Source organism: Oncorhynchus kisutch, linkage group LG2 (assembly GCF_002021735.2).
Source record: "Oncorhynchus kisutch isolate 150728-3 linkage group LG2, Okis_V2, whole genome shotgun sequence".
Lineage (NCBI taxonomy): Eukaryota > Metazoa > Chordata > Actinopteri > Salmoniformes > Salmonidae > Oncorhynchus > Oncorhynchus kisutch.
In genome coordinates, this window is record NC_034175.2 from 50,125,198 (window position 1) to 50,197,286 (window position 72,089).

General features: G+C 40.9%; 5 protein-coding genes and 1 long non-coding RNA gene across 8 annotated transcripts; 4 read left to right on the forward strand and 2 right to left on the reverse strand.

Moving 5' to 3' along the window:
- The first annotated feature begins 6,370 nt into the window (after nucleotides 1-6,370).
- On the forward strand, nucleotides 6,371-8,429 carry LOC116354833 (uncharacterized). Of its 3 annotated transcripts, none has more exons than XR_004204066.1 (4): nucleotides 6,371-6,438; nucleotides 6,613-6,744; nucleotides 6,840-7,075; nucleotides 7,208-8,429. It is a non-coding gene; the product is annotated as an uncharacterized LOC116354833 (long non-coding RNA). The 3 variants fall into 3 exon arrangements; XR_004204068.1 differs by having other exon boundaries at nucleotides 6,382-6,438; nucleotides 6,610-6,744; XR_004204069.1 differs by having other exon boundaries at nucleotides 6,383-6,493.
- A 6,349-nt stretch (nucleotides 8,430-14,778) lies between these two features.
- Nucleotides 14,779-15,746, reverse strand: LOC109904421 (gamma-crystallin M3-like). Its single transcript, XM_020501665.2, has 3 exons — nucleotides 15,631-15,746; nucleotides 15,257-15,499; nucleotides 14,779-15,133 (listed from the first exon to the last, which is right to left on the reverse strand). Exons 1-3 carry the CDS (start codon nucleotides 15,640-15,642, stop codon nucleotides 14,834-14,836), a joined length of 555 nt encoding a protein of 184 aa, XP_020357254.1. The 5' UTR covers nucleotides 15,643-15,746; the 3' UTR covers nucleotides 14,779-14,833.
- A 5,778-nt stretch (nucleotides 15,747-21,524) lies between these two features.
- On the reverse strand, nucleotides 21,525-22,878 carry LOC109902783 (gamma-crystallin M3-like). The gene is made up of 3 exons (XM_020499424.2): nucleotides 22,750-22,878; nucleotides 22,050-22,292; nucleotides 21,525-21,919 (listed from the first exon to the last, which is right to left on the reverse strand). Exons 1-3 carry the CDS (start codon nucleotides 22,759-22,761, stop codon nucleotides 21,617-21,619), a joined length of 558 nt encoding a protein of 185 aa, XP_020355013.1. The 5' UTR covers nucleotides 22,762-22,878; the 3' UTR covers nucleotides 21,525-21,616.
- A 23,306-nt stretch (nucleotides 22,879-46,184) lies between these two features.
- LOC109902790 (gamma-crystallin M2-like) lies at nucleotides 46,185-47,845 on the forward strand. Its single transcript, XM_020499435.2, has 3 exons — nucleotides 46,185-46,257; nucleotides 46,548-46,790; nucleotides 47,434-47,845. The coding sequence occupies exons 1-3, from the start codon at nucleotides 46,249-46,251 to the stop codon at nucleotides 47,707-47,709; spliced, it is 528 nt and encodes a 175-aa protein (XP_020355024.1). The 5' UTR covers nucleotides 46,185-46,248; the 3' UTR covers nucleotides 47,710-47,845.
- Nucleotides 47,846-52,109: 4,264 nt separating this feature from the next.
- Nucleotides 52,110-53,091, forward strand: LOC109904433 (gamma-crystallin S-1-like). Its single transcript, XM_020501675.2, has 3 exons — nucleotides 52,110-52,238; nucleotides 52,366-52,608; nucleotides 52,760-53,091. The coding sequence occupies exons 1-3, from the start codon at nucleotides 52,230-52,232 to the stop codon at nucleotides 53,039-53,041; spliced, it is 534 nt and encodes a 177-aa protein (XP_020357264.1). The 5' UTR covers nucleotides 52,110-52,229; the 3' UTR covers nucleotides 53,042-53,091.
- A 2,514-nt stretch (nucleotides 53,092-55,605) lies between these two features.
- On the forward strand, nucleotides 55,606-57,563 carry LOC109902797 (gamma-crystallin M2-like). The gene is made up of 3 exons (XM_020499447.2): nucleotides 55,606-55,751; nucleotides 56,146-56,388; nucleotides 57,217-57,563. The coding sequence occupies exons 1-3, from the start codon at nucleotides 55,734-55,736 to the stop codon at nucleotides 57,478-57,480; spliced, it is 525 nt and encodes a 174-aa protein (XP_020355036.1). The 5' UTR covers nucleotides 55,606-55,733; the 3' UTR covers nucleotides 57,481-57,563.
- Nucleotides 57,564-72,089: the final 14,526 nt, after the last annotated feature.

The following is a 72,089-nucleotide window of genomic DNA, read 5'->3' on the forward strand; positions in this document are numbered from 1 at the left end:
AGGCTACTGAGTTTACGTCCACATTTTCAGGGACTGGATCCCTCAGTCTTTAGAAAGGCTATTTCTAAATCGACTGTTTCTCAAACAAAAGTAACAAAACCATTTGAGAGTTTACAACAGTTAGTAACAGCCTTGAAATGGAAGGTTCTCCATACATTGTGCAATACTTTTTTGAAAAGGTTTGAAAGATGTATTTTTTAAATGCTGGTATAATGACTCAATGTTATAGTAGAGGAAATCACACATATGGATTAAAGAGTGAAAATCTTTTAGGTTAAACTATGTATTATTACTCATCTTTTGTTCAGAGTGCTGACTTAACATAGACAGACATTCCTAACCAGTGAATACATAATCAATTGTGAGTAGTTACTTAACTAACCTTTTGTGGTTCATAACCATGATACTAGAGAAATGGTTACAAAACTTTAAATAGCATTGTGTATTTTAAAAAATATACTTCAAATAAATAAATCATCTTTACATTTTTTAATTCCACTTTTAAGGAGATTGAATGGGTTCTTAAGCACTTACAAATTTGTAACATATTTTACAATTTTGTAATTGTTAACATATACATATTGCATCACCCAAAAATTCAAGTAATGGATGATGATGTTCCCTATTTTGAGGGATACATTTTGACCCGTGTGTGCTACTGGCTGAAATTATACCATACCTTTCTGGCATCACTTTAAGTAACACCAAAAAATAACAAGTAATTTAGGTAACACTTAGGTAAGGGTCTGTAAAGGGTTTACACCCCCTAATGTCGAAATCTAATTACCACAATAAAGAAATCCCAATACAAGCCTGTCAGTTTAAGCTACAGATATCTGTTTTTTTGCATTGGATGTGTCTGAAATAACCACATCCCCTACGTATGTCACTCTTCCGCATCTGTAGTGAAAGGTGACAGAGCTCGAGTGGTGTTTGTCAGACCATGAGACATTCCGAAAATCAGTCTTCTCACAAAATTGTCTGTAGCGTCCGAACGGTTTGGCCTAAAAACTATTATGACCCCTCTATGGAAAGATGAGACTATGACCCCCACAGACCTCACAAGACTCGTCTGAAGGTCCCCAGGTACCAGTTGAAAAAATGAATGGAAGTGTATATGGAGTCTGTTTAGTGCCAAAAATATGGTGTTAAATAAGGTTTCCTTATCTTTCTTATATCTCTCAGATATAGGACAGAGACTTCAGAACAAACTTCCTTTAGATTTTTTGGGGGGACTATCTGTTGTTCCATGTAGTGAATCTGTTATTCAATGAGTTTGTATGGGCTAATAGCAGTAAGGCCACATGTTTGCTTTCATCAAATATTTTTTACATATTTTTGTTGATACTTAAAGGGGTCTTAAAATTCCAAATCAAAAAGCTAAATTATCCTTGGTATGACAATCTTTAAAGAAATCCATATAACTCAGTAGAACCCCCCCCCCAAACACAAATATTTTAGTTCATATTAATCAATCTGAACACACACACACAGACATGATTTAGCTCACCATTTTGTTCTTCGATTCAAATACAGTTTGATTTGTCACATTCTCCAAATACAATAGGTATAGACTTTACCTTGAAATGCTTACTTGCGAGCCCTTTCCCTACAATGCAATGTTTAAGATGAGGGAGGACAATATATTTTTTTCATGAGCATGGCCTTATTTCTATTACAGCATACTGGATGACTGTCATTCATTCCATTCCCCAGCTCAATGTGACATCGATAGGTTAAGGCTACTACACGATACTCTGATTTTCCCTATACACAGCATAAGGTTACTACAACCTAGCCTATGAATTAAAGTTTACAACGTAGGTGCACACAGGTCATGAGTAATCAAGGTGACAGACCGTGACAGATTCAATACTGCCTTGCACACTCTTGCCTACAGTACATCTAGCTGATCTAGGGTGTAATCATTTGTCCAACAGTTGCAAACAAGAGTTTCTATTGGACAAATTCAGGTATGTTTATCCCCGTTTAAGAAACGTTTTTCAACAGAATTGGCGGAATGAATACACCCCTAATCACACGCAAACACAGCCCACTTTCATAGTAGCCACATACAAACAGCACATGATCTTTGCATGACATATTCCTTCTCGCATCTATGCGCTCTCCTCCTCTCACCTTTTCCTTACGCTTGTGGACTTCAGTGCACAACACATCAGCTGTCTGTTACCAGGCGAAAAAACCTTTCCAAGCCAAACCTTCATATCATAACCGCTAACCGCTACACACAGCCTACATTGTCACTGTATTAGCTAACGTTGGTCAACATAGCTAATAGAACTAACGCGTTAGTAAACTCGCTACAATCCTGTAGTACAGTGTACAGTCAGCCAGCAAGCAGTTTAGCAGTTACAATGTGAAGTCAATGTACCCAGAGGAGGACAGGAACTAGCTGGTGCTATCATGGTGTTACCCTACAGAGTGCTGTTGAGGCTACTGTAGACAGTGTGTTTTAATCAATACTTTTTTATTTTAATGTTTCACTGTTTGTTTTTTTCTGAAATTCACTGAGGAGGATGGTCCTCCCCTTCCTCCCCCGAGGAGCTTCCACTGATGTACAAGTAGGTAGGGGTACAAGTGACTAGGCAATCAGGATCAATACTGTGCCTTCAGAAAGCTTTCATTCCCGTTGACTGTTACAGCCTGAATTCTAAATGGATTGAATATACTTTTTCTCTCACTCATCTGCACACAATACCCCATAAATGACAAAGTGAAAACATGTTTTTAGAAATGTCTCATTTACATAACTATTCACACCCTGAGTCAATACTCTATAGAATCGCGGCGATTACAGCTGTGAGTACTTCTGGGAACTGTAAGTCTCTAAGAGCTTTTCACACCTGGATTGTACAATATTTGCCTATTATCTTTTTTAAATTCTTCAAGCTCTGTGAAGTTGATTGTTGATCAATGATAGACAGACATTTTCAAGTCTTGCCATAGCGTTTCAAGCCGATTTAACTCAAAACTGTAACTCGAACACTCAGGAACATTCAATGTTGTCTTGGTAAGCAACTCCAGTGTAGATTTGTCCTGGTGCCTTAGGTTATTGTCCTGCTGAAAGGTGAATTTGTCTCCCAGTGTCAGATGGAAGACAGATTGAACCATGTTTTCCTCTAAGATTTTGCCTGTGCTTACAGCTGTATTTAATTTATTTTTAACCCAGAAAACTTCTTAATCCTTGCCAATGACAAGTACACCCATAACATTATGCAGCCACCACCACGCTTGAAAATGGTGGTGATCAGTGATGTGTTGTATTTGCCCCAAAATTAATTATTTGTATTCAGGACAAAAAATGTAATTCCTTTTCCATATATTTTTTATTCTGTACAGGCTTTCTTCTTTTCACTCTGTCATTGGGTTAGTATTGTGGAGTAACTGCAATGTTGTTTAACCATCCTCAGTTCTCATACAACAACGAATTAAATACTGTATGTAACGGCAGATTTCCTCCTCTTCGTCTGAAGAGGAGTAAGGATCGGACCAAGATGCGGCGTGGTAAGTGTTCATGACAATTTTAATAACAAAAGCACTGAACACTATGAAATACAAAAACAATAAACGAATACGTGAAATAACAAAACCGAAACAGTACCGTGTGGTGAAAAACACAGACACGGAAACAAACACCCACAAACCAACAGTGAAACCCAAACTACCTAAGTATGATTCTCAATCAGAGACAACGAACGACACCTGCCTCTGATTGAGAACCATACTAGGCCGAACACAGAAATAGAAAAACATAGAAACACAAAACATAGACTGCCCACACCAACTCACGCCCTAACCATACTAAATAAAGACAAAACAAAGGAAAATAAAGGTCAGAACGTGACACTGTAATCCCTGAGCAGTTTCCTTCCTCTCCGGCAACTGAGTTAGGAAGAACGGCTGTATCTTTGTAGTGACTGGGTGTATTGATACACCACCAGATAACTTCACCATGCTCATAGGGATATTCAGGGTCTGCTTTTTTATTTTTACACATCTACCCATCGGTGTCCTTCTTTGGGAAGCATTGAAAATGTTAATGTGTTTGTGGTTGAAAATGTGCTTGAAATTCACTATTACAATGTGGGACCTTACAGATAATTGTACATGTGGGGTACATAAATGGGGTAGTTATTCCAAAATCATTTTAACCACTATTATTGAACACGGAATGAGTCCATCCAACTTATTATGCGATTTGTTAAGCACATTTATACTCCTTATTTAGGCTTGCCATAACAAAGGGGTTGAATACTTATTGACTGAAGATATTTCAGCTTTACATTTTTTATTTAACAATTTTTCTACAAACAAAATTCCACTTTGCCATTATGGGGTATTGTGTGTAGATCAGTGACACAAAATCTCAATTTATTCCATTCAAAATTCAGGCTGTAATACAACAAAATAAGGAAAAAGGGAAGGCACTGTAATAAATAGTGTCAGCAGCGTATGTGGACAGTGTGAAATGGTGTGTGTGTGGCATGAATATGCATCTGTGTGTGTGTGCTTTGTATGTATGTGTGTGTGTGTGTGTGTGTGTGTGTGTGTGTGTGTGTGTGTGTGTGTGTGTGTATGTGTGTGTGTGTATATGTGTGTGTGTGTGTGTGTGTAAGTGGGTGAGTGTGTAAGAGTGTGTTTGAGTGTGAGGGGAATATATCTGAGTGTGTGTTTGTATAGTCCTGTGAGTTTACATAGTCAGTGTAAGAGAATCATTGCAAAAGGGGTCAATGCAATAGTCCGGGTAGCCATTTGATTAACTGTTCAGGAGTCTTATGGCTTTGGGGTAGAAGCTGTTCAGGTGGCTTATGGTCCCAGACTTGGTGCTTCAGTAATGCTTGCCGTGCGGTAGCACCTTGAACAGTCTATGGCTTGGATGGCTGGGGTGTTTGACAATTTTCCAGGCCTTCCTCTGACACCGCCTGGTATAGAGGTCCTGGACGACAAGGGGGATCGGCCCCATCTGCACCACCCTCTGTAGCACCTTGCGATCGATGGCGGTGCAGTTCTGATAATTGGATTTGTATGTTCATATGAAAGATTAGAATATTCTACCATGAAACCATATGATTGTATGAAATTGATTAGAATCATGAGATAATTCTAATGATGTGTGTGGTTTTAGTCAGTAGAATTATATATCTGTGTGTGTAGTTTATGTCTATTATAGTATCTTAAAAACAGACTGTCTGAGCAAGATTCAGTGCCGACCTTGGCTGGGGCCACTGAGTGCTTCCCAGGGTCTCCCTATCTTGAGGAAGGATGGGGAGAAAGTCTCACGGATTCCCCTAATCTTTGTCGGCTGGGTAGCAGGACATTGTGTGCTAATGTTTGTGTGAATGTGTGTGCGTATGTTTGTGTGAATGTGTGTGCGTATGTTTGTGTGAATATGTGCATAAGTGGGCATAAGAAGCCAGTATAAAATGAATGGTTTTGAACAACAGACCAGCGCTCTCGTGAATAAATCCTATTGACTATTTTAGCTGGGCCTCCGCCTGTTTCATTTCAATCAGTGTCTTTCAAATCCTGATTAGCAGACTGAGTAGTTTAATTGAGTTGGTTTATGAACATTGAGAACATAATTCTCATATCAAGTATATCATGTTGAAAATGTCAGTGAAGACACTTGCCAGCTGGTCTGCACATGATCACACAGTCGTCCGGGACAGCAGGGGTCTCATGCCTTGTTCAGTGTTTGCCTCGATGTGAGCATAGAAGGGGTTCAGCTCATCTGGGAGTTTTGTGTCACTGGGTTTCCTTTTGCAATAATATTTTAAGATAATACACAGTGCAGAGGACTAACGGTCAAGAGGGAATTAACAATCAATGAAAATAGTGTTTTTTCATTGATAATAATAATTAATATTAATTATTAATAATAAATAATAATTAATACTTAATGATCAATGGTTCAGAGACGTGGGAGGAATTTGTCTAGGCATTGAGCCTGAAACAGGATACTTGTTATTTGGCCATTGGCCCAGTTTTATTGCAAGGAATTATAATTGGTCAAACACAGGCTAGGGTTGGGTTGTAAAACTACATCCTGTCTCTTTGAGTGAACACCTCTCAGGTGTGAGTACCTCTCAGCATAACATCCATGATTTGTCCTCTTTGAATAAACCTATTTTTCTCCCCTTGATCTGCTCTGGGGTCTGTGTTATTGAAGAGTAACATCAACTGCTAACACCTTTGTAATCCGTAATAGTTTGCAAACTCTGTGACATCCGATGAGCGTTGGAGCCCATTCAGTAGTGATTTGTTTTGGTAATCAGTGGCTGTGTTGGAGGGGGAGTGGTTTCACCTCTTTTCTGAGTATATAACCTGCTTCCCAGGCTCCATGTAGCCTACTTGATGTGTGAACTGCTGACTGCTCATAACTTGCAGATGATTGTTGACGCATCAACCAGGATTAAGGTGAAGGGCAACTTGGGACTGTTGTTGATTTCATAATCAGTGGCTGTATTGGAGAGTGAGTGTTTTTTCCTCTCATAGGCAATCAGCAATTAGTACAGGGAGGTGTGCACTTTACCTCTGCTAGGCAATTAACAATTAGTGTTAGTAATTCAGTCTCACCTGGTTCCTCAGCAGCCGCTGTAAGTGGTGGTCATGCCAGTAGCAGTCTTGTCTGTGACACTATGACCGTCGCTGAAACAAAGACTGCTCTCCTAAGTTGTTCTGCAGAGTTAATCGAGAAAGGCTCCACACCACTCACTCACTTGAGTATCTACTTATTTTCTGATTATCTAATTTTGCTCTTTTGTAGCTTTGGCAACTACGAGTGTGTTTTCTATACTTGTTTGCTCCTCTCCCTGTAGGCATTACAGACAGTCCCCACCCCTTGGCTGCAACCCTTCTAATTTTGTGTACTCTGTGCGCCAAACCATGTGGAAATCCGGGTCTCTGGAAGTGTTTGGAACTGCCGATCTGCGGTCAAGAACGCCAAATTCATTTCAGCCTATGCTGCTCTTCAGTCCCTTGACTTTTTGGCCCTGACAGAGACATGGATCACCCCAGAGATCACTGCTGCTCTCTTCATCTGATGATTGTCGAGGTGGTACAGGTCTACTAATGTCTCTTAACTGGAGATTATCTCTTTTCTCTCCCTTTCACCTGTCCATCTGCTCATTTGAATTCCATGTCACTTGAACACTCAAGCTTAACATTGTCATTTATCGCCCACCAGGTGCCCTTGGAGAGTTTCTCAATGAGCTTGACACCTTGAGAAGATCATTTCCTGACGACGGTTCACTGCTTTTCGTACTGGGCGACTTTAACCTCCTGACCTCTGCCTTCGCTTAAATTCTGTCCAACTCTCTCTTACCCCTCCTTGCCTCTTGACCTCACTCTTTCCCAATCTCCTCCAACTCACAAGGCAGGCAATACCCTTGATGTCATCTTTACTAGACGCTGTTTGCCTACTAATCTCAGTGCAACCACCCTTCCAGGTCTTTGATCACTTCTTTGTTTGCTTTTCTGTCTCCCTTTCCTCCAACTCAAGCCACTCAGCCCCTACCCAGATGGTCATGCACCGTCACAATCTTCACTCTCTCTTCCACTGCTCTTCTATCCTATCATCTCTCCTCCCTCCTTTCTCCTGATTTTTGCCTCTTCGATCCTACTCCTCCCTTTCTGCATCCTATGACTCGCACTCTCCCCTTTCCACCCGGCTGGCTCTGCCCTTCTCTGTGGCTGAGTGACTCATTGCGAGCTTACAGAACAGGGCTGCTGGCAGCTGAGCAAAAATTGAGGAAAACTACACTTCCGGAGGACCAATCATCCTTTCACTTTCTCTTCCTCTGTATCCATTGCTAAAGCCACATATCACTCTAAATTTCAAGCTTCTGCCTCTAAACCTAAAACTCTATTCTCCACCCCCTCCTTTCTCTCTGCAGACAACTTTGTCAACCACTGAAAAGAAGGTTGACATCCGCTCCTCATTCACTCAGTCTATTGAGTCCACTGGGTTTAGGATATAAACTAGTGGGACACTCACATCCTGTTGTAAATCAAGGGAGAAGATCCAGACCTGTGCTCTCAATTCACCAAAGGATTGTGCTTTGTCTCAACAGACCTTTTTCTAGCTGAAATTCTAACACATTCAAAATGGAATATTGGAACAATATTTAGAATGTCAGAAATGGTCAGAGGTGATCTATAGAACATTCATTTTGTTTTATTTTGTGATGTCATTAAAGGTATTGTCACATCTACTCCCGCTCCACGGCACTCAACGTTGCCGGTTTACTAATCACTTGCTCTGACAACCATTATGAAACTCACCTGGACTCCATTACCACACTAATTACCTCCCCATATATCTGTCACTCCCCAGGCAGTATTGACTGTGTTTTGTCTAGATGCTACTCTTGTTCATTATATTAAACTCACCACATGCACCTGCTTCTCAACTCCCAGCATCTGTTAGTTATAAAGCAAATACTGTAACGTGCAAAGTACACACTACATAGCTGAAGTTTCTACACTATGGGTTGTGCGTGTAATATGAAAAATGTAGTGTTTTTGTTAAGAGGTATGTGATTTGAGAAGCTATAAGAGATTGTTTTCCATAACTTTGCACAGTGAGTAATCACCGGTCAGGAGGTGTGCCAGCCGGCCGGGGTTCTTTCAAGCAAAAGGTATAAATGACGGGTTAAGAAATGAACACATTGAACCATAAAATGCGTGAAGCGGCATCTACGCATTTAAAATGGTTGGAACTTTGAATCTCAATACGAGGTGGAGACGATAAACTCACCTCCTGGACAATCACTGGTACGTCTGATTAGCTGTCCTAAGTAAAGTATCTTAAATTCGCTATCGAAGAAGGACCATCCTGTTACTCTGCTCTACTCTCATCAACCCATTGGGGAACCATCAATACGGCTGGCTAGCCTATCTTCAAAGAAGCATCTTCGAGCGAATGGAGGGAAAATCAACTCTGTAGTTCTGTTCAAATCAAATCAAATTTGATTTGTCACATACACATGGTTAGCAGATGTAAATGCGAGTGTAGCGAAATGCTTATGCTTCTAGTTCCGACAATGCAGTAATAACCAACGAGTAATCTAACCTAAGAATTCTACAACTACTACCTTATACACACAAGTGTAAAGGGATAAAAAATATGTACAGAACGGCATAGGCCAGATGCAGTAGATGGTACTGTGTACAGTATATACATATGAGATGAGTAATGTAGGGTATGTAAACATTAAGTGGCATTGTTTAAAGTGGCTAGTGATCAATTTTTTACATCAATTTCCATTATTAAAGTGGCTGGAGGCCTACACAAGTCACAGGATACCAGACAACTATGAAGAAGGACAACAGAAGAGTTGTTGGAACCATTTCGGGCAATCAGATCCTTACAAGCGTGCCGCCTTTCCAAGGCTGCCCCGTTCACTAAGAGATCCCAGGCGAACCAAGGCATTTCAGGTAAATACATTCATGATTTCTTGCTCAAAGCAGGTGGAGATTCGTGTGTAAAGTATATGGTTATTGTAGGTGAGTGTAGTTTCTGAATGAGACAATGTTAAGTGTCTCTGTCCTTCTCTCCATCAACAAGTATTCATGTCATTCCGCTAGGGCAGTGGTTCTCAATCCTGGGGACCCACAGGGATGCACATTTGTTTTTGCCCTAGCACTACACACCTGATTCAAATCAAATCCTTTTGATGAGTTGATCATTTGAATCAGCTGTGTAGTGCTAGGGCAAAATCAAAAATGTGCACCACTTTTTGGGTCCCCAGGACCAGAACCAGTGCGCTAAGGACCTGTTTTCAGCGTATTGCGTTTCCAGTCAATCAGTACAAAGTGTGTATGTGTGTGTTTATCCTGTGTTCCCATTTAATTAGCTAGTAAAATTATTAAACATATTTGTGTAGATCTGAATCATAAGTACGGCTTGGCGTTTTTGCAGATGCAAGGTATTAAGCGGAGCGACTCGGGAACCCAAGAGCAGACTCAGATGAGGAAACAGATGAATGAACCAAAATATTTGTTACACAGGGAGATATGGAGTGCAGATCCGGGGAGCTCGGATGAGTTGCAGGAAAAACAGATGTGGAGACTAAGGTTGGAGTTAGCTGAGTAGAACAGGGTGAACAGATCCTGAGGGGAATCCAAGGTAGTGGTTGTGAGTAAAATCCAGAGCAAGGTAGTTGGGTGGTGAGATGTAGAACTGGAGCCAGAGAGAGCGGTAAACTGTAATGAGAGGATAAACAGTGTCAGACAGGGAAGAGAGTAACAGGCGATTGAATAATCATAAATGGCTAGAATCATGAACTGACTGAGCAGAGATTACAATCTGGCAGAGCAGGACTGAGTATTTGTAGAGGTCTTGATTATGGAATGAGTTGCAGCTGATAGGGATCTGCTCTTACTCGAGCACACCTGTCTCCAATCACACAGAGAGGGAGAGGGAGAGTGTGTTCAGGGGGAGTAACTGCAGGTCAAGATGATACCGGATGAAAAACCGAGGGTGTAGCAGGAGCAGTTGTGACACAAGGAGGTTACGACTGTTCAGAATGGTGATATGATACAAGGTAATGATTAATAAGTTGACTGTTTATTTCATGTGATAGGCAAGATGGTTACTCTTTAAAGAACCGATCTCTTGCTGCCCCAGATCCTAATGAGTTAATTGTTACATGATTAATTTAATCGGGTAACAAATATACAGGTAGTTAATTAGGTAAATAACAGTCTTCAGATAATGTTAAAGTCAAGTCACGACAAGGTCATCTCCCGTCTGGATTACTGCAACTTGCTGTTGGCTGGGCTCTCCAATTGTGCAATCAAGTAAATGAGTTGTGAAAATGTAATATTTGTTAAGAAATGCAATTAAATTTTTGCTAGCCTTCATTTCACCATATAAGTATTGTTTTAGATGACACTTATCTTACTTTGTAAAGTAAGTTTATTTGAAAATACTTAATTGTGTATTGCAAAATAACATTGCAGGATCGAGTAATCTTTTCTAAATTAAAGATCTGAGATATCATTGGATATCACATTATATCCAGCATGCATCTATTGTACACAATCATATCAATACAGAACCATTTAAATGTTAAATGTAGGGAGTGAAATAGTGAAATGCTTAAAGCTGAAGTGCCCTGAGTAAAAGAAAGAGAAAGAAAGACGAGCAATTGTTAACATTTGAAAATTAATTTAATCAACAATTTTTGTTCAACATTTGAGAAAATTACATAGACATGTTGTCCATGATATGCCTCATGCTCATGAAGCTCATGCTTCCCATTCCCATGCCTATATCTCTGAAGCTGCTGTGCTCTCCGGGCCTCATGTACTGTACATCTGCCTGCCTCTATAGTGGGGCTGCTCGTACATCAGCCAGTGGCCGTCAATCACGTTGCAGGACTGGCAGTTGAATATGCAGTAACGCTCCTGGATGGATTCACAGTATTCCATAATTTCGTGCATCTGACCTCCAAAGTTATCCCTCTAGTAGATCCTCATCATAGTAATTGCTATTAGCTAATTCATATTGTAGTTTATGTCAGCCAAGAGTTGACGCTTGTGTTAAGGACTGTGTTTGTGCAAAAAGTTTCTGAAAAAACAGTGTGGCCAGCTCAAATGCTGATAGTTGAATCATACGAAACTGGCCGTTCTAAATAAGTGTTCTAAATAAGCGTTCTAATCACACCAGTTTGATCGTACGCTACAGGGACCACTGTAGAATGATCACACCCATGTGTTGGTACGCATAAAAAGGTTCAAATGAGGAACTTGGATTAGCTAACACAACGTGCCTTTGGAACACAGGAGTGATGGTTGCTGATAATGGGCCTATGTACGCCTATGTAGATATTCCATAAAAAATCTGCTGTTTCCAGCTGCAATAGTCATTTACAGCATTAACAATGTCAACACTGTATTTCTGATCAATTTGATGTCATTTGAATGGCCAAAAATGTGCTCTTCTTTCAAAAACAAGGACATTTCTAAGTGACCCCAAACTTTTGAACGGTAATGTATGCTTTTCATATTTCTTCCGTAAGAAACATTCACATTTAGCTCTATTCATATAGGCCAATTCCCACAAGTGTAAAGGGTTCATTTACCACAACCACAATTTCCCATGTGTTTTGGAATTGAAGTATGGCGAGGGTTGATGCACCTCAGCAAGTCTAGACCCTGTGACCAGATGCTTTTGCGGGAACCCTTTGAATCATACACTCTGATCTACTTTTACGCACCATTGAAGACCTGTCGAAAATATTAAATGCATGCATATCTCATGAGACCTCATGCATCAGCCATTTCCAATGACTTGTGCAAATTAGTCTTCAATGTGTCACATATAACATTAAGTGGACACACACCCAAAGGAAGAAGGACCTTGCTGTTTGTCTGAACATCCTGTTTGGGTTTTGAGTTTATAAGGATTTAAATACCTTTGCAAATAAATGACTAAATATGAATCAGGTGTACGAGGACTATGTATATCATTTGCAAACTCCACTTCCCAGTCAGTGATGATGTTGTCCACAAGCCCAAAATCAAGAAGTTTGTTGGTGACTATTGAAGCGATCTCTGCTCACGATTTGCCCTCCAAGAGTTCAGCAATCGCCCATTTGCTGAAGAAGTCAGTCATGGTTAGTGCATACTGGTTACCAGCCACAGTTCTCTTCTCAAAAAGGGTATATGAGATCAATGCCCAGGACAGACCATGCCTGTCTAACTTCGATTGGATGCATTACAGAGGCCTGCATTTTCATGTTATTGTAGAGTTGACACTGGGAACTCCTCAACCTTATGGAATGAGAAAACATAGTACATTAGATATAACAAAGGCAAACACTCGTTAATCTTTATTTATAATAACAGCAATATGCACAGTTATAAAATGGGTTGTTTTGGATCCTGGATGCTGATTGGTTGATAGCAGGGAGTTAAAGCACCCCAATCCCTGCATTCCGCAGGTAATGCCTGTTAACAGTTCCATTAGATTTATCAATGTGCTTCCACTGTCCCACAGCCTAGCCAGTCAATTTGCAAACTTCTTCTCTCCTGGAAAAAAAGGCATCTAGACAATATTTATTCTCCATGCTACTAGCCTAGCATTTGGCTTGGTACGGCGGGGGTTAATATAAGCCTACCCGACCTATGCAACATGTTGCAGTTTGTCATCTCCATCGTGCCATGTATATGAACATGCCGAGACTGACAGTTTCTCTTAACCAGGCAAATTACCTTATCAGGATCATTATTATAATGGATATATCTAAAGAATTGGCAATTGAAACTAAGGTAAAACAAATGAAAATGCACATAGTTTGCTGTCATTTCAACTGCTTGATGTGATTGTGTTACGCTGTAACACTGAATTTCCGTGATACAGATTAAATTGGCTAGCTAGCGAAGGAGAAGTAATGTTAGCTTGTGATTAGTTGTGAATAAGAAAGATAGAAAGTTAGCACTTAACTAGTAGATAGTCTCCATCAGCAGATGTTCCCAGGTATTGTCTTGAGATAGCCGTCTTGAACATATATATGCATTGTCAATTAAAAAAGTAGAGCCAATTCTTTGCAATCGCAACGAATCTCCACACATCAAACCCTCAGCACTTTGACACACGAGTCTGGATTGACAGATCTAGCAAATGCACGTGCCCACAGAACAGTTTTTCAAGGTCAAGGGAGGGTGTGAGAGAGAGGCATCCGCACGAGCTCAGCCATCCACACAAAGACAGGCATGTGCTGTGAGAAATTTACAACGTGATGTTCAAATCAGAACACATTCGGAATGATTGGAACTATTTCACGATGGGAAGATTTTTACATGACAGATAGCAGTGATGATTACAGATAAACTCTGTTTGTAGATAAAAAGGTCTGCAACTTACCATGAGGTATTCTAGTTCAGGTGAGCAAAAGCTCTAGACTTACCTCACACATAAAGCAGCGCACCAGTTACTGTTTACAAAAAGGCACACCCTTCCCCTTTGGTTTAGCCTTAGTCTGCTGTCCGGTCGCGATGAAGCATGGAGTTTTATGTCCTTATCGCCCATCAGTCAAGTTTCTGAAAAGCATATAATATTATTGCTTTTCACGTGCCGTGAGAAGGAAACTATCGAACGGAGCATCTTGTCCTCAAGTGACTGGAAATTTGTCTAACATGGAGAGGAGTGCCGGACGATTTTCTCTGCTTCTGAGTCTAACAAAGACTCCAGCCCTCCTCCTTCATCTCATCTTGCAGTGCTGAAATAGCCCGACCAATGGAGTAGGGTCCGGTGTAAACAAGGGAACAGCTGAGTTGACGTAGGAGCCGAAATCGAGGTCGAAGTCAAGGTCGAGTTGTAGTTCAAAATTATAATGGTATGAGCTATCTGTACAAAACAATACGGAGAAGCAAAAAAAGTCACAAAATAGCAAAGTCAATTTGGAGCAAGTAAGACGTTGACCATTTCTGTCCGCGCCATCTTATTATTCTTCACCTCTTACATCTATAGATACAAATATATCGTGGATTGTTTCCTATATGGCTGATTATGATAACATACAACAGTAAATAAATGAGTTGTGAAAATAATTTGCTTAACAATGTACACTTGTATTCGCATTCTTCCAATACAAGTGCACAGTAATACATATGTATTTAGATCTGAGATATCACTGGATATTATCGTACATCGAGCATACAGTACATCTATTGTATGCTTTTAAATATTAAAATAGTGAAATGCTTAAACATGGAGTGCTCTCAGTAAGATAATCACAAAAATAAGTCAATTTAGCAGTGTAAATACGTTTAATCAACAATTTTCATACAACAATTGAGGAAATTACATAGTCATGTTGTCCATGATACGCCTCATGCTCATGAACCTCATGCCACCGCTCATGCCTCCCATTCCCATGCCCATATCCCTGAAGCTCCTGTACTCTCCAGGCCTCATGTACATCTGCCTGCCTTTGTAATGGGGCTGCTCGTACATCAGCCAGTGGCCGTCCATCACGTTGCAGGACTGGCAGTCGGACATGCGGTAACGCTCCTGGATGGAGTCACAGTCATCCATCATCTCGTGCATCTGACCTCCGAAGTTCTCCCTCTCGTAGATCCTCATCCTGAAGTTTCCACGGTGCTGTACGGAGGAAATAATAGGTTTCATTGATCAGATAAATCATATGTAAACTTGTGTTATATGAGAGTTATATTTTCAGGAGCAAGATTATTCTATTTTAAAGATTAAATATTTTCAACCTACCATGGGGATCATGCGGCTGGACCTGATGCAGTCGTTCATTCCCATCATACGCTGGTAGTCTGAGTACTCTCCCCTCCTCATGAAGTACTGGTTTCCCATGAAGTTGGGGCGATCGTAGACCATGAAGCAGCCACTCTCAACCCTGCAGGAGTGGCACCTGCTCAGGTGGGAGGACATGTCAGGGCAGTCCTGGCTGGTCTCATAGGAACGACCCTGGAAGTTCTTGTCCTCGTAGAAGATGATCTGAAAATGCAAAAATAAATCATTGGTAAAAATTATTACCAAAGAAAGAAATTGAATCGATTGTAATTGACTAAACCAGCCATTATTCAAGCAATAAACTTAAAACTGTAGGCTAAAAACGCTGTGCCTACCTTGCCCATCATGGTTGCGATTGTTTCTTTGAGCTGTGCTGTTGCTAAACTGATGCCCTGTCTGTGTTAACCTTTACTTTTATACCTGACCAAACCCAAAGAATCTGTGGCCCGATTGTGTAAACCCCTGACCCAGCAACACTGTATAGAGGCCTATAAAGTGCTGAAGTGCTTTCCCTACATTTCCATGTGACTGGATCCCATGAAGACTTTAGAATTGGGGTTTGCATTGAGAAGTAAATACAACTGAGCTTTTGGAAATAGTATACAATGGTCTGTTGTACATATTTCTGAACACACTAGGTATTTTAGTGAAACATGTTCAATAAAAGTGTTATTTTGCTTGAGTTTGTTTTTATGCTATAGCCATGACATAATCCATAAATCTTTCCAAACAGCTTGAATTTTGGTTTCATGGGTTGGTTGGTGACTGTGAATAGCTTTAAGTCATTTGGTACATTCAATAAATGCAAAGAAAATACATTATCTTAATAGTTAAGAAAATATTTTACAATCACATAGATTAATGTATATATACACTCTCAGTCAAAAGTTTTAGAACACCTACTCATTCAAGGGTTTTTCTTTATTTTGACTATTTTCTACATTGTAGAATAATAGTGAAGACATCAAAACTATGAAATAACATATATGGAATCATGTAGTAACCAAAAAAGTGTTAAACAAATCTAAATATATTTTATATTTGAGATTCTTCAAATAGCCACCCTTTGCCTTGATGACAGCTTTGCACACTCTTGGCATTCTCTCAACTAGCTTCATGAGGCAGTCACCTGGAATCCATTTCAACAGGTGTGCCTTGTTAAAAGTTAATTTGTGGAATTTATTTCCTTCTAACTGGGTTGGAGCCAATCAGTTGTGTTGTGATACGTTTTACAGAAGATAGCCCTATTTGGTAAAATGCCACGTCCATATTATGCAAAGAACAGCTCAAATAAGCAAAGAGAAACGACAGTCCATCATTACTTTAAGACATGAAGGTCAGTCAATGCAGAACATTTCAAGAATTTTGAACGTTTCTTCACGTGCAGTCGCAAAATCCATCAAGCGCTATGATGAAACTAGCTCTCATGAGGACCGCCACAGGAATGGAAGACCCAGAGTTACCTCTGCTGCAGAGGATAAGTTCATTAGAGTTACCAGCCTCAGAAATTGCAGCCCAAATAAATGCTTCACAGATCATGTGTCTGTTCAAGTAACAGACACATCTCAATATAAACTGTTCAGAGGAGACTAAGGCTTTCATGGTCGAATTGCTGCAAAGAAACCATTACTAAAGGACACCAATAATAAGAAGAGACTTGCTTGGGCCAATAAACATGAGAAATGGACTTATGGAAATTTGGACCGGTGGAAATTTGTCCTTTGGTGTGCTGTCCAAATTGGAGATTTTTGGTTCCAACCGCCGTGTCTTTGTGAGCGGATGATCTCCGCATGTATATTTCCCTCAGTAAAGCATGGAGGAGGAGGTGTTATGGTGTGGGGGTGCTTTGCTGGTTACACTGTCTGTGATTTATTTAGAATTCAAGGCACACTTAACCAGCATGGCTACCACAGCCTTCTGCAGCAATACACTATCCCATCTGGTTTGGGTTTAGTGGGACTATCATTTGTTTTTCAACAAGACAATGACCCAACACACCTCCAGACTGTGTAAGGGCTATTTTACCAAGAAGCAGAGTGATGGAGTGCTGCATCAGATGACCTGGACTCCACAATCCCCTGACCTCAACCAAATGGAGATGGGATGGGATGAGTCGGACCGCAGAGTGAAGAAAAATCAGCCAGCAATTGCTCAGCATATGTGGGAACTCCTTCAAGACTGTTGGAAAAGCATTCCAGGTGAAGCTGGTTGAGAGAATGCCAAGAGTGTGCAAAGCTGTCATCAAGGCAAAGGATGGCTATTTGACGAATCTCAAATGTAAAATATAGTTTGATTTGTTGAACATTATTTTGGTTATTACATACATGATTCAATATGTGTTATTTCATACTTTTTATGTCTTCACTATTCTTTTACAATGTAGAAAATAGTCAAATTAAAGAAAAACCCTTGAATGAGTTGGTTGTTCTCAAACTTTTAACCGGTAGTGTATATGTACACTGTAGATACAAGACAACAAAGGAGGGGCTTCAGGACGAGTCTCTGAATGTCATTGAGTGGCCCATCCAGAACCCGGATTTGAACCCGATTGAACATCTCTGGAGAGAATCTGGAAATCCAAATTAGATTTTTTTTGGTTCCAACCGCCGTGTCTTTGTGAGAGACGCAGAGTAGGTGAACGGATTGTCTCCGTATTTGTGGTTCCCACCGTGAAACATGCTGGTGATACTGTCGATTAGTTATTTAGAATTCAAGGCACACTTAACCAGCATGGCTACCACAGCACTCTGCAATGATTTGCCATCCCATCTGGTTTGTGCTTAGTGGGACTATTATTTGTTTTTCAACAGGACAATGACCCAACACACCTCCAGGCTGTGTAAGGGATATTTTACCAAGAAGAAGAGTGCTGCATCAGATGAGTGCTGCATCAGATGACCCGATGAGAAACCCTTTAATGAGTTGGTGTGTCCAAACTTTTGACTGGTACTGTGTGTACATACAGTTGAAGTCAGACGTTTGCATACACCTTAGCCAAATACATTCAAACTCAGTTTTTCCACAATTCCTAACATTTATTCCTAGTAAACATTCCCTGTCTTAGGTCAGTTACGATCACCACTTTATTTTAAGAATGTGAAATGTCAGAATAGTAGAAGAGATTTATTTCAGCTTTAATTTCTTTCATCACATTCCCAGTGGGTCAGAAGTTTACATACACTGAATTCATATTTGGTAGCATTGCCTTTAAATGGTTTAACTTGGGTCAAACATTTTGGGTAGCCTTCCATAAGTTTCCCACAATAAGTTGGGTGAATTTTGTGTAATGCTCATTGTAAGAAGAGGAGGACCAATGGGCAGCGTGGTAAGTATCCATATTGTTGTAATAAGAATACTGAACAAAAACAATAAAACGACAAAACGAACAGTCCTGAACGGTGAAGCAAAACACAGAACAGAAAATAATCACCCACAAAACACAGGTGGGAAAAGGCTACCTAAGTATGATTCTCAATCAGAGACAACGAACGACACCTGCCTCTGATTGAGAACCATACCAGGCCAAACACAAAACCCCAACATAGAAAAAAGAACATAGACTACCCACCCAACTCACGCCCTGACCATACTAAAACAAAGACATAACAAAATAACTAAGGTCAGAACATGACATTTTGACCCATTCCTCCTGACAGAGGTGTAACTGAGTCAGGTTTGTAGGCCTCCTTGCTCGCACACGCTTTTTCAGTTCTGCCCCCAAATGTTCTATGGGATTGAGGTCAGGGCTTGTGATGGCCACTCCAGCACCTTCACTTTGTTGTCCTTAAGCCATTTTGCCACAACTTTGGAAGTATGCTTGGGGTCATTGTCCATTTGGAAGACCCATTTGCGACCAAGCTTTAACTGAAGTTAATCTCCACTCTGTTATAATCTCCACTCGGCACAGCCAGAAGAGGACTGGCCACCCCTCATAGCCTGGTTCCTCTCTTGGTTTCTTCCTAGGTTCTGGCCTTTTTAGTTCGTTTTTCCTAGCCACCGTGCTTCTACACCTGCATTGCTTGCTGTTTGGGGTTTTAGGCTATGTTTCTGGACAGCACTTTGAGATATCAGCTGATGTAAGAAGGGCTTTATAAATACATTTGATTTGATTTGCACAGGATCTGTACATCCGAACATCACACCTGCGGGACAGGTACAGGATGGCAACAACAACTGCCCGAGTTACACCAGGAACGCACAATCCCTCCATCGGTGCTCAGACTGTCCGCAATAGGCTAGAGAGAGGCTGAACTAAGGGCTTGTAAGCCTGTTGTAAGTAAGTCCTCACCAGACATCACCGGCAACAACGTGCTCTTCATTGACGAGTCACGGTTTTGTCTCACCAGGGGTGATGGTAGGATTCGCGTTTATCGTTGAAGGAATGAGCGTTACACCGACGCCTGTACTCTGGAGGGGGTACGTCATTGTCTGGGGCGGTGTGTCACAGTATCATCGGATTGAGCTTGTGTCATTGGAGGTAATCTCAACGCTGTGCGTTACAGGGAAGACATCCTCCTCCCTCATGTGGTACCCTCCTGCAGGCTCATCCTGACAAGACCCTCCATTATTACAATGCCACCACGAGCCATACTGCTCGTTCTGTGCGTGATTTCCTGCAAGACAGGAATGTCAGTGTTTTGCCATGTCCAGCGAAGCGCCCGGATCTCAATCCCATTGAGCACGTCTGGGACCTGTTGGATCGGAGGGTGAGGGCTAGGGCCATTCCCCCTAGAAATGCCCGGGAACTTGCAGGTGCCTTGGTGGAAGAGTGGGGTAACATCTCACAGCAAAAACTGGCAAATCTGGTGCAGTCCATGAGGAGGAGATGCACTGCAGTAATTAATGCAGCTGGTGGCCACACCAGATACTGACTGTTACTTTTGATTTTGACCCCCGTTTGTTCAAGGACACATTTTTCCATTTCTGTTAGTGACATGTCTGTGGAACTTGTTCAGTTTATGTCTCAGTTGTTGAATCTTGTTATGTTCATACAAATATTTACACATGTTAAGTTTGCTGACAGTGAGAGGACATTTCTTTTTTTGCTGAGTTTATAAAATACTCAACTTTTTACAACCTTTTAAGAAAGCAATCAAATCATTAAATCAAGTTTAGTTGGAAAAAAAAGAAACAAAAGATTTGAAACATTATAATATACAAGTTCATACAACCCAACATTTTATGTAAATCTGGAAACAAATCTTTTAAAGTTGAAAAGGCTTATATTTTACAGTGAGATTGTTTGACAGCTTCTCATCACCCACTTTTCGGAACTCCCACTCCCGTGTGTCCCCTTCCCAATTCCACCCCTGCTAGTCTAACCGCTTGTTCTTTTAACTGACATTAAAAAGAACATGCAAATGGGTATGACTAAAAAGAACAAGATTATGTAGTGTACCTGCTCAACAGTTCTGATGTCATACTCCCTTCTAGAATCAACACATCATCACTTCTAGAATGGCCATCATGCCACGATTTAATTGTTGTTGGTTATTTCAGTAAAACAGTAAAACATTTTTTTTTATCTAAGAACATGTCACGTATATGAAATGACTGCAGTTTCAGTAATGTACAATATTCCGTTACATAGTTTCTTAGAGCTGTCTAATCCATGTATTTGAGTGGTGGGGATACGTGACGATCGAAATAAGGAAACATGATTAACTGTGTTAAACTTTTTAGGATATTTTAAACTTCTAATTATTTGCATTCATTAGCACATGAACTTTGACAGCCCTGCTTTCTGAATAGAGCCTACTTGCAAGTATGTATGCATACTTTCTGTTTATGTTAAGATAGTCTTTGTGCCTTCCTATAGTACTTGACCATCCAACTATTTTGGTAAAAGCAACATAGGCAACTATCGTATGGTGATGAATCTAGCTAGTTTTAAATATGAATTTGTTGAATTTATGTAAAAAATTAAGAAACAATTGTTTTACTATAGGTGTAACTCTGTCGAAGTGAATACAATTTACCGACATTTTTGCAGTAAAAGCAACCATATTGCAGATACTTGAATAAGTCATTTAAGAAAAATGTATGCCTTTAAAAAAAAATCACTAAAATGCTCCTTTTTCATTCTATTTCCTTATTATTTTTATGTATTATATAGTTTTTTTTATGTATAACAATATATTTTGTAGTATTTTGTAGTAGATTACTCTGATGTTTAAACATTGTGCGGTGGCATTTAAATTAAAATAAATATACTGTCACTCATAACAAATCACTGAAACTCAGAGTTTTATTGTTTTCGCTTCCATGAATTGTCCCACAGAGACTAATCAAAAATAAATGTTTCATACAACATTGGAGCATTTACATCATGGACATGTTGTCCATGATACGTCTCATGCTCATGAACCTCATGCCACCACTCATGCCTCCCATTCCCATGCCCATATCCCTGAAGCTCCTGTACTCTCCAGGCCTCATGTACATCTGCCTGCCTCTGAAGTTGGGCTGCTCGTACATCAGCCAGTGGCCGTCCATCACGTTGCAGGACTGGCAGTCGGACATGCGGAAACGCTCCTGGATGGAGTCACAGTCATCCATCATCTCGTGCATCTGACCTCCGAAGTTCTCCCTCTCGTAGATCCTCATCCTAAAGTTTCCACAGTGCTGTACGGAGGAAAGTACAGTATAGGGTTACTTAATTGATTAGTGAAATAATCAACAAACTCATGTTGTAGGAGAACACTACCATTAAAGCATTATTTTCAAAGACTAGATATATAAATGATCAACCTACCACGGGGATCATGCGGCAGGACCTGATGCACTCACTCATTCCCATCATGCTCATGTAGTCGGAGTACTCTCCCCTTCTCATGAAGTACTGGTTTCCCATGAAGTTGGGGCGATCGTACACCATGAAGTTGCCGCTCTCCACCCTGCAGGAGTGGCACCTGCTCAGGTAGGAGGTCAGCTCAGGGCAATCGGAGCTGGTCTCATAGGAACCACCCTGGAAGTTCTTGTCCTCGTAGAAGATGATCTGGGGATTTAAATGTTAAAAAAAAAAGTTTTTTAATTTAACTAGGCAAGTCAGTTAAGAACAAATTCTTATTTACAATGACTGCCTAGGAACAATGGGTTAACTGCCTTGTTCAGGGGCAGAACAACATATTTGTACCTCGTCAGCTCAGAGATTCAATCCACCAAACTTTTGGTTACTGGCCCAAAGCTCTGACCACTAGGCTACCTGCCGCCCCAAATAGTCAACAACTTTGAATGACAAACATTTTGTCAGTAATACTGTCCTAAAGAGCAGAGGAGCTACAATTGATAATGCACAACTGAGCTATGATAATGAACTACATCTGCATTGAACTACATTTTACCTGATACTCTTTCTGACATTATGAAATTGTTGTAGATGTCAAATAGTCTATCACATAAGGTATGCAATGTAGATAAAAGAAACTGAGGGCAAAATATTTTCATTTGCCTACCTTGCCCATCATGATGATGTTTGTTCTTCAGGACTGCACTGTGACTGCACTGAATTCCTGTCTGTTTTAACACTTACCTTTTATACCTGACCAAAACCAAAAGAATCTGTGGCCTCTCATTGTGTAAAGTCCTGACACAGCAACACAGCATAGGGGCCTACTGCTCGATGTGGACTTTAAATGGTTCATTTCTGTCTCTGTATGCTTTTCTGTCACAGATGCATGTTGTGGCCATATTGTGTTCTACACATAAAGAGTAAAACAGAAGCTTCTGAACATCCTGCATGTACAGTGGGGGAAAAAGTATTTAGTCAGCCACCAATAGTGCAAGTTCTCCCACTTAAAAAGACGAGAGAGGCCTGTAATTTTCATCATAGGTACACTTCAACTATGACAGAAAAAATGAGAAAAAAAATCCAGAAAATCACATTGTAGGATTTTTTATGAATTTATTTGCAAATCATGGTGGAAAATAAGTACTTGGTCAATAACAAATGTTTATCTCAATACTTTGTTATATACCCTTTGTTGGCAATGACAGAGGTCAAACGTTTTCTGTAAGTCTTCACAAGGTTTTCACACACTGTTGCTGGTATTTTGGCCCATTCCTCCATGCAGATCTCCTCTAGAGCAGTGATGTTTTGGGGCTGTTGCTGGGCAACATGGACTTTCAACTCCCTCCAAAGATTTTCTATGGGGTTGAGATCTGGAGACTGGCTAGGCCACTCCAGGACCTTGAAATGCTTCTTACGAAGCCACTCCTTCGTTGCCCGGGTGGTGTGTTTGGGATCATTGTCATGCTGAAAGACCCAGCCACGTTTCATCTTCAATGCCCTTGCTGATGGAATGAGGTTTTCACTCAAAATCTCACGATACATGGCCCCATTCATTCTTTCCTTTACACGGATCAGTCGTCCGTTTTGACCCCAAGTGGAGATCTTGCGTGGAGCCCCAGATCGAGGGAGATTATCAGTGGTCTTATATGTCTTACATTTCCTAATAATTGCTCCCACAGTTGATTTCTTCAAACCAAGCTGCTTACCTATTGCAGATTCAGTCTTCCCAGCCTGGTGCAGGTCTACAATTTTGTTTCTGTTGTCCTTTGACAGCTCTTTGGTCTTGGCCATAGTGGAGTTTGTAGTGTGACTGTTTGAGGTTGTGGACAGGTGTCTTTTATACTGATAACAAGTTCAAACAGGTGCCATTAATACAGGTAACGAGTGGAGGACAGAGGAGCCTCTTAAAGAAGAAGTTACAGGTCTGTGAGAGCCAGAAATCTTGCTTGTTTGTAGGTGACCAAATACTTATTTTCCACCATAATTTGCAAATAAATTCATTAAAAATCCTACAATGTGATTTTCAGGATTTGTTTTTTCTTCATTTTGTCTGTCATAGTTGAAGTGTACCTATGATGAAAATTACAGGCCTCTCTCATCTTTTTAAGTGGGAGAACTTGCACAATTGGTGGCTGACTAAATACTTTTTTGCCCCACTGTATATGTAAAACACATTGTCATACATTCAGGTCAAAAATGATTGTCACCCTTGATATGAATGAGCAAAAAAGACTGTATGAAATAAATAATTAAAATACTGAGCTATATTGTATGCTCCCAAAAATGGAAAAATACTATTATTTTATACTAATAAAATTGCTCAGAGAAGGAGATTTAGTTTAAGAGGTAACACTTTATTTTCTCAAAAAGATAGCTGGCAAAAGGTTTGGCTCTCCTAAAGATTATTAAACACTGGACAAAAATACAAAAATACAAACGCAAAAATACAAATACAACTTCAAAGATTTTACTGAGTTACAGTTCATGTAAGAAAATCAGTCAATTGAAATCAATAAATTAGGCCCTAATCTATAGATTTCACATGACTGGGAATACAGATATGCATCTGTTGGTCACATCACAGATACCTTTAAAAAAAAGTAGGTGCGTGGCTTAAAAAAACGATCAGTATCTGGTGTGACCACCATTTGCCTCATGCAGCGCAATACATCTCCTTCTCATAGACTTGATCAGGCTGTTGTTTGTGTCCTGTGGAATGTTGTCCAACCCCTCCTCAATGGCTGTGCGAAGTTGCTGGATATTGTCAGGAACTGGAACACGCTGTGGTACATGTTGATCCAGAGCATCCCAAACATGCTCAATGGGTGACATGTCTGGAGGGTATGCAGGCCATGGAAGAACTGGGCCATTTTCAGCTTCCAGGAATTGTGTACAGATACTTACAACATAGGTTCTTGCAGTATCATGCTGAAACATGAGGAGATGGCGGCAAATGAATGGCACAACAATGGGCCTCAGGACCTCATCTCGGTATCTCTGTGCATTCAAATTGCCATTGATAAAATGCAATTGTTTTCATTGTCCATAGCTTATGCCTGCCCATACCATAACCTCACCACCACCATGGGGCACTCTGTTCACAACGTTGACATCAGCAAACCACTTGCCCACATGGCATTATTCACATTGTCTGCCATCTGCCCGGTACTGTTGAATGCGGGATTCATCCGTGAAGAGCACACTTCTCCAGCGTGCCAGTGGCCATCGAAGGTGAGCATTTGTCCACTGAAGTAGGTTACGATGCTGAGCTGTAGTCAGGTCAAGACCCTTGGCAGGATGTCAAGCACACAGATGAGCTTCCCTGTGATGGTTTCTCACAGTTTGTGCAGAAACTCTTCAGTTGAGCAATTCCACAGTTTCATCAGCTGTCCGGGTGGCTGGTCTCAGACGATCCCACAGGTGAAGAAGCTAGATGTGGAGGTCCTGGGCTGGCTTGATTACACGTGGGTCTGCAGTTGTGAGACCGGTCGTACGTACTGCCAAATTCTCTACCATACGGCTTATGGTAGAGAAATTAACATTCAATTCTCTGTCAATAGTTCTGGTGGACATTCCTGCAGTTAGGATGCCAATTGCATGCTCCCTAAAAAATTGAGACAATGCACATTTTAGAGTGACGTTTTATTGTCCCCAGCACAAGGTGCACCTTGGTAATGATCATGCTGTATAACCACCTAAGGATGATGTTCGCGCCCCAGAGGAAATCTAATTATCATAATAAAACAATCCCGATACAAATCTGTTCGTTTAAGCTAGAGATCTGTTCTTACATCGGATGTGTCTCAAATCCACCACATCCACTGATGTCGCACTTCCTCTGCAGTGAAAGTTAAGAGAGTTAGAGTGGGGTTTGTCAGACCATGAGACATCCCGAAATCGGTCTTCTGACAAAATTGTCTCTAGGGTCCGAAGCGGTTTGGCCTCCAAAACTATTATGGTTTAACTGCAGTGTAGGTACAGTGCCTTGCGAAAGTATTCGGCCCCCTTGAACTTTGCGACCTTTTGCCACATTTCAGGCTTCAAACATAAAGATATAAAAGTGTATTTTTTTGTGGAGAATCAACAACAAGTGGGACACAATCATGAAGTGGAACGACACTTATTGGATATTTCAAACTTTTTTAACAAATCAAAAACGGAAAAATTGGGCGTGCAAAATTATTCAGCCCCCTTAAGTTAATACTTTGTAGCTCCACCTTTTGCTGCGATTACAGCTGTAAGTCGCTTGGGGTATGTCTCTATCAGTTTTGCACATCGAGAGACTGAATTCTTTTCCCATTCCTCCTTGCAAAACAGCTCGAGCTCAGTGAGGTTGGATGGAGAGCATTTGTGAACAGCAGTTTTCAGTTCTTTCCACAGGTTCTCGATTGGATTCAGGTCTGGACTTTGACTTGGCCATTCTAATTGTAGATTTTGCTTTATGTTTTGGATCATTGTCTTGTTGGAAGACAAATCTCCGTCCCAGTCTCAGGTCTTTTGCAGACTCCATCAGGTTTTCGTCCAGAATGGTCCTGTATTTGGCTCCATCTATCTTTCCATCAATTTTAACCATCTTCCCTGTCCCTGCTGAAGAAAAGCAGGCCCAAACCGTGATGCTGCCACCACCATGTTTGACAGTGGGGATGGTGTGTTCAGGGTGATGAGCTGTGTTGCTTTTACGCCAAACATAACGTTTTGCATTGTTGCCAAAAAGTTCCATTTTGGTTTCATCTGACCAGAGCACCTTATTCCACATGACACTTTACATGACACTTTTTACGGATATCTTTAAGAAATGGCTTTCTTCTTGCCACTCTTCCATAAAGGCCAGATTTGTGCAATATACGACTGATTGTTGTCCTATGGACAGAGTCTCCCACCTCAGCTGTAGATCTCTGCAGTTCATCCAGAGTGATCATGGGCCTCTTAAAGCTTGGGAAATCTTTTTATATCCAAATCCGGCTTTAAACTTCTTCACAACAGTATCTCGGACCTGCCTGGTGTGTTCCTTGCTCTTCATGATGCTCTCTGCGCTTTTAACGGACCTCTGAGACTATCACAGTGCAGGTGCATTTGTACAGAGACTTGATTACACACAGGTGGATTGTATTTATCATCATTAGTCATTTAGGTCAACATTGGATCATTCAGAGATCCTCACTGAACTTCTGGAGAGAGTTTGCTGCACTGAAAGTAAAAGGGCTGAATAATTTTGCACGCCCAATTTTTCAGTTTTTGATTTGTTAAAAAATATCCAATAAATGTTGTTCCACTTCATGATTGTGTCCCACGCTCAGCCACGCTCAAGGTCCTAAACGATATCTTAACCATCGATAAGAAACAATACTGTGCATAAACAAAGAGATCTTCTGACAATTAATCTTAATGGTTGTACAGTCGTCTCAAATAAAACTGTGAAGGACCTCGGCGTTACTCTGGACTCTGATCTCTCTTTTGACGAACATATCAAGACTGTTTCAAGGACAGCTTTTTCCACCTACGTAACATTGCAAAAATCCGAAACTTTCTGTCCAAAAATGAAGCATAAAAATGAATCCATGCTTTTGTTACTTCTAAGTTAGACTACTGCAATGCTCTACTTTCCGGCTACCCGGATAAAGCACTAAATAAACCAGTTAGTGCTAAATACGGCTGCTAGAATCCTGACTAGAACCAAAATATTTGATCATATTACTCCAGTGCTAGCCTCCCTACACTGGCTTCCTGTTAAGGCAAGGGCTTTTACTACTAACCTACAAAGCATTACATGGGCTTGCTCCTACCTATCTCTCTGATTTGGTCCTGCCGTACATACCTACACGTATGCTACGGTCACAAGACGCAGGCCTCCTAATTGTCCCTAGCATTTCAAAGCAAACAGCAGGAGGCAGGGCTTTCTCCTATAGAGCTCCATTTTTATGGAATGGTCTGCCTACCCATGTGAGAGACGCAGACTCGGTCTTAACCTTTAAGTCTTTACTGAAGACTCATCTCTTCAGTGGGTCATATGATTGAGTGTAGTCTGGCCCAGGAGTGTGAAGGTGAACGGAAAGGCTCTGGAGCAAGGAACCGCCCTTGCTGTCTCTGCCTGGCCGGTTCCCCTCTTTCCATTGGGATTCTCTGCCTCTAACCCTATTACAGGGGCTGAGTCACTGGCTTACTGGTGCTCTTTCATGCCGTCCCTAGGAGGGGTGCGTCACTTGAGTGGGTTGAGTCACTGAAGTGATCTTCCTGTCTGGGTTGGAGCCCCCCCTTGGGTTGTGCCGTGGCGGAGATCTTTGTGGGCTATACTCTGCCTTGTCTCTGGTTGAAGATATCCCTCTAGTGGTGTGGGGGCTGTGCTTTGGCAAAGTGGGTGGGGTTATATCCTTCCTGTTTGGCCCTGTCCGGGGGTATCATCGGATGGGGCCACAGTGTCTCCTGACCCCTCCTGTCTCAGCCTCCAGTATTTATGCTGCAGTAGTTTGTGTCGGGGGGGTTGGGTCAGTTTGTTTTATCTGGAGTACTTCTCCTATCTTATCTGGTGTCCTGTGTGAATTTAAGTATGCTCTCTCTAATTCTCTCTTTGTCTCTTTCTTCCTCTATCTCAGAGGACCTGAGCCCTAGGACTATGCCTCAGGACTACCTGGCATGATGACTCCTTGCTGTCCCCAGTCCACCTGGCCGTGCTGCTGCTCCAGTTTCAACTGTTCTGCCTGCGGCTATGGAATCCTGACCTATTCACCGGACGTGCTACCTGTCCCAGACCTGCTGTTTTCAACTCTCTAGAGACAACAGGAGTGGTAAAGATACTCTTAATGATCGGCTATGAAAAGCCAGCTGACTTGCTGCACCCTCGACAACTACTGTGATTATTATTATTTGACCATGCTGGTCATTTATGAACATTTGAACATCTTGGCAATGTTCTTTTATAATCTCCACCCGGCACAGCCAGAAGAGGACTGGCCACCCCTCATAGCCTGGTTCTTCTCTAGGTTTCTTCCTAGGGAGTTTTTCCTATCCACCGTGCTTCTACACCTGCATTGCTTGCTGTTTGGGGTTTTAGGCTGGGTTTCTGTACAGCACTTTGAGATATATATATATCTTGTTTTTAACCTTTATTTAACTAGGCAAGTCAGTTAAGAACAAATTCTTATTTTCAATGACAGCCTAGGAACAGTGGGTTTAACTGCCTGTTCAGGGGTAAAATGACAGATTTGTACCTTGTCAGCTTGGCGATTTGAACTTGCAATACCAGCTAATGTACGAAGGGCTATATAAATAAATTTGATTTGATTTTGATTTGTGCAGCCGTATTCATTGACCTGGCCAAGGCTTTCGACTCTGTCAATCACCATATCCTCATCGGCAGACTCGATATCCTTGGTTTCTCAAATGATTGCCTTGCCTGGTTCACCAACTACTTCTCTGATAGAGTTCAGTGTGTCAAATCGGAGGGTCTGTTTTCCGGGCCTCTGGCAGTCTCTATGGGGGTGCCACAGGGTTCATTTCTTGGACCGACTCTCTTTGTATACATCAATGATGTCGCTCTTGCTGCTGGTGAGTCTCTGATCCACCTCTACGCAGACGACACCATTCTGTATACTTCTGGCCCTTCTTTGGACACTTTGTTGACAACCCTCCAGGCGAGCTTCAATGCCATACAACTCTCCTTCCGTGGCCTCCAATTGCTATTGAATACAAGTAAAACTAAATGTATGCTCTTCAACCGATCGTTGCCTGCACCTGCCCCCGTGTCCAACATCACTACTCCAACATTACTACATCTCTGAATTAGAATATGTGGACAACTTAAAATACCTAGGTGTCTGGATAGACTGTAAACTCTCCTTCCAGACTCACATCAAACATCTCCAATCCAAAGTTAAATCTAGAATTGGCTTCCTATTTCGCAACAAACATCCTTCACTCATGCTGCCAAACATACCCTTGTAAAACTGACCATCCTACCAATCCTCGACTTCGGCGATGTAATTTACCCTACTCAATAAATTGGATGCAGTCTATCACAGTGCCATCCGTTTTGTCGCCAAAGCCACATATACAACCCACTACTGCGACCTGTACGCTCTCGTTGGCTGGCCCTTGCTTCATACTCGTCGCCAAACCCACTGGCTCCAGGTCATCAACAAGACCCTGCTAGGTAAAGTCCCCCCTTATCTCAGCTCGCTGGTCACCATAGCAGCACCCACCCGTAGCACGCGCTCCAGCAGGTATATCTCTCTGGTCACCCTCAAAACCAATTATTCCTTTGGCCGCCTCTCCTTCCAGTTCTCTGCTGCCAATGACTGGAACAAACTACAAAAATCTCTGAAACTGGAAACACTTATCTCCCTCACTAGCTTTAAGCACCAGCTGTCAGAGCAGCTCACAGATTACTGCACCTGTACATAGCCCATCTATAATTTAGCCCAAACAACTACCCCTTTCCCTACTGTATTTATTTATTTATTTAGCTCCTTTGCACCCCATTATTTATATCTCTACTTTGCACATTATTCCACTGCAAATCAACCATTCCAGTGTTTTACTTGCTATATTGTATTTACTTCGCCACCATGGCCTTTTTTTGCCTTTACCTCCCTTATCTCACCTCACTTGCTTACATTGTATATAGACTTATTTTTCTACTGTATTATTGACTGTATGTTTGTTTTACTCCATGTGTAACTCTGTGTTGTTGTATGTGTCAAACTTCTTTGCTTTATCTTGGCCAGGCGACCTGTACGCTCTCGTTGGCTGGCCCTCGCTTCATACTCGTCGCCAAACCCACTGGCTCCAGGTCATCAACAAGACCCTGCTAGGTAAAGTCCCCCCTTATCTCAGCTTGTAAATGAGAACTTGTTCTCAACTTGCCTACCTGGGTAAAAAAGGGGAAGAAAAAAAATAAAAAATAAAAGTGAAAGTAGTGTAGGAGTGAAGTGGGGTGTAGCAAAGGGTTTGAACAATGGCACACAAATGTGTCTGACCTCAACTGTCCTAGTCGGCAACACATGACAAATATAAATAGTTTGTTGAACATTCATCTAAGTAAACAGCGTACATGTATCATCTGTTTTTCATGATTTATACACGATTACACAGTGCCTTCAGACAGTATTCATGTGGAATTCCCTTGACTTATTCCACATTTTGTTGTGTTACAGCCTGAATTCAAAATGGATTAAATGTATTATTTTAATTTTATTTTTTATAATACTGAAATACAGAAATATTTCATTAACATAAGTATTGACACCTTAGAATTACCGTTGGCAGCGATTACAGCTGTGAGTCTTTCTGGGTAACTCGCTAAGCGCTTTACACACCTCGATTGTACAATATTTGCATATTATTGTTATATTTAAAATTCTTTAAGCTCTGTCAAGTCAGTTGTTGATCAGCCATTTTCAAGTCTTGCCACATATTTTCAAGTCAATTTAAGTTAAAACTGTAACTAGGCCACTTAGGAACATTCAATGTCGTTTTGGTAAGCATCTCCAGTGTATATTTCGCCTTCTGTTTTAGGTTATTGTCCTGCTGAAAGGTGAATTAATCTCCCAATGTCTGGTGGAATGCAAACTTAACCAGGTTTTCCTCTAAGATTTTGCCTGTGCTAAGTGCCATTCCATTTATTTTTTACGTTGAAAAACTCCTCAGTCCTTAACAATTACAAGCATACCCATAACATGATGCAGCCATCATTATACTTGAAAATAAGGCGAGTGGTATTCAGTAATGTGTTTTATTGGATTTACCCCAAACACAACACTTTGTGTTCAGGACAAAAAGTTAATTGCTTTGCCAATTTGTTAACAGTATTACTTTAGTGCCTTCTTGCAAACAGGATGCAAGTTTTGGAATATTTTCTTCCTTCTTTTATGTCAATTAGGTAAGAATTGTGGAGTAAAATGTTGTTGATCCATCCTCAGTTTTCTCCTATTATAGCTATCAAACTCTGTAACTGTTTTAAAGTCACATTCGTCTCATGGTGAAATCCTTGTGCAGTTTCCATCCTCTCCGGCAACTGAGTTAGGTAGGACGCCTGTACCTTTGTAGAGACGGGGTTATTGATACACCATCCAAAGTGTTATTATTAAGTTCACCAAGCTCACAAGGATATTCAATGTCGTTATTTTTTCACTGCTCGACTGAGGGACCTTCCAAATCATGTCAAATCAATCTAATTTACCACAGGTGGACTCCAATCAAGTTGTACAAAACATCTCAAGGATGATCAATAGAAACAGGATGCACCTGAGTTCAATTTCGAGTCTCATAGCAAAGGGTCTGAATACTTATGTAAATATGATATTTCTGTTTTTTATTTTTAATAAATCAGCAACCATGTCTAAAAATCTGTTTTTGCTTTGTCCTTATTGGGTATTGTGTGTAGATTGCTAAAGATGTGTATTTATTTGATACATTTTAGAATAAGGCTTTAACGTAATAACATTTTGAAAAAGAAAGTTGTAAAGAGGCCACTACAAAACCCATTCCCCCTCAGGAAACTGAAAAGATTTGGCATGGGTCCACAGATCCTCAAAAGGTGTTACAGCTGCACCATCGAGAGCATTCTGACGGGTTGCATCACTGCTTGCTATGGCAACTGCTTGGCCTCCGACCTCAAGGCACTACAGAGGGTAGTGCGTATGGCCCAGTACATCACTGGGGCCAAGCTTCCTGCCATCCAGGACCTCTATACCAGGTGATGTCAGAGGAAGGCCCTAATAATTGTCAAAAACTCCAGCCACCCTAGTCATAGAGTGTTCTCTCTGCTACTGCACGGCAAGCGGTACCGGAGCGCCAAGTCTAGGTCCAAGAGGCTTCTTAACAGCTTCTACTCCCCAAGCCATAAGACTCCTGAACAGCTAATCAAATGTCTACCCAGACTATTTGTACACCCCCCCCATACGCTGCTGCTATTCTCTGTCATTATCTATGCATAGCCACTTTAATAACCCTACCTGCATGTACAGTTGAAGTCGGACGTTTACATGCACTTTGGTTGGAGTCATTAACTTATTTCGGACAGGGGGGCAGTATTGAGTAGCTTGGATAAAAAACTGCCTGCTATTCAGTCCTAAAAGCTAGAATATACATTAGTAGTTTTGTATATAAAACACTCTGAAGTTTCTAAAACTGTTTGAACGATGTCTGTGAGTATAACAGAACTCATATGGCAGGCAAAAACCTGAGAAAAAAATCCAACCAGGAAGTGGGAAATCTGAGGTTTGTAGTTTTTCAACTCTTTGTCTATCCAAGATACAGTGGAAATGGGCTCATATTGCACTTCCTAAGGCATCCACTAGATCTCACCAGTCTTTAGAACCTTGTTTGATGCTTCTACTGTAAGGGAGGGGGAATGGGAGCTGAATGAGTCAGAGGTCTGCCAGAGTGCCTTGAGCTGACCACGCGCGTTCAAGTTAGAGTTAGCTTGCGTTCCATTGCATTTCTACAGACAAAGGAATTCTCCGGTTGAAACATTATTGAAGATTTATGATAAAAACATCCTAAAGATTGATTCTATACATTGTTTGACATGTTTCTACAGACTGTAACGGAACTTTTTGACTTTTCGTCTGCTCACGCCTCATGTATTTGGATTACTGGGCTAAACGCGCAAAAAAAGGGAGGTATTTGGATATAAATGATGGACTTTATCGAACAAATCAAACATTTATTGTGGAACTGGGATTCCTGGGAGTGCATTTTGATGAAGATCATCAAAGGTAAGTGACTATTTACAATGCTATTTCTGACTATTTGTTGACTCCACATCATGGTGGATATCTGTATGGCTGTGTTTTTCTGTGCCTAGGTACTGACCTAACATAATCGTTTGGTGTGCTTTCGTCGTAAAGCCTTTTTGAAGTCGGACACTGTGGCTGGATTTACAACAAGTTTATCTTTAAAATGGGGTGAAATACTTGTATGTTTGAGGAATTTTAATTATGGGATGTCTGTTGTTTTGAATTTGGCGCCCTGCACTTTCACCGGCTGTTGTTGAGGTGGGACGCTACCGTCCCGAATATCCCAGAGAGGTTAAAACTCGTTTTTCAACCACTCCACAAATTTATTGTTAACAAACTATAGTTTAGGCAAGTCGGTTAGGACATCTACTTTGTGCATGACACAAGTAATTTTTCCAACAATTGTTTCACTTATAATTCACTGTATCACAATTACAGTGGATCAGAAGCTTACATGCACTAAGTTGACTGTGCCTTTAAACAGCTTGGAAAATTCCTGAAAATTATGTCATGGCTTTAGAAGCTTCTGATAGGCTAATTGACATCACTTGAGTCAATTGGAGGTGTATCTGTGGATGTATTTCAAGGCCTACCTTCCAACTCAGTGCCTCTTTTCTTGACATCATGGGAAAGTAAAACTAAATCAGCCAAGACCTCAGAAAAAAAATTGTAGACCTCCACAAGTCTTGTTCATCCTTGGGAGCAATTTCCAAACGCCTGAAGGTACCACATTTATCTGTACAAACAATAGTAAGCAAATATAAACACCATGGGACCACGCAGCCGTCATACCGCTCAGGAAGGAGATGCGTTCTGTCTCCTAGAGATGAACATACTTTGGTGTGAAAAGTGCAAATCAATCCCAGAACAACAGCAAATGACCTTGTGAAGATGCTGAAGGAAACAGGTTCAAAAGTATCTATATCCACAGTAAAACGAGTCCTATATCGACATAACCTGAAAGTCCGCTGAGCAAGGAAGAAGCCACTGCTCCAAACCACCATTAAAAAGCTAGACTACGGTTTGCAACTGCACATGGGGACAAAGATCGTACTTTTTGGAGAAATATCCTCTGGTCTGATTAAACAAAATTAGAACTGTTTGGCCATAATGACCATTGTCATGTATGGAGGAAAAAGAGTAGGCTTGCAAGCCGAAGAACACCATCCCAACCGTGAAGCACGGGGGTGGCGGCATCATGTTGTGGGGGTGCTTTGCTGCAGGAGGTACTGGTGCACTTCACAAAATAGATGGCATCATGAGGGAGGAGAAGTATGTGAATATATTGAAGCAACATCTCAAGACATCCGTCATGAAGGTTAAAGCTTGGTCGCAAATGGGTCTTCCAAATGGACATTGACCCCTTGCATACTTCCAAAGTTGTGGCAAAATGGCTTAAGGACAATAATGTCAAGGTATTGGAGTAGCCATCACAAAGCCCTGACCTCAATCCTATAGAACATTTATGGGCAGAACTGAAAAAGCATGTGCTGAAATAAATCATTCTCTCTTCTATTATTTTGACATTTCACATTCTTAAAAAAAAGTGGTAATCCTAACTGACCTAAAACAGGGAATTTTTACTAGGATTAAATGTCAGGAATTGTGAAAAACTGAGTTGAAATGTATTTCGCTAAGGTGTATGTAAACCTCCAACTTCAACTGTACATAATTACCACAATTAATTTGACACCTGTGCCACAGCACGTTGACACATTGACTCTGTACCCCCTGAATATAGCCCCACTATTGTTATTTAGTTATTTGTTTTTCTTAGCTCTTACTTTTTTTAATGGAATGTCATAAAACTGCATTGTTGGTTAAGGGCTTGTAAGTAAGCATTTCACTGTAAGGTCTACACCTGTTCTATTCTGTGCATGTGACAAATACGATCAGATTTTATTTGAAAAGTCAAGGGTTCTGAATACTTTCCAAAGGTGCCGTCACGGGCATCGTAAGAAGCGGACCAAGGTGCAGCGTGGTGAGCGTACATATTCCTCTTTACGCTTAACAGCGCTATGAATGCCTCTAACAAAGTTAACTACACACACTGAAAGGAGTGAAAAAAGGGCTACCTAAGTATAATTCCCAATCAGAGACAACGATAGACAGCTGTCCCTGATTGAGAACCATACCCAGCCAAAACATAGAAATAAAGAAACATAGAAAACAAAACATAGAATGCCCATAGAATTGAATAGAATAATTGGGTACTAGGGTAGGCTTGTATACCAAACCAACTTCCTTAAATCCTTTCTCAAAGGCTTCCCAACCTTGCTTATATTGATGGTATTTTAGGAAATACAATAACTCAGTCTCTTGAACTAAATAGATTTACGTAATCAGTACATAATGCTTGCATTTACTTCTGAGTGAAGTCCACACATTACTGTTGACTCCAAGTGATCTAGCTTAGACTAGGGCGTCTTGTACTTTAGATCTAGTCCTAGCTGAGACACTTCAACATACAGTATGAATGACTGCAAACCTTTTTGAATGATGGTTTTAGGTCGATTTTAAGTATAAAGATCTCAATGTAGTACCAAAATGACGTTATAATCACAATTGTGTGCATTTTCTGTGGCCAAACACTGAAAACCTTAGCAACAGGTGTCAGAGATTGCAACCACAGGTATCACAGAGTAATTTCAACGTAACAAAAATAGTGGCAGACCCATACTCAGTGTTCTAGTGAACCGCCATTTTATTTTGTAGTTGGCACAGTTGGCGGTGCGCCAACCTCCATCTCTACTTCTAGGTCATGTACATATTGTTTTGAATTATAAAGCACAGTTAACGTTCCATGAACAAAGCCATAAGTAATTGACATGTTTCATTTTCTACAGTATACTAATTCATTTGCTGCAATTACAGCTGTAAGTCGCTTGGGGTATGTCTCTATCAGTTTTGCACATCGAGAGACTGAAATTTTTTCCCATTCCTCCTTGCAAAACAGCTCGAGCTCAGTGAGGTTGGATGGAGAGCATTTGTGAACAGCAGTTTTCAGTTCTTTCCACAGATTCTCGATTGGATTCAGGTCTGGACTTTGACATGGCCATTCTAACACCTGGATATGTTTATTTTTGAACCATTCCATTGTAGATTTTGCTTTATGTTTTGGATCAAATCTCCGTCCCAGTCTCAGGTCTTTTGCAGACTCCATCAGGTTTTCTTCCAGAATGGCCCTGTATTTGGCTCCATCCATCTTCCCATCAATTTTAACCATCTTCCCTGTCCCTGCTGAAGAAAAGCAGGCCCAAACCATGATGCTGCCACCACCATGTTTGACAGTGGGGATGGTGTGTTCAGGGTGATGAGGTGTGTTGCTTTTACGCCAAACATAACATTTTGCATTGTTGCCAAAGAGTTCAATTTTGGTTTCATCTGACCAGAGCACCTTCTTCCACATGTTTGGTGTGTCTCCCAGGTGGCTTGTGGCAAACTTTAAACAACACTTTTTATGGATATCTTTAAGAAATGGCTTTCTTCTTGCCACTCTTCCATAAAGGCCAGATTTGTGCAATATACGACTGATTGTTGTCCTATGGACAGAGTCTCCCACCTCAGCTGTAGATCTCTGCAGTTCATCCAGAGTGATCATGGGCCTCTTGGCTGCATCTCTGATCAGTCTTCTCCTTGTATGAGCTGAATGTTTAGAGGGACGGCCAGGTCTTGGTAGATTTGCAGTGGTCTGATACTCCTCCCATTTCAATATTATCGCTTGCACAGTGCTCCTTGGGATGTTTAAAGCTTGGGAAATCTTTTTGTATCCAAATCCGGCTTTAAACTTCTTCACAATAGTATCTCGGACCTGCCTGGCGTGTTCCTTGTTCTTCATGATGCTCTCTGCGCTTTTAACGGACCTCTGAGACTATCACAGTGCAGGTGCATTTATACGGAGACTTGATTACACACAGGTGGATTGTATTTATCATCATTAGTCATTTAGGTCAACATTGGATCATTCAGAGATCCTCACTGAACTTCTGGAGAGAGTTGCTGCACTGAAAGTAAAAGGGGCTGAATAATTTTGCACGCCCAATTTTTCAGTTTTTGATTTGTTAAAAAAGTTTGAAATATCCAATAAATTTCGTTCCACTTCATGATTGTCTCCCACTTGTTGTTGATTCTTCACAAAAAAATACAGTTTTATATCTTTATGTTTGAAGCCTGAAATGTGGCAAAAGGACGCAAAGTTCAAGGGGGCCGAATACTTTCGGAAGGCACTGTATCTCGCTCTTGGTACCACTAAGGACCAAAACCAAAACCTCATCCACTAGCATATATCAAATACACCCCTCCACAATATCACAGTGACAGTGAGCCTCCTAGGCCATATACAAAATCAAGATAAGGGAAACCTCAGAGGGGACATGTAAATAGTTAGACACATTCCCATAAGAAGACAAGCCAAATCTCTCCCCAATGGGAAAAGTAGGGAGTGACTGGCACACAGATATTGTGGAGCCAACATATAATTGGTTCCCACTCAATCATCCCTTCACATGGTTTAGAAGATATGTTTACATATGAAAATTTATAAAACATCTTATTTATAAATGTTACCTAAAGGTTTCTGATTCTGCCACAACAGGCCCCTCAGAGTTGCATGCTCAGTCCCATCCTGTACTCCTTGTTCACTCATGACTGCACAGGCCCCCCACAACTCCAACACCATCATTAAGTTTGCTGATGACACAACAGTGCTACCTCTGATCACCGACAACGATGAGACTATAGGGAGGAGGTCAGAGATCTGACCGTGTGGTGCAAGGACAACAACCTCTCCCTCAACGTGATCAAGACAAAGGAGATGATCATGGACTACAGGAAAAGGAGGACCGAGCAAGCCCCCATTCTCATCGACAGGGCTGTAGTGGAGCATGTTGAGAGCTTCAAGTTCCTTGGTATCCACATCACCAACAAACTAACATGGTCCAAGCACACCAAGACAGTCGTGAAGAGGGCACGACAAAACCTACTCCCCCAGGGCCAAGCTTCCTACCATTCAGGACCTCTATACCAGGCAGTGTCAGAGGCAGGCCCTAAAAATTGTCAAAGACTCCCTTAAAATTGTTAAACACTCCAGCCACCCTAGACAAAGACAGTTCTCTCTGCTACCGCATGGCAAGTGGTACCGGACTAGCAAGTTTAGGTCCACAAGGCTTCGAAAGTACCAGTCAAAAGTTTGGACACCTACTCATTCAAGAGTTTTTCTTTATTTTATTTTGTCTTGATGACAGCTTTGCACACTATTGGCATTCTCTAAACCAGCTTCATGAGGCAGTCACCTGGAATGCATTTCAATTAACAGGTGTGCCTTGTTAAAAGTGAATTTGTGAAATTTCTTTCCTTCCTAATGTGTTTGAGCCAATAACTTGTGTTGTGACAAGGTAGGGGTGGTATACAGAAGATAGCCCTATTTGGTAAAAGACCAAGTCCGTATTATGGCAAGGACAGCTCAAATAAGCATCAAGAAACGACAGCCCATCATAACTTTAAGACAACCAGAAAAATGTCAAGATCTTTAAAAGTTTCTTCAAATGCAGTTGCAAAAACCATCAAGCGCTATGATGAAACTGGCTCTCATGTGGATCTCCACAGGAAAGGAAGACCCTTAGTTATCTCTGCTGCAGAGGATAAGTTCATTAGAGTTACGAGCCCTCGAAATTGCAGCCCAAGTAAATGCTTCACAGAGTTCAAGTAACAGACACATCTCAAGATCAACTGTTGAGAGGAGACTGTGTGAATCAGCCCTTCATGGTCAAATTGCTGCAAAGAAACCACTACAATGGAGTGCTGCATCAGATGACCTGGCCTCCACAATCCCCCGACCTAGACCCAACTGAGATGATTTGGGATGAGTTGGACCGCAGAGTGAAGGAAAAGAAGCCAACAAGTGCTCAGCATATGTGGGAACTCCTTCAATACTGTTGGAAAAGCAATGTGCAAAGCTGTCATCAAGATCAAGGGTGGCTACTTTAAATATTCTAAAATCTGAAATATATTTTGATTTGTTTAAAACTTTTTTGGTTACTACATAATTCCATGTGTTATTTTATAGTTTGATGTTTTCACCTTTATTTAACCAGGTAGGCTAGTTGAGAAGAAGATTTAATTTTGGATTGAAAATTTTATATGAGTCCGGAAGGAGAGTTTAAAGTCTAGCCAGACACCTAGGTATTTGTAGTTGTCCACATTAGGGTCGACCGATTAATCGGAATGGCCGATTATAGGGCTGATTTCAAGTTTTCATAACAGTCGGTAATTGGCATTTTTGGACACCAATCATGGCCGATTACAATGCACTCCACGAGGAGACTGCGTGGCAGGCTGACTACATGTTATGCAAGTGCAGCAAGGAGCCAAAGTAAGGTGCTAGCTAGCATTAAAAGTATCTTATAAAAAACAGTCAATCTTAACATAATCACTAGTTAACTAGACATGGTTGATGATATTACTATTTTTTCTAGCTTGTCCTGCGTTGCATATAATTGATGCGATGCCTGTTAATTTATCATTGATTCATAGCCTATGTATTCGCGAAAAAAGCACTGTCGTTGCACCAATGTGTACCTACCCATAAACATCAATGCCTATATATATACACAAGTATATATTTTTAAACCTGCATATTTAGTTAATATTGCCTCCTAACATGAATTTCTTTAAACTAGGAAAATTGGGTCACTAATCTTGCGTTCTGTGCAACAGAGTCAGGGTATATGCAGCAGTTTGGGCAGCCTGGTTATTTGCGAAATATGAAGACTATTTCTTCCTAGCGAAGACAGCCAACTTTGCCAAATGGGGGATGATTTAACAAAGCGCATTTGCGAAAAAAGCACAATCGTTGCACGAATGTACCTAACCATAAACATCAATGCCTTTCTTAAAATCAATACACAGAAGTATATATTTTTAAACCTGCGTATTTAGTTAAAAGAAATTAATGTTAGCAGGCAATATTAAACTAGGGAAATTGTGCCACTTCTCTTGCGTTCATTGCAATCAGAGTCAGGGTATATGCAACAGTTTGGGCCTCCTGGCTCGTTGCGAACTAATTTGCCAGAATTGTACGTAATTATGACATAACATTGAAGGTTGTGCAATGTAACAGGAATATTTAGATTTATGGATGCCACCTGTTAGATGAAATACGGAACGGTTCTGTATTTCACTGAAAGAATAAACGTTTTATTTTTTAAATGATAGTTTCCGGATTTGACCATATTAATGACCTAAGGCTCGTATTTCTGTGTGTTATTATGTTATAATTAAGTCTATGATTTTATATTTGATAGAGCAGTCTGACTGAGCGGTGGTAGGTAGCAGCAGGCAGCAGGAGACTGTAAGCATTCATTCAAACAGCACTTTCGTGCGTTTGCCAGCAGCTCTTCGGAATGCTTCAAGCAATGTTTATGACTTCAAGTCTATCAACTCCCGAGATTAGGCTGGTGTAACCGATGTGAAATGGCTAGCTAGCTAGCGGGGTGCGCGCTAATAGCTTTTCAAACGTCACTCGCTCTGAGACTTGGAGTAGTTGTTCTCCTTGCTCTGCAAGGGCCGCGGCTTTTATGGGTAACGATGCTTCGAGGATGGCTGTTGTCGATGTGTTCCAGGATCGAGCCCAGGTAGGGGCGAGGAGAGGGACCGAAGCTATACTGTTACTTTGGCAATAATAAAGCGCCTGGAACATCCAATAGTCAGAGGTATATGAAATACAAATGGTATAGAGAGAAATAGTCCTATAATTCTTATAATAACCTCAACCTAAATCTTCTTAACTGGGAATATTGAAGACTCATGTTAAAAGGAATCACCAGCTTTCATATGTTCTCAGGTTCTTAGCAAGGAACTTAAACGTTCGTTTTTTACATGGCACATATTGCACTTTTACTTTCTTCTCCAACACTGTTTATGCATTATTTTAACCAAATTGAACATGTTTCATTATTTATTTGAGGCTAAATGGATTTGATTGATGAATTATATTAAGTTAAAATAAAAGTGTTCATTCAGTATTATTGTAATTGTCATTATTATAAATAAAAATAAAAAATAAAGTAAAAAAATTGGTTGATTAATCGGTATCAGCATTTTTTGGTCCTCCAATAATCGGTATAGGCGTTGAAAAGTCATGATCAGTCGACCTTAAGAGCAGTTGGAGGCCATGGAAGGAGTGTTGTATGGCATTGAAGCTTGTTTAGAGGTTCGTTAACAGTGTCCAAAGAAGGGCCAGATGTATAGAGAATGGTGTTGTCTGCGAAGAGGTGGATCAGGGAATCACACGCAGCAAGAGCGACATCGTTGATATATACAGAGAAAAGAACCGGCCTGAGAATTGAACCCTGTGGTACCCCCATGGAGACTGCCAGAGGTCCGGACAACAGGACCTCCGATTTGACACACTGAACTCTATCTGAGAAGTAGTTGGTGAACCAGGCGAGGCAGTCATTTGAGAAACCAAGGCTGTTGAGTCTGCCGATAAGAATACGGTCGAAAGCCTTGGCCAGGTTGATGAAGACGGCTGCCTAGTACTGTCTTTTATCGATGGCGGTTATGATATTGTTTAGGATCTTGAGCATGGCTGAGGTGCACCCGTGACCAGCTCGGAAGCCGAATTGCACAGCGGAGAAGGTACGGTGGGATTCGAAATGGTCAGTGATCTGTTTGTTACCTTGGCTTTCGAAGATTTTAGAAAGGCAGGGCAGGATGGATATAGGTCTGCAACATTTTGGGTCTAGAGTGTCACCTCCTTTGAAGAGGGGGATGACCGCAGCAGCTTTCCAATCTTTGGGGATCTCGGACGATACGAAAGAGAGGTTGAACAGACTGGTAATAGGAGTTGCAAAAATGGCAGCGGATAATTTTTAGAAAGAGATTGTCCAGATTGTCGAGCCCAGCTGATTTGTACGGGTCCCTTTCAGAACATCTGCTGTCTGGATTTGGGTGAAGGAGAAGCTGGGGAGGCTTGGGCAAGTAGCTGCGGGGGGTGCGGATCTGTTGGCCGGGATTGGCGTAGCCAGGAGGAAATCATGGCCAGCCGTAGAGAAATGCTTATTGAAATTCTCGATTATCGTGGATTTATCGGTGGTGACAGTGTTTCCTAGCCTCATTGCAGTGGGCAGCGGTGAGGAGGTGCTCTTTTTCTCCAAGTGTCCCAACACTTTTTGGAGTTAGAGCTACAAGATGCAAATTTCCGTTTGAAATTTCTGCCCTGGAAGTTAATGTCCTCGTAGAGGATTATCTGCAAGAGACCACACATCAAATGTTCAATTCCCTGTCTCAAGTCGTTTGCTGAAGTTCTGTGAAGTTCTGTTAGTAATACACGAGGATAGTCACCCTACTATTAAGCAATAAGGCCCTAGGAGGTGTGGTATATGGCTACGGGATGTGACACATGGATACAGCCCTTATCCATGGTAAATTGGCCATATACCACAAACCCTGAGGTCTACCAAAGTAAATAGATGAGTAAAAAAATCATTTTTGTCACGTCTGATACACTACGGTCTGATACACTACGGCTTTCAGACAATCGTCCTTCATGTCTCAAACCACCCGGTTTATAATATCCAATAAACTATGATGATCTAAATATCCATCCTTACCTATCTTTATTCCATTTCAAGCTATCTCCTGTACTTTTCCATTAGCTGAATCCAAGATTGGGCTGTGTTAGAGGACTGTCAGGCTAACCCAGAGCTGGCTGATATGTGTACACCTTGTTTGATGTTCTTTGTGGGATTCTGTCCAATGACCTGTGGCTGCCAGTGGGATTTATACTTTATACGCACCGTAATGGGGTTTTGTTATTCACATTTTATGGAACCTGATGAATAAGCAGGTCTGCAATCACTGTCTTTCTTTTTGGCTATCACGACTCACAATGAGGGAGTGCCCAAGGCGCTGAAGACACAAGGAGGAAGCAGGAATGTAAAGAACAGAGTTGATTTCTTAAAGTAACTGTCCAGTGAAAATGTCACTTTTAAAAATGTATATTCTGTTAACTCATACCCAAATAATGTTGAATAATGACTCGTATTTGTGGCAAAAGCATTGGAGAAAAAATAAAATCCCACCTCAAACTTGTATTTCAAACTAACCATTTAAAAAATGCTTGCTATTTCCTCATAGTGTATGATATCATACTCCTGAGGTGGATGAGCTGGCCAATTAGTGGTCTAGAGGAGGATGAGCTGGCCAATCAGCGGTCTACTTGCATGAATATTATTTAGGACTAATATACTCCTACACCATTCTGTTGTTGGGGAACGCCCACAACATTCCAACATGGAAAAGCTGCATTTTAACATACTTAGTTTTAGAAATATTGGAAGGAAAACTATGCTGTAGGTCATATTTCATTTAAATCTGGAAACTGGACAGTTACTTGCATGTTTAGGAGGCTGTACAGATGCACAAAATTATGGTATTAATGAAATATTATGTTAATAATCGGCTAATTTCGGGAAAGCGAGTTTAAACATTGAACCGTCAATATCACACTGAATTTATTGCTCTCTTTTTCAAGAGAGAGACTTGTCTATAAAATACATTTGTCAGTCCCATTTCCCACAATAAGTAACCCTAATTTGTGTGAACTGTCATAATGCAACTGTCATAATCTCTGTTAATCTCTGTTAATCATAATCTCATAATCTCTGATTAACTCCATTGTATATGATTGTGTTGTCATGTGTGTCTTTGTAAACAAACAAAGTATAGTTTCAAAATGTTCAAAGCTATCATTTCAATCTCATGGACAGTCAATCCTTGCATCCATAGCTCTGTTGTTACGTTTCCCCAGCCCCATCCCCCATACAAAGCCAAGTGGTGGAATTGCCATTGGGCTGAAACAAACTCAGGATTGTGGCTTCAATCAAGGGCATGCTTCAAAGTACCAATAACAGTAGTTCGACATTAAGGGGCTCAGCCTTTACAAAATTGTTTTTGTAAATTAATGTATTGAAGGATGTAGGCTTTAGCTCAGCAAGTTTATACACTCCTGTGATGGTCAGCAGACCCAGGTTTGATCCCAGATGGGTCTCTTTGTGAAGGAGGTTGAAGTGGATCGGAGGTGCTTCAAGAAAGTACAGTCATGGATTTTTGCCTGAGACATAAAGACTTCACTAAACTCCCTGAAGTAACACTGGCTTACAGGGGACACACATAGCAAAATCACAAGTATTAAGTCAACACAAAGTGTTAAATGTAACACTCAAAAGTGTCTATATAGTGCCATACCACACAGAGTTAACGTTACTGCTTCTGTCACTGGCCAACAATATTTGTTGTAATCACTTTTGCACTGGTGTTGTTTAAAATATTTTTAATCATGTAAAGGAGATAAAATAACCACTCAAATTCATGGACAGAGATATGGATTCAAGAAAACATGGTCCATGAGATTACCAGGAAAGCTTTAAACATTTTGAGGCTATACATTGTTTGTTAACAAATACTAAAAGCTCTGAAGAAGGCCTTTAGGCCGATAAGTCAAGTGTATTAAAGAGCAGTGATATTAGCAAGAGCAGCGTGCGGGTTTCTTCTTTTCTATCTTTTTTTCTCTTGTTAACAAATACCAAAATTACAACAAAATCAACCGATGGCATAATACAGTTTGAGATTGAGGGTTAATATCTCTAATCTGTGGTTTCAGATTGGTTTGTTATAGAGTCACAAAGACCCTATAGTCATCCAAGAACTCCCTACTCTGACTGCACATAGCCCACAGAGGAGTTCCGTACACACTTTGTCATTCTTGAAATATCTCAATACTGTTTCCCGATCTGAATGAGACATAAATTGAAGGATTGAAGAAAGTAATTCATGGTGGTCACACTTTCAAAATGAGAAAATATTTCTTTACAATGCATTGCCATGCTCTTTCCTCTGTCTCCACAGTAAAATTAAGAGCACATCAAAAGCCACAAGAGGATCCCATCAGCGTCTACTAAGTTCTGACTCGATATTGACTATTGGGATGAAAGTTCAGTCATTATAGCTTCTACAACTTCAGACTTGCATGATGAGACAACACAGTTGCAAAACGAGACAGTTCCTGAACATGATGCTAAAGACAAAATAAAATCACAAAAACAATACTAGAACAATACTAGATGCCAAAAGAAACCAATAAAGATTGCATGATAGCAGACTGCTTGAAAGCAATCCATATAATGCATTTAGGGGATAGGCTGGGAGAGTTGGCCTTTAGAACTTTCACATCACAGTTCTGGCAATTCTTTCATACGGAGCCATTGCATTGGTACAAAGGGAAATTAAACTTGAACAAACCATTTTGCTGATATGCAAATCAGGCTAATTTGCTTAACAAAGGCTTTCCTTTGTCGGCACATTCTGCATTTCGATATAAACCTCAGCAGTACAGCTGGTGAGTGGGAGGTGAGCAATAACAATAAAACATGGGGAAGGTAAGATGGAGTCTTTAGATGATATAGATAATATCATAGAATATATGTAAAACGTGTATGAGAAACTTTGCTCGACAGAAAAAGTGCTTATACTTTTAGTTATGTTAATCTGCCTTGATTTGACTACTGACTTTGATTAGATTTTTTGTCACTTCTGTAACTTCAAGCAGCATTGTAGGTATTGCAGCTTGGCAGAGGAGCAATCATTACAGCCACATATTGGTAGAAGTACCGTATAAAAGGTATGGCTTGTATCTTACCAGGCTTTTCTGTCTCTATCTCTCTTCCAGATTGTATTCTTTGAGGATAAGAATTTCCAAGGTGGTAGTTATGAGTGCAGCAGTGACAGCCCAGACCTGCACTCCTTCTTCAGCCGCTGTAACTCTATCAGGGTGGAGAGCGGCTGCTGGGTTCTGTACGAGCGCCCCAGCTATGCAGGCTACCAGTACATCCTGACCCCTGGGGAGTACCCTGACCACCAGCAGTGGATGGGCTTCAACGACAGCATCAGATCCTGTCGATCTATCAAAAACGTAAGCCTACCTACCAAAAGTACAAACTGTAAGCCTAGTTTGAAGATGGGACTGACGAGTCTGACGTTTATTTGTGTCAGTAGATAGATACTGACAACTTGAGGCAAGAAGTTCATAATCATTGCTCAAAGTCCCCAGAAAACAGTTTATTGATTTGCATTACTTCTAGCATTTATTTTGCTTTTTGACAGATGTTTTCTCGTTCTTAAATGTACCCATTTTACATCAGACAGACATCACTAACTTGTTTTTATTTATTTTATGCTTGTATATTTGGGTTTTGGCAATTAGGATGTTAAAATGTGTCTGACCAGATTTGGATGCAGGGCAATGCCCAGCTTGAATGGAATGCCCCAGGGTGCACCAACCAGGCAATGATCAGTCAAAAGCCAACAGACAATAAGGATAGATAAAAGGCTCATGTTTTGGCAGCAGTTTGCCTCATGTCCAGGCCCATCTACATCAGTTGTTGAAGGAAACCAGGACAACAGCCAATAAACCAATTTAAAGAGGCATCCCACATTTCTAATATCATTTTTTGCATACTAGATAAATGACAATTCAAATAATTAACATGATTACTTTAATATGATTAATTAAGGATACTGGCATTTATATATTTTTGGTTGTATTTATTTTGCAGGTCTATGGAAATTCCTACAAGATCAGATGCTATGACAGGCCAGATTTTGCTGGCCATATGGCAGAGTGGAGTGAGGACTGCCCATTGGTCCACGAAGCATTCAAGTTCCATGAGTTCCACTCTGCTGTGGTGATGGACGGTGCCTGGGCATTCTACGAGCTGCCCAACTACAGGGGGCGCCAGTACTTCCTGGAGCGCAAAGAGTACCATAACTTCACGGACTGGGGCGCCACCTCCCCTGTCGTGGGCTCCTTCCGCAGGATCACAGAGTTCTAGAACCTTACAACCTCTAGAGTTCTAGAGCCCTACGATGACCCCTTTCCCAGAAACCTCTCTGCAGTGCCTTATGACACCCACCTCTGTGTGAGAGTGTTGCAGTCTAACAAATAAAACTCTGTCTGATTCCCACATAGCCCATTGTCTTCATTAATTTGACATGGGAATCACCGGGCACAAGTACTGTATGTCAACACCAGTAGATCTACTCACACTGTTTCTTTAGTCATCTTTGCAACCATATCAACAACACTAAAATAGAATGGAACAGAATACAATCCAATCCTGTATTGCCTTCCTTGGAACAAAGTCTTTACACAGTCCTATAGAAGAAACCCATACAAATGAACACACAAACAGTTTGTAACACGGTACAGTGTCACACAATAAAAAGCCAGTTAAACATGTACAGTCTAAGGGGCAGTGTTACATTCCGTAAAGACAACCCTAGATGTCATCGCTCAACAGAAAAGGGAACTAACAAAGTAGTCACTTTGACAACCAAATCAAAACAGATAGTGTTTCAGACGGGTTCTGAAAGAAACCAATGAGGGTGTCCACTGAATGTTGGCAAAGCAACTAGAAAGGGACCTAAAAGACAACCCCTGTGGATGCCCACTTGAATTCCTCATAAATTCCTCATAAAAGACCAAATAAAATAAAAAACGGACAAAATCTTAGGATAGGGAGTTACAAAAAATGTAGACCAAACCTACGAGGGGATTAAGATTACGGCTTTGTTTGGCTACCTAAAGTGGAAGCGCTAATGTGAGGCGTAACTCTCCCAACATCTCCTTTTCCAGCAGATGTACTGGGCTAGCAGGTCTTAAATACCAGCTGGGGCAGCACTGGTGAAACACATCCTCACTAACGCGATCACTCTCTGGGCCAGCTCAGGTGTAACCCATTTTAACAAGGTAACCAACCTCGAAGTGGAGAGAACACCCGAAGCCAGTAATAGCACGCACAGCAGACAAATACAATTCTGAGTTAAAAGTTGGACGATCGACACTTACATGTTTAAATTCAAGATGCATTACAGTGAATCAGATTGTATGCAATTTTGCATTACTTTACCACTCAAAGACTTCGAAATAAAATGCTAGCATACCATGACATCTCAGCACACAACACAACTCATCAAGAGTAGGATTAAAAAGGTATTTCTTTGAGCAATGCATGCACTACCCAGCTAATATTTAAGTTTAGGAACAAGGGATATTCAGTACAACGGCCCATGTCAACATAAGCCCTTGTCACTGTGACAGTTTGCATATTACATGTGATGTACTACAACAACTTTATCCAGGATAATATTCAAATGTTCTGACTGTGAAACATGTTCACTTTGATGTTACACCTGCATCGTCATTTAGCTGTGTTGATCCTGGATCGTAATTGAATTATGTTTATCCTGCATTCAACCCCCTGAGCCGATACATGTTAAAATCACATTTGGCGGCAGTTACAGCTGTGATTCTTTCTGGGTAAGTCTCTAAGAGCTTTGCACACTTGGATTGTACAATATTTGCATATTATTATTTTTAAATTATTCAAACTCTGTCAAGTTGGTTGTTAATCATTCCTAGACAGACATTTTCAAGACTTGCCATATATTTCAATCCGTTTTAAGTCAAAACTGTAACTAGACCATTAGGAACATTCAATGTTGTCGTGGTAACCAACTTCAGTGTCTATTTGGCATTGTGTTTTAAGTTCTTGTCCTACTGTTTCCCAATGGGAAAAAAGGTAATTCAAATAACCAAATTCAACCTAGCTAATTTCTGATTTATACGAAATTGTTTGACTACAGAGGTAGCAAAACTGTACTTCAAATCTATGATACTCCCCCACTTAACATACTGCTTGACTAGTTGGGCCCAAGCTTGCTGTACAACAAGCTTGTCTACAAACAGGCTCTCAAGGTGCTTGATAGGAAGCCCAATAGCCATCATCATTGTCACATCCTTAGAAAGCATGAGCTCTTGAGTTGGGAAAATCTTGTGCAATACACCGACGCATGTCTTGTATTCAAGATCCTCAATGGCCTGGCTCCCCCTCCACTCAATATTTTTGTTAAACAGAAAACCCAGACATATGGCAGCAGATCCACAAGGTCTGCCATGAGAGGTGACTGTATAGTTCCCCTAAGGAAAAGCACCTTTAGTAAATCTGCATTCTCTGTGAGAGCTTCCCATGTCTGGAATACACTGCCATCAGACACACATAACTGCACCACATATCACACTTTCACAAAATGCTTGAAGACATGGCTAAAGGTCAATCAGATTTGTGAACATGGTCCCTAGCTGTGTGTTGCCGCTCTCCATGTTGTCTGTTGTCTGTAGCTTGTGAGGTGTGGAAACACTTTGTTGCTTTTATGAATTTTGTCTTGCTGCTTTTTGTTTTATGTTGCTCTGTCTGTATGCTATGTCTTGCTTGTCCTATGTTGCTATGTCTTGCTTGTTCTATGTTGCTATTGTCTATATTGTAATTGTTTTTAATAACCTGCCCAGGGACTGCGGTTGAAAATTAGCCGGCTGGCTAAAACCGGCACTTTTACTGAAATGTTGATTAATGTGCACTGTCCCTGTAAAAGTAAAAATAAACTCAAACTCAAACTCAATGTCTGTTGGAAAGCAGACTGAACCAGATTTTCCTCTAGGATGTTGCCTGTGCTTAGCTCTATTCCGTTTATTTTTATCAACAACAAAAAACTCCCTAGTCCTTGCCGATGACAAGCACACCCATAACATGATGCAGCCACCACCATGCTTGAAAATATGAAGAATGGTACTCAGTGATGTGTTGGATACACCCCAAATATAACACTTTGTTTTCAGGAGATAAAGTGAATTTCTTTGACACATTTTTTTTGCAGTTTTACTTTGTGCCTTATTGCAAACAGGATGCATGTACAGGCTTTCTTCTTTTCACTCTGTCAATTATGTTAGTATTGTGGAGTAACTACAATGTTGTTGAGCCATCCTCAGTTTTCTCCTTTCACAGCCATTAAACTCTGTAACTGTTTTAAAGTCACCATTGGCCTCTTGGTTAAATCCCTGTGTGGTTTCCTTCCTCTTAAGAAGGAATGTTAAGAAGGATGCCTCTATTTTTGTAGTGACTGGGTGTATAGATACACCATCCAAAGTGTAATTACTAACCTCACCATGCTCAAAGGGATATTCAATGTCTTTTTTTTACCCTTCTACCAATAGGTGACCTTTGCGAGGCATTGGAAAACCTCCCTTCATTTGTAAAAAAAAATATATCGAGAATTACATTATGGTGTATTGTGTGTAGGCCACAAACAATCTCAATTTAATACATTTTGTAAAACAACAAAATGTGTTAAAGGTCAAGGGGTGTGAACACTTTCTGAAGGCACTATAGTATATCGATCCTGGATTGTAATTGAACTGTTTATTCCTGGATCTGTCTGTATACATTTTGTGAATCAGAGCAAAAACAATTCTAACAAAAATGTGTCCTATTCATTTGAGATAGCTACAATCAGGACCATAAAACTATATTGACTTACAAAAGTTGTTAGAAATCTGTCTTGGAGTTGTGCTAGTGGGCTGTTTGAAACTGAGCTACATATATGGAGGACCTCTGCACAAAAGAATTGAGGGTTTCATCAACAACGGCATGAAAGCTAGCAGTTGGCATTGAAAGTGGTGATAATACAGGACTGCATTTGCATGAACTGTATGAACTGTATATTGAATCATATTTGGCCTTTTTAAGACTTTGCGTTTAAGACATTTACTTCTGGGTTCTGTAAGAGCGGCCCAGCAACTACTTCCCCCCTTCCTCTATAAGGAAAGGTTGCACATATCATAATGAATACATAGACAAAAGGGCATTTGTATTCCCATAAAGACAGAATCATGTATTTCATTCATTACAAAGTTATTTCATTCATTACAAAGTGATATTAATGTATCACTGCTGGACTTAAAAAAAATGATTTTAACAACATATTAGAATGACATAATACAATAGTTTCAGTATTGTATTTTCATTTTGATGTGAAGATAAGGGATTATCTAGAATAAGGGATACTGAAACAGAGTAGTACAGTTGTAACATTTAGTTGTTTGTCCATTCGATACGGACAGCCTGTTAAGAGCTTGTGAAGTCATGGCCTAAATGTATCATGACATGGATTTTCATGGGTTAAAACATACAGTGAGACTCATTCGATTTCCCATTCGATTTATTTGTTTAATGTTTATCTCAAGCTGCCCTTGGCGGCCCTGGATTGTTTTGGATCCCACATGAACTGACTGAAATGTGGCACTTTCTACCTGCTATTGTGTGTGGATCAGTGATTCAGTGCTTTAGAACAATGCGTTGAGCCTAGATAAATATTTGAATAGCTGATTGAAATATCTGATTCACTTTGTGCTAACCATGTGCTTGGTGTTATTGTCTCTGCCATCTATAAAGAGTATACTTGCAGGCCCTGAGCTTTAGTGTCATTTACTGTGCCTGGTATTCTGAACTCTGAAGAGATGGAGAAGGTGAGTTGTGTTCCGGTGGAGATTCATATAATGAATGAGCACCTGTTCCAGAGTTTCATAGTTCTGTAATTTTTTTTAACTATATGGAATTCAGAAATGTCACACGCTGTCTCTTCTCTTCCAACAGATTGTGTTTTATGAGGACAGGAACTTCCAGGGGCGGTCCTACGACTGCAAAGGAGACTCCGCTGACCTGCATGACTTTTTTGCTCGATGCAACTCTTGTCGGGTGGAGGGCGGCTGGTGGGTCCTCTATGAGCGCCCCAACTACATGGGTTACCAGTACATCATAGGACCCGGGGAGTATGCAGACTACCAGCACTGGATGGGGTTCAATGACTGCATCAGATCCTGTCGGGTCATCAAAAAAGTAAGTCATGTCAACTAGGAGACCAACATTTTTTTATATAGAGAAACATGATCATGGCCTTATTCAGAACTTAGGTAGGCCCACAACTTTCAGAACTTCATAAACAGCCAATAATGACACATTCTTCGATGTTTGATCAAATTTTTCCCAGACCACTGGCCCCTACAAGCTGAGGCTGTTCGAGAGGCCCAACTTCGATGGTCAGTCCCTGGAGGTGACTGAGAACCTGCCCTCTGTCCAGGAACGTTTCCACAGCCGCGAGATCCACTCCTGCAAGGTCCAGGAGGGTTCCTGGGTCTTCTTCGAGCACCCCAACTTCCGCGGCCGCCAGTACCTGCTAGAGAGGGGGGAGTACCATCGCTACACCGAGTGGGGAGCTCTGCATGCCACCGTGGGCTCCATCCGTCGCATCATAGCCACTGGAGAGAGATGATTGTAGTCGCATGGTGAGATTCGAATAAAGTTTTCTGATGATAAACATGAGCTTGTTTCTGAGTATGATTGAGGTCACATGGAAGTTATAGAAGAACATGGAACTTTTATATCAAAAGGCATAAATTATAAAACACAGTGGTCAATATCTTAGTAAATATAAATAGATTTGTATAATAACAGTTACTGTATACCATGAAAGGTGTATTTCAGGAATTCAAAAAGTAAAAACACAGAATGTTGCTCTGAGAATAAAGCCACAGAATAAGTTTACCAGTTATTTCAATGAATGAAATATCCTTGATTTGGAAGAATAGGTAACACTTTACTGTAAGCACTTCATGTACTGTACTTCATAAAGCCTTTATAACTACTACATAAGAAATGATCAAATCTGTCACAGGCCGTTATTAACAATATGAACAATGGCATAATATGTTATGAAGATATTTATAATGGTCTATATGACTGGCAAATCTGTTGTCACATGCTCTTCTATCAGCTGTAACAAGTGACTCAAGTATATCAGCATAATACTGATTTTTACTTAGCCTAGTTGACTTGGATCTCTTGACCACATCTACAGGCACAGCATTTAAACATCTTCCCAGCTTCCACTAAAGAAGTAAACAGTTCATGCAAACAACGAGGTAGGCTAATAAATAATTATTCTCTGCCTAAAATATTGTCCTTGCCTTTGTGGGTTTTAGATTTTAGTTCTATAAAACAAGTGGGTAGCTTCTGACAAGAAATTCATGCTAAATTCACAGGGTGGCACTCTTTCTGTTATAATTGACCACTTTGACAACCAAGGGCTCTCTTTGTAAAAATACACTAGTTGTGTTGCCTTTGGAATCCACAACATCCATTTAAGGATCCAAGTACTTTGCTTGAGAGAGTTTTAAATCCTGATAGAAATATGCAATACGCATGGGTAGAAATTATTATTAAGTCCAAGCAAATATGAAGTTGGGCATAAATGGCTAACTAAAAAATTGGAAGATACATAAAACAATATACCACGATGTTGCATTAACCTTTATAAAACACACTTTTACTAGAAAACCCTTTAAAAGTGTTAAATGATAAATAATGGTGGATCCCTGGTTGTGACCCCACTCCCCACTCTCAGGGGGAGTGGGATATGTAAAAAAATAAATTTCCATTTCACACCACACACTTGGACAGGTTACACACTTGTGTGAAACGGGACAAATATAAGCACCCTCAATTTGCATTGTGTGATTGTCCTTTGGATGCTTGCCCAAAGCTGAGCTTATACGTGGTCAGAACCATGACCTGAGCTTATACGTGGTCAGAGCCATGACCCTTTTTCTCAGGTGTGAAGGCATTTAGTGTTACTGACTTCAAGAAGAGTGATCAGAAATTACAATCCATCTACTGTATCTGAGATAAAACTTCTTCGGGGTCAGTGTCCCTTCCACGGGACAGTTGAGCTAACGTAAGCTAATGCGATTAGCATGAGGTTGCAAGTAACAAGAACATTTCCCAGGACATAGACATATCTGACATTGGCAGAAAGCTTAAATTCTTGTTAATCTAACTGCACTGTCCAATTTACAGTAGCTATTACAGTGAAGTAATACCATGCTATTGTTTGTGGAGAGTGCACAATTTTGAACATGAAAAGTTATTAATAAACAAATTAGGCACATTTGGGCAGTCTTGATTCAAAATTTTGAACAGAAATGCAATGGTTCATTGGATCAGTCTGAAGCTTTTGACATACACTAATGCCATCTAGTGGCCAAAATCTAAATTGCACTGGGCTGGAATAATACATGATGGCCTTTCTCTTGCATTTCAAAGATGATGGTACAAAAAAATACAAAATATATATATTTTTTTGTATTATCTTTTACCAGATCTATTGTGTTATATTCTACTACATTCCTTTCACATTTCCATAAACTTCAAAGTGTTTCCTTTCAAATGGTACCAATAATATGAATATCCTTGCTTCAGGGCCTGAGCTACAGGCAGTTAGATTTGGGTATGTCATTTTAGGTGAAAATTGAAAAATTGGGGCTAATATTTAAGAGGCACTACAATGTTAGCCAACTCCAACTCTAAATGTGGTAGATGAAGGGTGGGGCATTGGTGTTGGAATCTTGAGGTGTATTGAACTGTAAGGACATTCAAGACTTCATAAATACTGATCGGAGACAATAATCCATCTATTCTTTCTGGGTAACTCGATCTACAGTAAATGTGGTGGTGTGCTGTGTACACTAGCCTAGATGGAGGGTGGGGCATGATGGGTGTTGGAAATGCACCTATCAGTTCCATTGCAGATGTTAAAGCTTACAGAACAGAGCAGTTTGGCCAGAAACCAACTTCATGGAGGCCATCGCACAACCAGCAGCCTGGAGAACAATTTAATTACATCAATAAATCAGTTTCTGGAATCAGTCATTGTAAGATCAAAAGGTCAACCTGTATACAATCACTGGGTAAACATTGTATAAAACGGGCACACTTTTAAAACAATTGCTGCATCAGCTATTGTGCCGATATAAATGCTGAGGCTATCCAAATGATAATGATTCCCCTGGCATTGCATTTCAATGTCCCACATATATAAATCTGGCCCATGGCAGTGGCGATACCACTATATGTGAAAGGAGGCATAAATATTGAGTTATCAAAAAAGTCGGAGATAAGCCCCAATCATGGACCGCATTGGAAAGGTAGGTCATTTAACAGTCATTTTCCTTTTTGCCCCGTCTCTATATTCGCACCTAATTGGGTTGCAAAAGTCCAGAAACTTTCCAAAAGTTACCTGTTTTTTCAGAAATCCTGGTTGGATGATCCTCGGAATCAGGAGGGAATGAGCAGAGAAAGAATTATCCAATTTGGAATCCTCCAACCAGGATTTCTGAATATTGTGAACTTTGTGAAAGTCTCAGGAAATTTACAACCACCTAATTTACCTTGCATACTCCCACCTACTTGCCTGGTCAAGCAAAGTGACCTCTGCACTCACATTTAGTTTTACTTAAAGTTAAAGAAAATGTGGGCTACCGTGAGATCAGTCTGGTTTCACAAAGCTACTGACCCACCTCCCCTATTTTTAATCCACAGATCGTCTTCTATGAGGACAAAAACTTCCAGGGTCGCCACTTTGAATGCTGTAGCGATTTCCCTGAGCTGAGTTCCCACTTTAGCCACTGCAACTCCATCCGTGTGGAGAATGGGAACTGGGTGTTGTACGAGAGGCCCAACTACCTGGGCACTCAGTACGTTTTGACCAGCGGAGAGTACCCCGACTACCAGCGATGGATGGGCTACAATGACAGCATCAGGTCCTGCCGCGTCATCCGCAACGTGAGTCCTATCAAGGAGGCAAAGGGTTTGGCTTGAAGATTGGGGGCCATGCCGGGCAATATTAGTTTGGGTTAATGCTGATCGAGAATACAATTATCTCCTTTTTATTTCTCCCCATCTCTCTCTCTTTCTCTATACCTCTCTCTCTACCTCTCTCTCAATCACACACAGGTATACATACAGGTTGGCACACACAAACCTGCGTGTTACAACATATGTCCTGTGCAGGCTAAAGGCAGGCTTCTGAGGAGACAGAAAAGAACACAAAAATAGTAGATAAGAAAAATGTTGCAGCCAAGCTGTCACAACATTAAACCTAGAGCAGTGGAGGATGCTATTTGGAGAAGGAGAGTCAAATGTCTTCCCACATATATTTTTCTGTGTTAAATTACTGCCACCGCTCAGGGGCCACGTCATGTGGGACCAAACGTTGCATATCTCCACCCAGCATTTTTCCCAATAACTCTTCCCATGGTCTCATCAATCATACTGTACAGCCATATGACGTGAATATTCTGTAGTTTATTCAATCAAAACCAGTGACCAGGTATTCGTAATAAGCAAAGAAAATATAACAAACATACTAATATGCAGGTGTATCTTTTTCAAGCTGTAGTTGAGTGTTAGACTAGTTGATTACATGAATCCTAAAGTGCAATTTCACAGCACAAATCTGTAATCAGATATGCAATGCCTTAAAACAGTTCAAAAGTTATGAGCATAGGTATGCAAATATGAAACGACACAATATATGTATAATGTGTATATGCATATCCTAAATACAAATCCTATTGGGTGTTCCCCCCCTACCACCCACCCTCCCCCCAGACCTCTGGCAAGTTCAGGATCCGCCTCTACGATCGTCCTGACTTTGCAGGTCAGATGATGGAGTTTAGCGAAGACAACCCTAACCTCCCCGAGCACTGGCGTCACCCAGAGGTGCACTCCTGCAACGTGATGGATGGCGCCTGGGTGTTCTACGAGCTCCCCAACTACTGCGGCCACCAGCACCTACTGGAGAGGGGCGAGTACCGCCACTTCAACGCCTGGAGGTCCAACGTGGGGTCCATTCGCCGCGTTCAGAACCTTTAGAGCTGCCTCACAACATGCCTGTTTCTAATCATAACTGTTATTTGCACATTTATTAATAAAATTAAAATGTTGTGCTCAAATGAGAGATGGCTCTTTCTGTTCTTTATACTGACACCTGAATGTCCCCACCCCTACTGGTGCTTCTACACCTGCATTGCTTGCTGTTTGGGGTTTTAGGATGGGTTTCTGTACAGCACTTTGTGACACCAGCTGACGTAAGAAGGACTTTATAAATAGATTTGATTGATTGATTGATCACTGCTTTCACTACTACACCCAAGAATGATCATTTAGAAAACAGCGCATTCTTTTACATGGAGATTGACCTATCATCAGAGGAAAAGTAAGCTTGACTTGACAAATTAACTTAAAACACCTGTGATATCACAAACTATCGTCAAACTCCGGTGTTATATTTTACTGTAAACTGAGACCCCTCTATACTGGTGGTTTCTAAAACAAGGGGTATATTTCATTAATTGAAATTACTTTAACGGTTAAAAAGTAGTCACTTCAATTAACTTCAGCCATGAAAAGTTTGGATGCCGCAGCTATCAAGACTTATTGCAAAGTAAACTCCTTGCAGACGATAAAGACGTACAGCAGACTATCAATACTTATTGCAGTCCAACAATACTTTTTGCAGACCATCAAGATTTAATGCAGACTAGCAATATTTGTTACAGACTGTCAAGACTTATTGCAGACTACAAAAAATGTATCGTAGACTATCAAAACACATTGTAGACTATAAAGACTTATTGCCAACAATCAGAATAAATCACAATCACTTTACATTCTAATTTGACTTAGTGAATAGGTGCTGCCAGCAATAGACAATGTACAAACAGAATACAGACAAAGTCAACATAGTGTACGTACAGGTAATACAATATAAATACAATAAACATAAAACATAAAACTCTGGAGTAAAAGTTGATTTACAGTGAGGATATACAGTGCAATTTACAGAGGGAATATATATCTATATATACAGAGGAAGGGAAGCGCCGTGACAAATACTTTATATAAAGTGTATATACAGTGTAGTGCATATGTGTACATAGTGCAAATGCAGTATAGTACAATCAAGACTTATTTCATACTATCAAGACTATTGGAGACTATCAAGACGTATCGGAGACTATCAAGACGTATTGGAGACTATCAAGACTATCAAGACGTATTGGAGACTATCAAGACATATTGGAGACTATCAAGACATATTGGAGACAATCAAGACGTATTGGAGACATTCAAGATGTATTGGAGACTATCAAGACGTATTGGAGACTATCAAGACGTATTGGAGACTATCAAGATGTATTGGAGAATATCAAGACGTATTGGAGACTATCAAGACTAACAAGACATATTGGAGACTATCAAGACTTATTTGAGACTATCAAGACGTATTGGAGACTATCAAGACATATTGGAGACTATCAAGGCATATTGGAGTATATGAAGACGTATTGGAGACTATCAAGACGTATTGGAGACTATCAAGACATATTGGAGACTATCAAGGCGTATTGGAGACTATCAAGACATTCTGGAGACTATCAAGACATATTGGAGACTATCAAGATATTTTGCAGAATCATACTGTCAATGTTTGCCATAGCATTTCACTCCTCTTTGTTTCCTGACGCTCTATTCTCTCATTGAGCCAGCATCTACTGTAAATTGCATCCCAGCCTGGTTGTCAAATTGAAGCTTTCCCTGAATCATGCAATACTCCCCTCTACTGGAAATGCTCCAAAAAAAACTTTCATTACAGAATTTTGTGGGGAAATACAATTTTTATTGTTATTTTATTTTATTACCCATTTTCTCCCCAATTTCATGGTATCCAATTGGTAGTTACAGTCTTGTCCCATTGCTGCAACTCCCGTATGGACTCGGGAGAGGCAAAGGTCGAGAGCCGTGCATCCTCTGAAATACAACCCAGCCGGGCCGCACTGCTTCTTGACACAATGCCCACTTAACCCGGAAGCCAGCTGCACCAATGTGTTGGAGGAAACACCATACACCTGGTGACCGTGTCAGCGTGCATTGTGCCCGGGCCCGCCACAGGAGTCGCTAGAGCACAATGGGACAAGAACATCCCTGCCAGCCACACCCTCCCCTAACCCGGACGATGCTGGGCCAATTGTGTGCCGCCCCATAGGTCTCCCGGTCGCGGCCGGCTGTAACAGAGCCTGGACTCGAGCCTAGTTGCACAGCTAGCACTGTGGTGCAGTGCCACTCGGGAGGCCAGGGGGAAATTAATATTGAATAAATTACTCAATGGGAGCACTTCCCTTGACTTCTGATCAATACAAATGTTTTCTGTCAGTAACATGAAATGCTACAACGCTTTAAAAGTTGCACTAAATCTTGTAGATAGAGAACGAGTGTAATTACTGTAGCGAGACTGTGAAGTTTTCCAAAAAATGATGTGGTAAAGGTAGTAGGACTATGTATCGTCTCTGTTTGTAGGCACTAGGTGGGAGGGTTGGAGAGAGAGGGGTGTGTGTGATGCGTCAGGTCAGGGGGTAGGCCTACGTGCATCCGCAGAGCGTGTAACGTGGTATGCCAGGAGTGCAGCACCGTTACCATTGAAGGTGGTCAATAAGCAGCATGCAGTTAAACCTTCTAACAAAAAGGTCAGACCACCGTGCTGATGACTCATGGGATTTGCCAACAAGGGCCCAGAGCATGCCAGTCCTGCTTTGTGCTGATGTGAGCAGGCACAGGGCTATCTGAAACAACACAGGCCTTATCAACACAAAGGCCAGCACTTTCCCCCAGCTGGGTCACTGACCTCTACTGTACCCTTGTTAACCTATACTGGCCTCTTCTAGCATGTGTAGAGGTTCAGAAAGACAGACAGGCTATACAGGGCCCCCTGCTGTTTGGTTTGGTGTGTCACACCAGGGTCATTTGGTCATAGCATAATGGCCTCCATCCAGATGGGGAAGCCAGCCAGCCAGCCATGCTTGCCCTGGTCAACAACTGGGAGGGAACACACTTGAATTGCCAATACAGGGAATGTTTCAGTGTTTTGATTTTGGGCATGGATAAGAATACCTTCCAGGAAGATGTATCAAGCCAAAGCCATGCCACCAGGCCAATTCAGGTGTTAATTACCTGGTACCTGTGGGATCTGATACTGCATCTCATACCAATGGAGCATCTCTGTGTCCAATGGAGACATCTGACACAGAGACGTAGCAGGTTGCCACCATTAGATCACAGCTTGGGGAATTAGGCTACTCCTCAGAGCCTTGCTGTTACTCATCTTCCGCTGGGGCGCAGGGAATGACAACTGACACAGAACGAAAAACTACCAAGCAATATAATATAGAGATGCACTATAGAGGATATATACTGTCAAAGTCATGAAGAGATAAACAAACATGTCCCTCTCCGATATGGCAGTGGTGGAAAAAGTACCCAATTTCCATACTTGAGTCAAATTTAAGACACCTTAATAGAAAATGACTCATGTAAAAGTGAAAGTCACCCATTAAAATACTACTTGAGTAAAAGTCTAAAAGTATTTGATTTTAAATATACTTAAGTATCAAAAGTAAATGTAATTAAAAATATATACTTAAGTATCAAAAGTAAACATATAAATAATTTCAAATTCCTTATATTAGGCAAACTAGACAGCACAATTTCCTTTTTTCTTTTCTTTTTCTTACGGCTAGTCAGGGGCACACTCCGACACTCCGACACCCCCGACACTCCGACACTCCGACACTCCGACACTCCGACACTCCGACACTCAGACACTCCGACACTCCGACACTCCGACACTCAGACACTCAGACACTCAGACACTCAGACACTCCGACACTCAGACACTCCGACACTCAGACACTCAGACACTCAGACACTCCGACACTCCGACACTCCGACACTCAGACACTCCGACACTCCGACACTCCGACACTCCGACACGCCGACACTCCGACACTCCGACACTCCGACACTCAGACACTCAGACACTCCGACACTCAGACACTCCGACACTCCGACACTCCGACACTCAGACACTCAGACACTCCGACACTCCGACACTCAGACACTCAGACACTCAGACACTCAGACACTCTGACACTCCGACACTCAGACACTCAGACACTCAGACATTCCGACACTCAGACATTCCGACACTCAGACACTCAGACATTCAGACACTCCGACACTCCGACACTCAGACATTCCGACACTCAGACACTCCGACACGCCGACACTCCGACATAATTTACAAATGAAGCATTTAGTCAATCTGCCAGAACAGAGGCAGTAGGCATGAACGGAGATGTTAACTTGATAAGTGCGTCAATTGGACCATTTTCCTGTCCTGTTAAGCATTCAAAATGTGACGATTACTTTTGGGTGTCAGGGAAAATGTATGAAGTAAAAAGTACATTATTTTATTTACGGACTGTAGTGAAGTAAAAGTTATCAAAAATAAAATAGTAAATTATGTACAGATACCCCCCAAAAATGTTTTTTTTTAAACTTAAGTACATTAGACAACTGCGATGGTCATGTTTGTGGTTTGTGAGCTGGACCACACCTACATGCTTATGGCCCCAAACCTCTTTCCTCCATCCAAGATTCAGGCCAACATCCCCCATCCTCTCTGAGCTATTTATTTATGTTGGGGTCAGTGATAGGGCCCCACAGCTGAAATGAATTACTTGAATCCTATTGGAAAGAATGTGAAAATAAACTTTCCAGACCAGAGAGTTGCCATGTATGGCTGTGATGGATGAAAGGGAAAATAAAGGAACTTAGCTAGAGAAAGAGAGGGAGAGCGAGAAAGAGAGGGAGAGCGAGAAAGAGAGGGAGAGCGAGAAAGAGAGGGAGAGCGAGAAAGAGAGGGAGAGCGAGAAAGAGAGGGAGAGCGAGAAAGAGAGGGAGAGCGAGAAAGACAGAGAGAGAAACAGAATCTGAAAATAAAAAATGCCAAGAAAAAAAAACAGGAGAGAAGCAAAAGAGAAAGAGAAATGAGAGGTGGTGAGGTGACTCCTTGACAAGGGCCTAACCATCTCTGTAGGTTGACTGAGTACGACCAACACAACAGTGTTATATATCTCCTTGGGATAAAATTGCACCAGGTTTAATACCTGACAACATTATTATATTACACTAAGAAGTTAACAATGCTGCCAATACAATACAGTTAACAGCCAGAAGCTGTGATGAAATCCTTCCCCTGGCTCCCCCAGAGGTCTGTCTAAGTGGTTGACACGCTGAGGTACCTCTTATAGCGAGGGTTTTGCACACCAAACCCGATGCCAAGCCTAACCCGACATCAGCTATTCTCATGATCAGGTCTCTCTGCAATAATCTTTAAAGACTGTTTAATAAATGATGACCATCGAGGCACGTAACACAAGGGGATCAAATTAAAGCCATATTTGACTCAGCTCAAACGGATTTAAGACGATGAGGTCCAGTGTTACTAGAATGTCTCTGATCCAAAATGATGCTTTGATAAAAAATGATCTTGGCTATAAATAGCCATACATAATGAATATACATACTGCAATATTTAGTGTGGGGTGATAGTTTTTGAAGTATCAATGTTTTATGACAAATGCAATATGTTTTTTTTATGGCAGTGTCCCCTTTTCAGCTGAGCTTTTTGTAGTTCATTGGAAAATCCAAACATCTAAACCGCATCCACTTTTCAGCCATCAGGTCCGGAGATTTAATTAAAACAAACATTGTTGCTCATGAAAGCTTTTCATTAGTGTCATGTCACTCACAAACCCTTCAGACTGGCCACCCCACATAGCCTGGTTCCTCTCTAGGTTTCTTCCTAGGTATTGGCCTTTCTAGGGAGTTTTTCCTAGCCACCGTGCTTCTACACCTGCATTGCTTGCTGTTTGGGGTTTTAGGCTGGGTTTCTGTACAGCACTTTGAGATATCAGCTGATGTACGAAGGGCTATATAAATACATTTGATTTGATTTGATTTGGACTGGTGCAGAAAGAGACGAAACAGAAGTAACCTTTTCCTCACACGTTGTTTAACAATGATGTAATAATGGGAGCCATGAAAGTGCTTTTGTAAACAACATAAATAAATCAAATAAATAAATGTTTTAATTTGTCAGACTAATCCGTTAAACATTCACAATTTACGAACTCAATTACAAGATCCATTTTAAAACCGGCGTCTATCATCCCGAGAGACTGACAAAAGCATTACGAGGAATGACTTCTGAACGATTAGGGAAGGGAAGATAAATATATAGATGCATCATTTGTCTGCTATGGCTTGTGATCAAAATATTCTCCCTAAAAAGCAAACTAGGGTCACACAGCCCTAATTAATATTCAGCTTTCTGCTGATAGTGTTCTTAAAATAATCCTCAGTCCATTAGGGTGAATAGAGGTGCATCGGTCTTAATGATTTTCTCTCAGCAAGTGCTCATGAATTGATCATCTGACAGTGCCACTCTCCCTCCATCTCTCTCTCTCTTTCTCAGTCTTTCTGTTAGTAAGAGAGGAGCGGCCACGCTGACTTACTGTATTTCTGGACATGCAAGCAGACAACTGCCATCTAAACTAGTTGTATCTAGTGTAAGAACCATAGAGTGAGGATGCATCAATAATTCTAGAATTGATTCAGTGTTTTGGAGGCCATGTGGTTGAGGTCACGTTAGGTCAGTGTGCTGTGGATTGTCTGCCCATCATACTCCCAGCTGGCAGTGACAACAATCTCCCTGCCCGCCACACAAAGGCATGCTGGGACATTAATTAGGGCCCCTGGGCCAAGCAGGGAGGACGTCCCACTGGTCCTATACTGAACCTGTCAGTAAGTCAATACGCATCTCTCTCTCTCAGACCTGTTGGACACAAGCATCACTCTCTGACAGTGCAGATGGAGAGTGGGATGATTAGGAGTCACGGTTTAGGATTATAAGCATGTGGCTAGTAACAAAAGGGGATTTGTCCACAACACTAGAAAAATCTAGTCCACATCAGTGATAGATAGTATTGGATACACATTGCACGTTGTCGGTTGTCATGTGTGCAGTAGAGCCAAAGATTTGTAGAAATAAACCAAGATAGAACACAGCCTGTCGTTTCTAATGGGGAAAAATATTCAAGGTCCAATTGGCACGTTCTAGCATTATCTGCATATTTCCGTTAGAGAAGTGCGCACGTGCAATAACTAAATTCTAAATAATGCATTAAAAAAAATACTTTTGCAAAGGGTTAGGTTGCAAACCTTAGTCCACTCTGTTCATAACAGATTTTAGTTTTGGGAAAAGAAAACTCTTTTGAGATCAAATGTTTCATCAATGAGAAAGTTTGCAGAATGTCGGCCAAAATTCATCTCGTTCCGTCTTCTCCCACTACCTGCCAGTTGGCTTCCTCTGGAAATGCCAAGCGGATGCTTCACATTTAAACATCCAGTGAAACATCTGTCTCATTGTTCGATCTGTGGTAGAGCTCTTTAAGGTCAAGCTTTGTCTAATGGTACACTATTTACAATGTTATTTTGTCACCAATAGGTGGCAGCATTGCTCATTACAGTCCTTGACTGTTGGTTGACTTTGAACATGAACACATTATGACGTCTGTACAAACTGGGTACCTTCAAAGCATCATTTTTGCATAGTAGTCTTACCATTTTATATACAGATGTGACATTGCTCAGTGTTCAAGTCAGCAGAGTTAAGATGTATCCCTGTCAATACTGTATGTGTCATATCTGTACTGTATCAGGTTGGTGTCCTGTAGCTCCATTTTACAGTAGAGTTGCTGATTTATAATGTCCTTATCAAGCCATACAACACAACCAAACTGAAACAAGGGTGAGGTCTAGCCTATAATTACGCAGAAACAGCAATATGACTGTCTGACTTTGTCCTTGATCAAGGCAGTCAATAGACAACTCAAATTACTGTCATCTTCCTCTAGCTATCGATCCTACACATGCTTTCCATCCTCTCTCTATATCTCTCAGTCACGCGCACGCACACACACACACACACACACACACACACACACACACACACACACACACACACACACACACACACACACACACACACACACACACACACACACACACACACACACACACACACACACACTAACCTTTGTGCAAAGGATTTACCAGAGGCAGATGTGACGTCAACAAACCTGAATAAAAGGATTGCCATGGAAACCCATCTCCCTCCTCCTTTTCCCCATCCTGCTGGATCTTCAGGCATGAATGCAGTGCTCCTATGACATCAGACTATTTTCAACACATACATCACATCAAGAAATTGATCACATTTTCTTACATGCATGATGTAGGCCTAGTACATGCTTACAAACATCAATTATTAAGGTTTCTCTCCCTTACCACTTACCAGTAATAATGTATTCACATGTTCGTATGGCGTGTAGGTCTATTTGACACAGTCCTACTTATGCTTAAGGCTATTTGTTAGTTTGCTTTATACATGACTGACTTGCAGCAAAACATTGTGTTTAGATTTGTTGAATAAGTTACAGGCCCTACACAGACTGTAGGGAATGGTGTATTGATTAGCGAGTACTAGACCTAGCCTACACATCTCATTTATAATGTCAGATAAAAACATGATTTGTATGTTGAATGGACATTCGACTTTTAAAAGGCCCTCTAAAAAATAAATGGTACAATATTGCAACATGGTGACCGCTCACAAAAATGCTTACCCCTAAAATTCAGTACAACATATTACCATGCCAAAATAAATCTGAAATATTGCTCTTTATTTTATAAATGTACAACCAATTTCAGAACAACATTTTGCAACATTCACTGTGACTGCATCACCTTGGGTATGGAGCGATTTTAGTGGAAATAATTCTTCATTTGTATTAGGTTATTGAATTTGAATGTGAATTCATTTGAATATGAATTCATTGAATTCATAAATTGAACTTGTATTTCATGATTTAAAACTGAATTGAATGAATATTGCATTCAGTAAAAAAAAATCAAAATCAAGTTAATAGTTGTATACAGTGCCTTCAGAAAGTATTCATACCCCTTAACTTATTCCACATTTTGTTGTGATACAGCCTGAATTCAAAATGTATTAAATATGTACTTTTTCTCAACCATCTACACACAAAGCACCCCATAATGAAAAATTTAAATAATGCTTTTAGACATTTTAAATTGACTGAAAATGAAATACAGAAATATCTCATTTACATCCTGTAAGTATTCACACCCCTAAGTCAATACATGTTAAAATCAACTTTCGAAGCGATTACAGCTGTGAGTCTTTCTAGGTAAGTCTGTTGGTTGTTGATCATTGCTAGACAGCCATTTTCAAGTCTTGCCATAGATTTTCAAGCCAATGTAAGTCAAAACTGTAACCAGGCCACTCAGGAACATTCACTGCCTTCTTGGTAAGCAACTCCAGTGTATATTTGGCCTTGTGTTTTAGGTTATTGTCCTGCTGAAAGGTGAATTCATCTACCAGTATCTATTGGAAAGCAGACTGAACCAGGGCTTCCTCTAGAATCTTTCTTGAGCTTATAGCTCCATTCCATTTCTTTTTTATCCTGAAAAACTCCCCAGTCCTTAATTACAAGCATGCCCATAGCATGATGCAGCCACCACTACGCTTAAAAATATAGAGAGTAGTACTCAGTAATGTGTTGTATTGGATTTGCCCCAAACATATTACTTTGTATTCAAAACAAAAAGTTTGCTTTGACAGTTTTCTCCTATCATACTCATTAAACTTTGTAACTGTTTTAAATTCACCATTGGCCAAATGGTGAAATCCCTGAGCGCTTCCCTACCTCTCCAGCAACTGAGTTAGGAATAACTTCTGTATCTTTGTAGTGACTGGATGTATTGATACACCATCCAAAGTGTAATTAATAACTTCACCACGCTCAAAGGGATATTCATTTTTATATTTACCTACCAATAGGTGCCCTTCTTTGTGAGGCATTGAAAAACCTCCCTGGTCTTTGTGGTTGAATCTGTGTTTGAAATTCACTGCTCAACTGAAGGACCTTAGACATAATTGTATGTGTGGGTACAGAGTCATTCAAAAATCATGTTAAACACTATTACTGCACACAGTGAGTCCAGGAAACATGTGACTTGTTAAGCACATTTTTAGTCCTGAAGTTAGTTAGCCTTGCCATAACAAAGGGGTTGAATACTTATTGACTCAAGACATTTCAGCTTTTCATTTTTAAAACATAATTCCACTTATGAGGTATTGTGTGAAGGCCAGTGACTCAAAATCTCAATTGAATAGATTTTTTAATTCAACCTGTAACACATCAAAATGTGAAAACTTTCTGAATGCACTGTATTAGATTTGATTAGATATTGCATACATTTTCTGTGTATTACGTTTAGAAACTGAAATTTCAAGTTTCATATTCAATTTCCTCAGATTCATTTTTCCGATTCAGCTCTCTAAATTCAGATTAAAAGCCAGAGACAACATCCAGCCAGGAAAGGTAGAGGAGAACAGATATAATCAAATGCTCTCTCTGTAGTAAAAGTCACTTCTGGCAGTTTCTGAAGACAATGTGGCATGTTGAATTTATTGTCTTCCTACGAATTTGTCTCTAGAGTTTGGACCATTTTAACTAAACTCAGCAACAACAAAAAAATGTCCCTTTTTCAGGACCCTGTCTTTCAAAGATATTTTGTAAAATGACAAAGAACTTCACATATCTTCATTGTAAAGGGTTTAACACTGTTTCCCATGCTTGTTCGATGAACCATAAACAATTAGTGAACACACACCTGTGGAACGGTCATTAAGACACTAACAGCTTACAGATGGTAGGCAATTAAGGTCACAGTTCTGAAAACTTAGGACACTAAAGAGGCCTTTCTACTGACTCTGAAAAACACCAAAAGAAAGATGCCCAGTGTCCCTGCTTATCTGCGTGAACGTGCCTTAGGCATGCTGCAAGGAGGCATGAGGACTGCAGATGTGGCCAGGGCAATAAATTGCAATGTCTGTACTGTGAGATGCCTAAGACAGCGCTACAGGGAGACAGGACGGACAGCTGATCATCCTCACAGTGGCAGACCACGTGTAACAACACCTGCACAGGATTGGTACTTCTGAACATCACACCTGTGGGACAGGTACAGGATGGCAACAACAATTTGTGCATTACAAATTCAAAAATATTAAATTCAACATCCTAATACAAATTCAAAATTATGGAATTTGTATTAGGTACAGTACAGTTTCTGTTGTTACTGAAATATCTCCATACCTGGGACTCACTTTGCGGGAAAATGATCGAGACTAACTCGACACAGATAGTCAACCAGACACAGCAGGACATTTCAAACAGTCAACGAAGGGGTTGAATTTCTTCAAATGTTGTGCGTTTGTAACTCGCAAAAAAATAAGCTCAGAATGGGAAAAGTTGTTTGGAATGGTTATCCGGACGTGCTACCTCTCCCAAACCTGCTGTTTCAAACTCTCTAGAGACAGCAGGAGCGGTAGAGATACTCTGAATGATCGGCTATGAAAAGCCAACTGACATTTACTCCTGAGGTGCTGACCTGTTGCACCCTCGACAACCACTGTGATTATTATTATTTGACCCTGCTGGTCATCTATGAACATTTGAACATCTTGGCCATGTTCTGTTATAATCTCCACCTGGCACAGCCAGAAGAGGACTGGCCACCCCTCATAGCCTGGTTCCTCTCTAGGTTTCTTCCTCGGTTCTGGCCTTTCTAGGTAGTTTTTCCTAGCCACCATGCTTCTACACCTGCATTGCTTGCTGTTTGGGGTTTTAGGCTGGGTTTCTGTACAGCACTTTGAGATATCAGCTGATGTAAGAAGGGCTTTATAAATACATTTGATTTGATTTATCCAACTCGGAATTCCAAGATGGGAACTCCGGCCTCTTTCTAGAGTACCGACTTGGGACAGGTACATGATGGCAACAACAACTGCCCAAATTACACCAGGAACACACTATCCAGCCATCAGTGCTCAGACTGTCCGCAATAGGCTGAGAGAGGCTGGACTGAGGGCTTGTAGGCCAGTTGTAAAGGCAAGTCCTCACCAGACATCACCGGCAACAACGTCGCCTATGGGCACAAACCCATTGTCGCTGGACCAGACAGGACTGGCAAAAAGTGGTCTTCACTGACGAGTCGTGGTTTTGTCTCACCAGGGGTGATGGTCGGATTTGCGTTTATCGTCGAAGGAATGAGCGTTACACCGAGGCCTGTACTCTGGAGCGGGATCCATTTGGAGGTGGAGGGTCCGTCATGGTCTGGGGCGGTGTGTCACAGCATCATCGGACTGAGATTGTGTCATTGCAGGCAATCTCAACGCTGTGTGTTACAGGGAAGACATCCTCCTCCCTCATGCGGTACCCTTCCTGCAGGCTCATCCTGACAAGACCCTCCAGCATGAAAATAAGAATATTTTAATAAGATATTTACTAAATAAACTAAAGTAGAATAAAAGTAACAATAAAATAACAACAAGGCTATATATACACAGGGGGTGACTATGCATAGTCAATGTAAATAGTCCGGGTATCCATTTGCTTAATTGTTCAGCAGTCTTATGGCTTGGGAGTGGGAGCTGTTAAGGAGCCTTTTGGACCTAGACCTGGTTCTCCGGTACCTCTTGCCATGTGGTAGCAAACAAAAAAGTATATGATTTGGGTGGCTGGAGTCTTTGACAATGTTTTGTGCCTTCCTCTGACACCGCCTAGCATGGCGGTCCTAGATGGCAGGAAGCTTGGCCCCAGTGATGAAGCTCTCGACTCGCTCCACTACAGCCCCCTTGATTCGAATGGAGGCGTGTTCGGCCCTCCTTTTCCTGTAGTTCACAATCAGCTTCTTTGCCTTGCTCACGTTGAGGGAAAGGTTGTTGTCCTGGCACCACTCTGCCAGGTCTCGGATCTCCAACCTATAAGAGGTATCACAAAACGCAATTTGGCCCCCGTAAGAATTTAGTTAAATAGTACTGTCATAGCCCTTCTGAGGACATTCCACTCCCTATTTAATCTTGCGACAGACTGGGTTAAAACCAGGTCTCCTGCATGTCACCAGACTCTGTTAGCCCACTTAGCTTCCTGAACTCATACCTATAGACTTGAGCTTTCAAGTCCCCCCACCGCACCATTCCTTGACCTCATACTCAGAAATAACAGCACCAATATAACTAACTGGGCTTGAAATTAGCCCTATGGCAGAACAGCAACACTTTTTGTGGCAAACCGAAGAAGACAGATTTGTGCGCCCCATTTAATGAGAGTGCAACAGAGGGGGTTCTAACCCAGGTATCCTGTGCGCCAAACTTTTCAGGTCTCAGACAAGTTAATCATGTTCCAGAGAGTCTAAGCTTTCAGGAATGGGGTCATAACAGCTTATAGCCAAAACGGTCCAAACGCTAGAGCCAAGTTCATAGGAAGAAACTAAATTCAACAGAATTGGCTTCAGAAACCACCAGAATACTTCTGTTGATCTGTGCTACCTTTTCTGGCTGGCAAAGTACCAGGATTTTGTCTCTGGTTTTGAATATGAATTTAAATGACTGAATTTGAAAACTGAATCTGAATGCATCCGAGAAGTTGAATATATGAAATTATTTGTTAATATCTACCATATTGAAACTGAATATGTAAATATTCAATTTGAATATTCAATTAGATAGAACATTCATTTGAAAACTGAATGCAATATTAATTACATTTCAAATCATGAAATACGCATTCAATGATACAATGTTCATTACAAATTCAAAAATATTAAATTCAACATCCTAATACAAATTCAAAATTATGAAATTCAAATACAGTTTCTGTTGGCACTGAAATATCTCCATACCTGGGACTCACTTTGCGGGAAAATGATAGAGACTAACTCTACACAGATAGTCAACCAGACACAGCAGGACATTTCAAACAGTCAACGAAGGGGTTGAATTTCTTCAAATGTTTTGCGTTTGATAACTGAAGGATGAATGCCACATTCTAGACAACTGGCAACTCGCAAAAAAATAAGCTCTGAATGTGAAAATTTGTTTTCACCGGTCTTCCAACTCGGAATTCCAAGATGGGAACTCTGGCCTCTTTCTAGAGTACCGACTTGCCGACCTGAAGATCACAGCCATCATGATTTGACCTAGTTCTTTTCAGCTCCATGAAATGAGCCACCTGCGATTCCCAACATGGCAGCATCTTGTCATTGTTGCTGGCTCTCTGAATGTTCAGAATCATAACAACTCACGCCTTCCGGCCACATCAATGCATGAGCATCATTTCCATGAAGTTGTCAGACAACCCATCTATAGAGAACAATAGTAATGGCGTCTTTTTGTAGGCACCATAGTTTCATGCCCTGGTCTGTTTCACCTGTCCTTGTGCTTGTCTCCACCCCCTCCAGGTATCGCCCATCTTCCCCATTATCCCCTGGGTACTTATACCTGTGTTTTCTGTTTGTCTGTTGCCAGTTCGTCTTGTTTGTGCAAGTCAACCAGTGGTTTGTATCTGCTCCTGCTTTTTCCCACTCTTTTTTCTGCCCTACTGGTTTTGACCCTGACCCTGAGCCTGCGTGCCTGACCTCTCTGCCTGACC

Bases quoted from the DNA above. Each gene is read 5' to 3' on its own strand.
- LOC109902783 (XM_020499424.2), bottom strand. The intron at 21,920-22,049 runs GTAGGTTGATCA...TCCTCCGTACAG, and splicing joins CCTGCCGCATGATCCCCGTG to CACTGTGGAAACTTTAGGAT.
- LOC109902797 (XM_020499447.2), top strand. The intron at 56,389-57,216 runs GTGAGTCCTATC...CCCTCCCCCCAG, and splicing joins CCTGCCGCGTCATCCGCAAC to ACCTCTGGCAAGTTCAGGAT.
- LOC109904433 (XM_020501675.2), top strand. The intron at 52,609-52,759 runs GTAAGTCATGTC...AATTTTTCCCAG, and splicing joins CCTGTCGGGTCATCAAAAAA to ACCACTGGCCCCTACAAGCT.
- LOC109902790 (XM_020499435.2), top strand. The intron at 46,791-47,433 runs GTAAGCCTACCT...TTTATTTTGCAG, and splicing joins CCTGTCGATCTATCAAAAAC to GTCTATGGAAATTCCTACAA.
- LOC109904421 (XM_020501665.2), bottom strand. The intron at 15,134-15,256 runs GTAGGTTGAAAA...TCCTCCGTACAG, and splicing joins CCAGCCGCATGATCCCCATG to CACCGTGGAAACTTCAGGAT.